The following is a 60523-nucleotide window of genomic DNA, read 5'->3' as shown; positions in this document are numbered from 1 at the left end:
CTAAATCTTGTTTGGGAGTCGAGAAAACGATGAGTTTTATAATATTGAGGTTCAAATTCAACTATAGACCGACCTTGACTTTGATATTTAGGTTTGTAAACAAACAATTATATAGCAGAAAATGACAAATTCTGACCTCAATCAATCGGTCACCATACAATTTTTTTATTATTTGAGATACAAACTATTCTCCAATATTGTTGGTGTTCAAAGATTTGTTTCCTGTAAAATTTATTTTGTTTATTGAAATTCAAATGCGAATAATTGTATGTTCAAGACTTGATTTAACAATTGCCGTATGAATTTTCCTCTCGTGTCTTCCTATAATGGTTTTAAGAATTCTACGTTGAATAGATTTCTCTATTTTTTTATGGGAAATTTTTCTCTGTTCTTAGCTGTTGGCTTCTTGGATGAATTTTCCACTTTCAACTCTTCAAAACCATTTTTTTAAAGTAATTGTCTAAATAATCTTGAATATTTTTGCATACAAATATTCAAATAAAAACTTAGTTCATAAAACCAACAAACGGAGAGAAAATTACAGTTTCCTTTGGAAAAAAACCAGATTTAAATTTTGACCTATCTAAAGTAATTTGAACTAAATAATAAAATAGTATAAATTTATTATTTATCTCAACAATGCTAGAAAGCTCCTAGGATAAAAACAAGTCAGCTAAACCTGTAGGATTAACGAAAAGTCCACGCTGAGTGGCTGCGATCATCGTCATTTGTATTACTTTTGCAACTTTCGATTAGAAAAAAGGGCATGTAACAGTGTGGGATTAACATGGTCTTACGCGGGAAGTTGCTTTCTTTGACTTTTTGGCTCTGCCAATTATGCGTTGACTGTGGTCTACGTGGCGTGATCGTGAAGGATATAATTACTGGTCGTAAATGTACCTGCGACGTGCTTCTAAAGGCACGTGAAGAAAGAATATGTGGAGATGTCTAATTCATAGATCTTTGTGATGCTGGCCTTATCATTGGTCAACACGTAGCACTGCCAACAAAATATACGTGTTGGCTTTTCTTTGATTCTCACTTAAAGAAAACAGAAAAATAGGTGTTGGATGGAAACAGTTTAAGGTGAGCTGGGAGTATGTTGTGATTCACTTTTAATTATATAGAAAATGATGCAGCAACTAAGCAAAAGTAAATTACTAATTAGGAAAAAAAAAAAAAAAAGTATATCCTATCAATAATTCATTAAAAAAAAAAAAAAAGTAGTTGAATTTCTTGGTTTGAATGATATAAAATTAAGAGTGTTCTTAGTGATAGTGATATTATAAATTTTATTACAAAATGACGGGACAATATATCTAACACTTACAGATCATCTACTAAACAATTAAATTTAATTGTATTTAATGTGACAATGTCATGTTGAGTGTTATGTTAGTTTGCAAATTTACGTCACACTTACTTTGTCTTCCCTTAAGCAATTAAACTAATTACTTGACTATGAAATCAATAAATAAGTATTGAAATTAATCGTTTTCAATAACAAGGAACTTGAAAATATTGAAAAAAAAAAAAAAAAAAGTTGTTTATCTTTCTTTTTTGATATGTTCGTACAAGATGAAAAAAAAAAAAAAAATCGAATTAATAACTTCCACCTTATAAGGCGACTAAATTACACATTTGGAGGAGACGTGCCTTGAATGCCGTTTTAATAAAGAGATGGGAAATGTAGGTGGAAAATAAATACACTCACGATTTTAATATTGTGTGGTTTATTTGAGATGAATTGTTGACTAAAATTCGCTACAGAAAGTCTCTCATATATCTCGTGATCCACATTAAGACTGAAGGATTTGTGTCGATGAAGTCTAAAAATAATGTATTCCTTTTTTGGGTCTTGGATTTCTCAATTGCAATGGCAATTGGCATCCTGTCTTTTTCTTGGGGCAGCTAAATTTCTCCAAGATGTCCTGTGTTCCTACCAACTTAGGCCTAAATAAAGTAGACGTTAAGCCAAAGTTTGAATTGAAGCTTTATTCCAGGTTTCGGGTCTCTGTCACCAACCTATTGGTGTTGGACAATGACTAAATTTTTGTTAAATTCTGACGGTTTAAGAGAGATATTGTACGACTAATATGTTCGGAACAACTTAAGATACGAGTCATATGACGGGATATGTGACAATGCAATCTCCCTTTTTTAAAAATTGTTCAAATTTTTGTAAAATTTGAGACAGTTTAAGAGAGAAGGGTTGCATGGTTCACTGGTTCCGAATATCTTAAGATGCAAGATTTACTTGACCGAAATAAGTGACCTCGAAATCTCCTTCTCTTATATATTACCAAAATTTATTAAAAAAATCTAATCCTTCGTAATTAATTCTCATTAAGAACGGAGATTTGGACTTCAATTTCATCCAAACAAGGTGGAATTCCTTTTTATGAATTCTGATATGTCGGAAAAGGATCATCTCCATTTCAATATCCTTCAATTTTCTCTATTTAGTGCATTTTGAAGGGTAATGTTGTCCAAAAATTTTAACGATTGTAGTGCATTAAATGCACTATCCTTTAAAATGGAAAAAGATCCTCTCCATTTTAAAATCCCTCTATTTTTTTTTTTCATTTAGTGTATTTTGAAGGGTATTACATTCAAAATGCACTAAATGGAAGAAATTGAAGGATTTTGAAATGGATAGAATCCTTTTCCATATTTATAAGCCTTTCTTAGTTTTAATAATTTGTTATCATTTGGGATTAATCTTTATCATCTAAAAATGCTCAGTTGATGTCAATCTTGTCGGGTTTATGTACATATTTTTGATTAATTTCCAACCATACCATGTATCTAGATGACCTTTTCCAATTTTGGGTTAGATACAAATAATTCAGGCCGCAGTCATTGTTCAACAAACTTCAATTTTCAAATACGTGTTGAAAAAGTTATATCCCTTGCTTCTAAATTGGGTTAAAAGAAAATTTTCTAACTCAATCTATTATAGTAATATTTGTCTATGAAAGCACATGTGGAATAAGATCATTTCCATTTCAAGAGAAATGAAGACGATTTATGTCAAGATTTTGTTTTGTTGTATCTAATTGTGTGCAGAGTACCACGCCATTTTTAAATTACACAATTAGATGTGTGAAATCTAATCTAGATCATAAAATAAATTACCTTGATAATTTCTAATAGAATTAACATATGTCAGTTTACAAATGCATGTACGTGCATTAAAGATAGAAATAAGTTTCCTACAATTTTCCAACAATTTTGATGTGGTAATTCAAATTAACAATCCCATCTTTTTTTTCTTATTTTACGATGATTAATCCAATGATTTTTTTTTTTTAAAAAAAAAAACATTCAAAAAAGGCAGGCGAAGAAGACCAACTATAACTAGTTTACCTGAACTTTATCATAATAGCATTTGCCTACTGGAAACTGCATAAGAGAGGCCTTGACAATGGGAATTGTAAATGCTCTTTGAAGTCCTATTGAGTTATAGTCTGACCCAATCAGGACATCAATAGGACTTAAGGTTGCCAATTCTAATAGGATTGAGAATTTTCATTTTAGGAGTCACACTCTCATCCTAGTACATGTCCAACTACTTTTAAATTTTTTTTGAGACCACTAAACCACTACTATTGATGGTAATTAATCCAACGGTTAATTGGCAGTGTCATCAGCCTTGTTGGATGAATGTTAGATAGACCTATAACATCTATTATTTCTCATTACTAAAATGAAAGTCGAATAAGGTTTGGGAATCATGCAGTTATTCTCCTCCTTTTTCACCCACGGAACATGCCGCTACAACCACATATTCAACTTGTTGATCGAGGACTTGTTGCGAACTTTGGTCCTCCTCCGAGAGGTCGTAAGGGGACCTATTCCAAATTTGAAAGAAAATTTTGATGCCCTAAATTAAAAATAAAAATTTTAAAAAAAAAAGAAAAAAAAAAAAGAGGAGGTTATGATGTTTAAAGTATGAAGCATTAAGTTGTGGGATTACAAGTGGGCCTTTCGAGAACTTTCTTCTAATAAGGTTGTCACACTTTTACCTCAAAACCTTTTTTTTTTTTTTCTTGAGTGGAATTCTGCACTCCAACGTGGCTTCTGGTTGGTCAACTTGTGTTTTGAACGTTTGTGTGTTTTTTTTAGTCAAAGTGGAAAATTTGGCATTCAACTCCAAAACCCAGCTAATACGGCCCGCCAATCTCCACGCCTCCTTAAAGCCACGTGGGACCGACAGCCTTTATTTAGTCAACCCTTGACGCAAATCCAATCCAACGCAGCTTGCTTTACTTTAGGGTAAAAGGGTAAGTAATCATTTTCCCAAAGGGATACAAAGAGAACCACCTCATTATTAGTAATAATACTATGTATAAAAGATTGTTAATAGTATACTTACTACTTTAATATCTAAAAGTATGCCCCATTTAAAAGAAAAAAAAAATAATTTAAATATAAAAGCAGATGGGTGGAAGGAAATTCTTCAAATATATATAATTTATTAAATTGATATTTATCTTTAAAATATATTATTTCAGATATAAATTTTCTCTAATACGTGTTAAATAAATATCTCCAAACCATTTTTTAGAAGTGTTGTGTGTCCATTAAGCACGCAAAAAGCACATGACATTTGAAAAAAATGTGCTTCAATTCTCATGTGTTAAGGAACATGTGAAAGTGAAATGTTTAGAAGTTAGGTTGGAGAAAATTTATATCCTATTGTTTTACATGCATTTATTAAAAATGCATTTGAGAATCATGTACTCTAAAAAAAATATTAGTTTGAACGTGATATAAGTGTTCAAGATGTAATCTTTGAAGGGGATTTCTGGTTGTGGTTAAAGCTCTTTAGGCTGTGATAGAGAATTTGAGTCCTTACGGACCCCTTATCGACGATACTAGAATGTTCCTATGACATTTTCGAACGGCCCAGGTCAGTCATATGAAGAGAAATTCTAATTAAGCCGCCCATGGTCTGGCTAGAGAAGCCGTTAAAAATTGTATTGATAATATATGGTTGGAGTAGACACCCCCATGTATTTCTGATACGATTGCTTTAGAGCGTGTAGCTCTTGTAATTTAGAGTTTTGTAACTCTGGATTTTTTTATTAATGATAAATATCAACTTCTTCAAAAAAAATATATATATATATATATATTAGTTTCATAAATTGGTTTGAAAGAATTTTCTAAATATTATAAAAAAGAAAATGGGTTTCTATTAACAAATTTTCAGTTTGACTTTTGATTTAAACGTAGACCAATTAATTTTGAACTTATGATATCGACCCTAAGATATTGGAACTAGACGGAACAAGAACTACTGATCTTAGAGCATAATTTACCCAACTTACCAACTCAAAATCTAAACCTCAGGAAATTTTGTGAAGACAACAATTGGAAGTTTTATCCAGACGGTCTTGGCAATGACGGGCACTAGGCCCAACCAATAATAGAAGAAAAAACTATTATATGCCCATAATTTTACGTTAATATCAGTTCTATTTTTCATTGTGATTAACTTTCCGTTGCAGTATGATTAATGGTTAATAATGAGTATGTTATAGTGATCCATTTGAGGATGTTGCTTATGAGTTTGGCCATGTGCAGCTTTCACGTTTGAAATTTAGGATACGGAAACCACATTCGTTGCTGAAGCTTGTCTCCTGTAGAAAGTGTCTCTCAGCTAAATCTCCAAGGTAATACAAGAAAAGAATGGCTTAGAAGAGTGATTGTACGACCTCATTTGCATTACTTGTATTTAGCATTTTTCCTGCAGTTTACTAGCTAGGTTAATTTAATCTTCAAATGATTTTTCATTGAATAAAAGTATGATTTAGATCTGATGCGAAAATGTAGGAAACAAGTTAGATTGTGCAGCCTCTATTAATGATATAATTTTTTTATAAGCTACAATTTATATTGTTGGGCCTTCCTCTATTCAATCAATTGCAGCCTCCTCTGAGTTGTGGCGGTTTTGGTTCCTATTAGTTTTAGAAACTTGTGCCTATCAATAATTATCCCGAGCAAGGCATTGGCATAAGAAATGCGTTACAAAATGCGCCTATGTAACTGTTTGCACTTGTAACTTTTCCAACTTGTCGATCTACCTTTTCTTACTGGTAAAATGGGTAGATAGATATATGTTTTATGTAATCTGTATTAATATGGAACTGTGAGACGAGAAGCGGTAGAATGAGTGTCTATGCTGGGCTTACTTAAAGTGGAAGTATAAGACTACTGCCTCATTTGGTACATACATCCCTTGACACTGCAATGCCCATCATGCCTAGCTTGTACATTGAGCCCTCAATATCTAAAAGTCACTGATTGTTCTTAATTTTCATTGAGAATGTTGAAATGTGTTGCCTCTTTTCCTTATGTGTAAAATTTTTACTAAGTATATGTGACTTTTTGCTTCCCCCTAGACCACCAATCTTTCTGTCTACCATGTTTCATCAGTTACTTTGAATCCCTTTGCAATGTGGAAAAGGATAATAATAATAATAATAATAAGCTTTTGACATGTATGCATGAAAAGATTTAGCACCTCTCTTGGGCAACTTTCAGTTTTGTGATATTCTGTTTTTTTTTTTTTTTTGCCCAAAGGCTGGGCTGCACAATGGGGTGGCCTGCCCATACACAAAGTACAAAAGGATTGATCAAGGAACTGACCTGGCCAAAGCCACACCATTTTTGTCTAACCTGAAAACTGTTTCAGTCCAAACTATTTCACCACTTCAGCACACATTGATTGTTGCAGAGTTAAGAGTGCTCAGTTAAGAGTCCCCTAACTTGTGTTCTTGTTTTCTCTTCTCAAAATAATATATTAACAAATAATTTAAAAGACAAAAATACGTTTTACCTTTATATCACGTCGAAACACTTTTTTCAAACCAAAAATAAAAAAACACCCCCTAAACATGGTAACAATTAACAAATATACTAGTTATTTGTACTTTCCATTGTTGGTCAATAGAATGATGTTATACCCTTGTTTGAGTACATATTAGTCAAACAAATTGGTTTCTTTTTTCTTGGTAATAAGTTTTCTGGTTTCTCACTTTGGCACTAAAATCTATTAATTTGTCTCAAAGAAGGTGCGTTTTTTTTTTTCAAGTATAATTTGAATGAGATAATTGTCCTTGTTGACCCGGATCTTTAGTAATTGTTTCAGAATATTATATAACAGATTACTTCTTTGTGCCTGTTTCCTGTTTATTCTCTTCAACAGTAATGTTTACACAAATTGTTTAATCAACTGGTCTCGTACTCCATTTTTTATCCAACGCTGACGCTTGACAGAAACTGCTTCTTCTTCTTCTGCTGCTTTGTTTTCATACAGACAATCTAATCATCTGGGTGTTTCTAAATTGGTTGCTTCTAGATAGTGACATCTCTGAAATTTGATCCTGAAAATCAGCTCTTTCATAGATAGTCATGAACTCCTAACAAGAACAAAGCCATCTCTAGATTGGGATTCATCACTGTTGCAAATTGCTCCTTAATTGGAACTTCCTACACTCCCAAAGCATTCCAAAGCTGCTTTTTTTTTTTTGGCAAAAAAAAAAATTATTGGTATATTGGGATTGCCTGTTTTTAGACTGTCTGGTTTACAGGGCCCTATTTGGTGCATCTTGCATTCTAGGCTGTTCGAAGCATGTGAGTCCCACAACGTGCAACCCCCTCTGTAAGAGGGTCGAAATTTCCATACAGATCCTATCCCAATATGAACTTGCAAAATGTAGTCATATATCCATGACATCAATTGGATTTAATTAAAAGTAAAGCCTTGACTTCTTTGTGGAGAATGTAAGAACTTGACCGGTCTGAATTGGGAACACCGTGGTCGGTCTGTTTGGAATCTGGAAAACGGCCGGAATGAGCGGCATCTTTTCTTGCTTCGCTGAAAGGCAAGCCTTCTTGAAAGAAGTCTAAAAGTGGTGATATTCTCGTATGAAAGCATATGTGAACACCCACAGCTTCGGAAGGACAGGAGGCAGCTTCTTTCAAGTGTTTGTGTGATTTGTGTAAAGGTGGAGTTGAAAGAGCAAGAACAAAGAATGATGGTGAATATGCTGATGACCCTACCACCATGTTTGATTATGCCATCATCTTGCATAGGAGGTCGGCATGAATGAATGTACCCACGAAAAACAGAATTTTAACTCCAAAGAGATGGAGTTTTCTTTTAATCACTTATAAAGTTCAGTATCACATAGTAAGGCTTTATAAGTATCACATAGTAAAGAATGAATGTGGGACTTAACACTTACGAGTATTTTTATAAACTATCCGCTCTATATGATCTTTTCAATATGAGACTGAAGTGTTACAAATGGGCTCATTTCTTTTTTTTCTCGTTCTTTAAGGGAGGGTTGGCTGGATAAAATTATTTTGTATTATGAGAATAATGTCTTACAAGATTGATATCAGAGTACAGAAAATTTTCTCTACAAGGACAATTGCAAATAAAAGTAAGGTTGGGTAAATTTTTTTTTATATATTTTCAAAATTACTTAAAAAAAAAAACTATTTTTGAAAAAAAAGAAAAAAGAAAAAAAAAAAGGAGAATAAAAAGAAGTTGTTTTGAGCTATTTTGAAACCTGACAAAATAATCAAACTGTACTATTTGTTTCTTGTTTCAAAAAATATTTTGATTTAACATAAATGTGAAAATAATTTTAATTGTTTTGTGTTTCGGGTTGGTTGTTAATGTTTTATTTAAAAATAGAACAGAAGGGAAAATATGGCTTTGTTTGTTAAACTGTTCTCCTTCTCACTTTTGTTTTCTGTTTTCAAAACTAGAACAGTTACAAACAACCTAAAACACAAAAACTCAAAATTATTCCCGATTATATTACATCAGAACATTTTTTCAAACAAAAAACATACTAACGAACAAAAGTTTTTTATTTTTATTTTTATCACCTTGGTGGTTTCTCATGATCATGATGAGACACATTTGGATGGCTCTAGTGTATAGCCTTAAGCTCAGATCAAATTAATAGGTATATGATATCATACTTTTTTTCTTGGTTCCATAGACTTGTTCTTAATATGATCATGCAATTTCAAACACAATGGGACAACTCATGCTGCATACCAACAAGCAATATATGCAAGTGGATTCATTTTTCTAATTATTGATTTAGGTGAGAGGCATGCATATCGCCTGCAGCAACGACGGAATTTCCAAATAAATTAAGAAAATTAGTCAGCATAAGCTAACTTAATATATTTATTTGGGCATCACTAAATCTTGTTTGGGAGTTGAGAAAACGACGATTTTTATAATATTGAGGTTCAAATTCAACTATAGACCGACCTTGACTTTGATATTTAGGTTTGTAAACAAACAATTATATAGCAGAAAATGACAAATTCTGACCTCAATCAATCGGTCACCATACAATTTTTATTTTATTTTTTATTTGAGATCCAAACTATTCTCCAATGTTGGTGTTGAAAGATTTGTTTCCTGTAAAATTTATTTTGTTTATTGAAATTCAAATGCGAATAATTGTATGTTCAAGACTTGATTTAACAATTGCCGTATGAATTTTCCTCTCGTGTCTTCCTATAATGGTTTTAAGAATTCTACGTTGAATAGATTTCTCTATTTTTTTATGGGAAATTTTTCTCTGTTCTTAGCTGTTGGCTTCTTGGATGAATTTTCCACTTTCAACTCTTCAAAACCATTTTTTTAAAGTAATTGTCTAAATAATCTTGAATATTTTTGCATACAAATATTCAAATAAAAACTTAGTTCATAAAACCAACAAACGGAGAGAAAATTACAGTTTCCTTTGGAAAAAAACCAGATTTAAATTTTGACCTATCTAAAGTAATTTGAACTAAATAATAAAATAGTATAAATTTATTATTTATCTCAACAATGCTAGAAAGCTCCTAGGATAAAAACAAGTCAGCTAAACCTGTAGGATTAACGAAAAGTCCACGCTGAGTGGCTGCGATCATCGTCATTTGTATTACTTTTGCAACTTTCGATTAGAAAAAAGGGCATGTAACAGTGTGGGATTAACATGGTCTTACGCGGGAAGTTGCTTTCTTTGACTTTTTGGCTCTGCCAATTATGCGTTGACTGTGGTCTACGTGGCGTGATCGTGAAGGATATAATTACTGGTCGTAAATGTACCTGCGACGTGCTTCTAAAGGCACGTGAAGAAAGAATATGTGGAGATGTCTAATTCATAGATCTTTGTGATGCTGGCCTTATCATTGGTCAACACGTAGCACTGCCAACAAAATATACGTGTTGGCTTTTCTTTGATTCTCACTTAAAGAAAACAGAAAAATAGGTGTTGGATGGAAACAGTTTAAGGTGAGCTGGGAGTATGTTGTGATTCACTTTTAATTATATAGAAAATGATGCAGCAACTAAGCAAAAGTAAATTACTAATTAGGAAAAAAAAAAAAAAAAAAAAGAGTATATCCTTTTAATAACTTTTAATTATCTTTCTTTTTTGATACGTTCCTACAAGATGAAAAAAAAAAAAAAAAAAAAAAATCGAATTAATAACTTCCACCTTATAAGGCGACTAAATTACACATTTGGAGGAGACGTGCCTTGAATGCCGTTTTAATAAAGAGATGGGAAATGTAGGTGGAAAATAAATACACTCACGATTTTAATATTGTGTGGTTTATTTGAGATGAATTGTTGACTAAAATTCGCTACAGAAAGTCTCTCATATATCTCGTGATCCACATTAAGACTGAAGGATTTGTGTCGATGAAGTCTAAAAATAATGTATTCCTTTTTTGGGTCTTGGATTTCTCAATTGCAATGGCATCCTGTCTTTTTCTAGGGGCAGCTAAATTTCTCCAAGATGTCCTGTGTTCCTACCAACAACTTAGGCCTAAATAAAGTAGACGTTAAGCCAAAGTTTGAATTGAAGCTTTATTCCAGGTTTCGGGTCTCTGTTACCAACCTATTGGTGTTGGACAATGACTAAATTTTTGTGAAATTCGGATAGTTTAAGAGAGATATTGTACGACTAATATGTTCGGAACAACTTAAGAATCATACGACGGGATATGTGACAATGCAATCTCCCTTTTTTAAAATTGTTCAAATTTCTGTAAAATTTGAGACAGTTTAAGAGAGAAGGGTTGCATGGTTCACTTGTTTCGAATATCTTAAGATGCAAGATTTACCGGACCGAGCTAAGTGACCTCAAAATCTCCTTCTCTTATATATTACCAAAATTTATTAAAAAAATATAATCCTTTGTAATTAATTCTCATTAAGAACCGAGATTTGGACTTCAATTTCATCCAAACAAGGTGGAATTCCTTTTTATGAATTCTAATAATGTCGGAAAGGATTCTCTCCATTTCAATATCCCCCCATTTCTTTCATTTAGTACGTTTTAAAGGGTAGTGTTGTCTAAAAGTTTTAATAATTGTAGTGCATTAAATGCATTACCCTTCAAAATGTACTAATTGAAAGAAATTAAAGAATTTTGAAATGGATAAGATCCTTTTCCATATTTGTAAGCCTTTCCTAGTTTTAATAATTTGTTATCCTTTGGGATAAATCTTTATCATCTAAAAAATGCTCAGTTGATGTCAATCTTGTCCGGTTTATGTACATATTTTTGACTAATTTCCAACCATACCATGTATCTAGATGAGCTTTTCCTATTTTGGGTTAGATACAAATAATTCAGGCCGCAGTCATTGTTCAACTAACTTCAATTTTCAAAAACGAGTTGAAAAAGTTATATCCAAGATAAAGTTTGCTTCTAAATTGGGTTAAAAGAAACTTTTCTAACTCAATTTATTATAGTGATATTTGTCTTTGAAAGCACATGTGGAATAAGATCATTTCCACTTCAAAAGAAATGAAGACGATTCATTTTAAAGTCAAGATTTTGTTTTGTTGTATCAAATTGTGTGCATAGTACCACGCCATTTTTAAATTACACAATTAGATGTGTGAAATCTAATCTAGACCATAAAATAAATTATCTTGATAATTTCTAATAGAATTAACATATGTCAGTTTACAAATGCATGTACGTACATTAAAGATAGATATAAGTTTAGTGTAATGCTATATTTTTATCCTATAATTTTCCAACAATTTTGATGTGGCAATTCAAATCAACAATTTGATCTTTTTTTCTTATTTTACAATGATTAATCCAATGATTTTTTTTTTAAAAAAAAAAAATCGAAAAAGGCAGGCGGAGAAGACCTATTGTAGTTAATCTACCTCAGCTTTATTATAGTAGCACCTGTCCAATGGGAACTGCACAAGAAGAGCCTAGACAATGAGAATCACAAACACTTTTTCAAGTCCTATTGTGTTATAGTCTGACTCAATCAGGGCATCAATGAGACTTAAGGCTACTAATATTAATACGATTTGACGATTCTTATTTTGGGAGTTGAACTCTCACCCTAGTACATGTCCAATTACTTTAAAAATTTCATTGATACCACTGAACCACCACCATTGATGGTAATTAATCCAATGGTTAGTTGGCAATGTCATCAGCCTTGTTGGATGAATGTTAGATAGACCTATAACATATATCATTTCTCATTACTAAAATGAAAGTCGAATAAGGTTTGGGGATTATGCAGTTATTCTCCTCCTTTTTCACCCACAGAACATGTCGCTACAATCGCATATCCGACTCGTTGATTGAGGATTTGTTGCCAACTTTGGTCCTCCTTTGAGAGGTCGTAAGGGGACCTATTCCAAATTTGAAAGAAAACTTTGATGCCCTAAATTAAATAAATAAAATAAAAATAAAAAAGAAAAAGAAAAAGAAAAAGGAGGTTATGATGTTTAAAGTATGAAGCATTAAGTTGTGGGATTACAAGTGGGCCTTTCGAGAACTTTCTTCTAATAAGGTTGTCACACTTTTACCTCAAAACCCTTTTTTTTTTTTTTTTTTTCTTGGGTGGAATTCTGCACTCCAACGTGGCTTCTGGTTGGTCAACTTGTGTTTTGAACGTTTGTGTGTTTTTTTCAGTCAAAGTGGAAAATTTGGCATTTAACTCCAAAACCCAGCTAATACGGCCCGCCAATCTCCACGCCTCCTCAAAGCCACGTGGGACCGACAGCCTTTATTTAGTCAACCCTTGACGCAAATCCAATCCAACGCAGCTTGCTTTACTTTAGGGTAAAAGGGTAAGTAATCATTTTCCCAAAGGGATACAAAGAGAACCACCTCATTATTAGTAATAATACTATGTATAAAAGATTGTTAATAGTATACTTACTACTTTAATATCTAAAAGTATGCCCCATTAAAAGAAAAAAAAAAATTAAATATAAAAGCATATGGGTGGAAGGAAATTCTTCAAATATAATTTATTAAATTAATATTTGTCTTTAAAATATATTATTTCGGATATAAATTTTCTCTAATACGCGTTAAAGAAAATTTTCCAAACCATTTTCTAGAAGTGTTGTGCATCCATTAAGCATGCAAAAAGCACACGACATTTGAAAAAAATGTGCTTCAATTCTCATGTGTTAAGGAACACGTGAAAGTGAAACGTTTAGAAATTAGGTTAGAGAAAATTTATATCCTATTGTTTTACATGCATTTATTAAAAATGCAGAATCACGTGCTCTAGAAATAATATTAGTTTCATAAATTGGTTTGAATTTTCTAAATATTAAAAAAGAAAAAGAAAATGGGTTTCCATTAACAAATTTTCAGTTTGGCTTTTGATTTAAACGTAGACCAATTAATTTTGAACTTATGACATCGACCCTAAGATATTGGAACTAAACCGTAACTAATTATTATACAAACCACTTATGATCAATTTTTATTGCATTAAATTACGATATTCGTTTCATATCATTTAGTTATTCAAACCCTCAAAATATTTGATTAAATTAAATTATTATGAAGTTAATGATCTTGTTGCTCTTTTGGTTTTAGAAAAAAATGTTTGAAGTGCTACAATTTTTATCACAACCCCTTTACAATATAAGTGAAAAAATTAAAAAATAAATTTAATTATTTAATAGTTGATATGGCAAGTGACACATCAATTTTATAAATAACTTGTAATAAAAAAAGTATTATCCTAACATCATTTTTTTTTAAAAAAAAAAAAAAAAAAAACTAGTTAAATAAGGCTTGAATTTATTGTTTTTGTCAATTCCAATTACCCTTAGGGGTCGCAATTCGTGTTTGTATGTTGGGTTTGAATTGTATCAAAAGATGTGTATATATAGGTCGGCTTTAACCTTACCCATTTTATCAAATTGATCGGATCCTCAACTCTAACATACTAATTTCGTATTAAATTTGCAGGTCATGTAAAAAATCGTCAGTCTTAAATATCACATATTGGATTCAAGTCATATCTAGCTATATGTATAACAATATATTCACCAACTATAATCCAACTCATTTAATTAAGATGTATGATAAATGCACAACTTTTTGGCACAACTTTAACCAAACTTTTCTCTTATTTTTTGAAAACAAAATAAAAAAATATATATATATATATTCTAAAGCAATAATACCCTATGTGGTCATTTATTTTTTATTTTTTTTAAAAGGGGTATTTTTCTTTATGAAAATAGTCATTATTATGAAGGAAAAAACCAATTTTTTTAATTATTTTTTTAAAAATATCAAATAAAAAAAGGACCACATAAGATGTTATTGTTTATTTTTTTTATTTTAAAAAGAAGACCACATAAAAGAAAAGTTTGACCAAAATTGTGTCAAAAAATTATACCTTTATCATTTCTCTTTAATTAAACGGGTCAAACCATTCGGGGTATCTAGAGATTTCGAAATATATAGATAAACACATGATTACATAATGTAGATAAATTAATGTATTTTGGCGCTAAATCCGTGGGCTTAGCTCAAAGGATGACAATACATTCTTATCCTGGAAGTAAAGTAGTTATCCGGCACACGCTCTGACGTCATATTACACAAAATCCAGATCGTATAATTTGGTATATCCAAGCTGTACGCGGGCGATACTGTAGAATTGTAGACGGAAGAAAGATGGAAGGAAGGAAGCAATCGACAGGAATCTGGATCATCGTCCGTCAAACCCGATGCTGTCGTTGTCAACCAAAGCCTGCACCGGCTGCATTCAAAGAAAATTCCTAGAGAGAGAAAAAATTTGAATAAATAAATAAAATAAATAAATAAAAGGGAGGAGGAAAAAGAAATGGAAGGCTTTGGAAATTCAGACCTTTTTTTCTGCTCAAAAGACGCGGATTCTTACACAAATAAAAAAGTCCAAACACCCCTCTCTTTCTCTTTCTCTCTCTTTCTCAAAGCTTTGAAGATTCAACCCCAAAAGCAGCAGCGAAAACAACAACAACAACAACAAACGCGAACGACGTTAACAAACAACAACTGTTGAGACTGTTTTATAGTCTTTCTGTTCGTTCCATTTCTGGGCTTTTACAGAGATACAGACCTAAGATTTCTGTTTTGTAGATCTCTTTGTATATTTGGGTTCCTATACCGATCGGAAGAGTTGGGTATATGGCGACCGCGGCAATATTTTCGTCGTTGCGGAGGCGGAGATCGCCTTCGTTGGAGGCGTTCTTGGCTCCGGTGGACCTAAGCGAGGTGGCTTTGGTGCAAACCCTAGCGACCGTGTCGGCCGAGCTGGTCGCGGATTTCTCGGCCAAGGTTTTCTGTTTCCAGCGCAAGAACACCCGCTCTCTCATCCGGAAAATCGAGGTCTTCCTCGTCCTCCTAGACTATCTCAAGGAATCGGGCTCTTCCGGCTTGCCTTCTACGGCGGCGCTCTGCTTCAAGGAGACCTATCTGTTGCTGTACCGTTCCAAGATACTCCTCGATTACTGCGCGCAATCGAGTAAGTTGTGGCTTTTGCTTCAAAACCATTCGATTTCGGGCCATTTTCATGATCTGAACCAGGAAATCTCGACCCTTTTCGATGTTTTTCCTTTGAACGACGTTGTTTTGAGTGAGGACATTAGAGAACAGGTTGAGCTTATGCAGAGACAAGCCAGGCGATCGAGGTTGTTCATTGATAAAGACGATGAGTTGCTTAGGATTCGGTTTTTTGGTTTTCTTGATGAGTTTGAGAGTGGGAAGGTTCCCAATTCGGAGGAATTGAGGTTGTTCTTTGTGGAGAGGTTGGGGATTAGGGATGCAAAGAGTTGTAGGGCTGAAATTGAGTTTTTGGAGGAGCAGATTGTGAATCATGAGGGGGATGTGGAGCCTACTGTATCGGTGCTTAATGGGTTCGTTGCGATCACTCGGTATAGTAGGTTTTTGCTATTTGGGTTTGAGGAGGAGGACGATCAGGTGGGATTGGAAATGGGTGGGAGTGTGAAGAGGCAGAGGAAGGGGTTGATCACGCAGGAGATTGCAGAGACTTTTGTTACGGTCCCCAAGGACTTTTCTTGCCCGATATCGTTGGATGTGATGCGAGACCCTGTGATAATATCCACAGGGCAGACATATGATCGGAGTTCCATAGCAAGGTGGATGGAAGAAGGCCATTGTACTTGCCCGAAGACGGGCCAAATGCTTGAACATAACCACCGGCTTGTGCCTAATCGGGCTCTGAGGAATTTGATCATGCAGTGGTGCACTGCTCATGGGGTTCCCTATGACCCGCCGGAGAGCACCGATGGCTCAGTTGAAAGCTTTTCTGCTGCAGCTGCTCCCACCCGGGGTGCAAGCCACTAGAGCCACAGCAACACTTCTCATTCAGCAGTTGGCTAATGGGTCGCAGCGTGCGATGACTATTGCGGCTCGTGAGATACGTTTGTTAGCAAAAACAGGAAAGGAGAATCGTGCTTTCATTGCGGAAGCTGGGGCTATTCCCCATCTTCGGAAGCTACTCTCTTCTATGAACCCTGTGGCGCAGGAGAATTCAGTGACTGCAATGCTTAATCTATCGATATATGATAAGAACAAGAGCCGAATTATGGATGAGGAAGGGTGTCTGGGATTGATTGTTGAAGTATTGAGATTTGGGCATACGACTGAGGCAAGGGAAAATGCTGCAGCAACATTGTTCAGCCTCTCTGCAGTTCATGACTATAAGAAGAGAATAGCAGATGAGGAAGGGGCAGTTGAAGCTCTGGCAGGGCTGTTGAGAGAGGGGACTCCAAGAGGAAAGAAGGATGCCGTAACGGCTTTATTTAATCTGTCGACTCACACAGAAAATTGTGTGAGAATGATAGAGGCAGGGGCTGTAGCGGCCCTAATAGGGGCTTTGGGAAATGAAGGGGTTGCTGAGGAAGCAGCTGGTGCATTGGCCTTGATTGTTAGGCAGCCAGCTGGAGCAGAAGCTGTGGGGAAGGAGGAAATGGCGGTGGCGGGATTGATAGCAATGATGCGCTGTGGAACGCCTAGGGGAAAAGAAAATGCAGTGGCAGCATTGCTTGAGTTATGCCGTTGTGGTGGAGCAGCAGCGACTGAGAGAGTGGTTAAGGCCCCAATGTTGGCTGGGCTTCTTCAGACTCTGCTATTTACAGGTACAAAGCGGGCAAGAAGAAAAGCAGCTTCACTTGCTAGAGTGTTTCAGAGATGCGAGAATGCATCCTTGCATTTTGGTGGATTGGGTGTAGGATATGCATTTGCAAGCAATTCAGCTGCAAACAGAGATTCAAGTTTCGCCGGTGATGTTTCCGTGCCAATGTCCATTTCAGTGCCTGTTTTGTAGTGGTAACATCCACTTCATGTCGTTGTCATCCCTGCCTATATATGTGTTCCATTTTTGTTGGAAGTATTTACAAATTCTTTCATTGAAATTTACATGATAAAAAAGTTTATAGGAATACCATATCTGATGTGTTCTTAAAGAATGATAAGTGGTGTTGAACAGTTAGCCCGAGTTCAATATATGTATTGTCCATTGATTTAGAAAAAACAGATTAGTAAAATGTTCACAAATATTTCGATCGATACCGTTGCTCTCAGATAAAAAGCACTTTAGGGCGTTTTTCATATTGCTTTAATTCTCATTTATACATCAAACATGCTTTTGAAAAGAAAAGATCTGTTATTTGGAATTCTGTAATGGGTGCTGATACAATAAGATTCAAGTTGATTCTTGCCGAACCTTGTAAACTTGTCTGGTGGCTTTTATGTTGTGCCTGTGTATGGAAGAATCACGTGCCTTTTACTTTTCCCTTAAAGTTTGTTATTGCAGCAATTAAGTATAAGAAACTAAGCAAATTGTTGGATGTATACCGTGTGTTATCATCAATAATATCTCGCAATGAGGGTGCATATCCATAAATTACACAACTCAAAACTGAAAAGTGTCCATCTTTTCTATATTTTCTGTTAACTTCATTATTGAAGTTCTCTAGAATATAAAGGTATGGATTTTGACTGAGATGATAAATGGTATAGGGGTAACTATTGATATCTGTGAATTCCATGCTATTCTTGGGTTAGTGTTGCTTCTGATTAAATTTTTTTGGGATTTAAGCCTGCCTTACTTGCATCATGTGCTGGACTGGCTTTGATTTATCTTTCGAACTGTCACTATATGCTCTTCCTTAGCTAATATCCTCTGCAGAGAATCTAGCACTACAGATATGATACTGAGTGCCTACTCCAACTACTACTTTTGTTAAAGTCAGAATGCAGATTCTCTGCGTTTTAAGTCACGTGTGAACTAGAAGCATCTACAAATTTCCAGAGTCAAAATGTGTCATTTCTGATCAATGTTGTGGTTCTAAAATCATGAGAATAAGGCATCCTACTTTCATACTCTCTGAAGAATTACTTTATAAAGATTCTGAGGAGAGGAAGAATATACTAAATAGCAGAACCTTTTACAAGTGGTTGTCTCTGTAAGTGATGGAGGTTGGGCTAAAGTTTCTTCTTTTAAATGATAGCTTACCACACAGAAAGCTGGATATTGGCAAAGCCAATCAGTTTCTAGCTCTTAGATTCTGTCAGTCAGGCATGTCAGCGCCATATCACCGAACAGGATCCTTTTCAGTTCAAATGGAGAATATTCAGTTAGTTATAGTGGAGGAGTATTTTTGTTTTTTCACTTTTTGAGGGGACAAAAATATCCCTGTACTATAACTAACTAGATATTCTTCAGTTCAAATGAAATGGAGAGGATTTTAATTCCATATCACCGTGATGATATTGCATCGGTGTGTTTTCAATTAGAAGCAAGATTAAATGGCATTCTCCTATCCTTTTCTGTGAATTTTTTGGAGCACCCTGAGATGCACTAGTATAGCAGATTGTTATCGACTTCTGCTGACCTTTCTTAAAGAAAAAATTGCGGTGTTAAAAACCCATTTAAGTCTAATTGTTGGGGAAAATTCACCAGCAGCATAATCATTTTGTAATTGAGAGTGTTGGGAATTGAAGGTTGTGGTGGGGCATGCCGTAAAATAGCCACATGTTTATTGGATTAGACTGAATGAATACTCGAAGTGGATGTACAGGTAGGCCATTTACTTGAAAAATAATTGGAGACTGCTCGCTGAAAACCCAACGATCAGACTCATGGTGGTTGTTGAGCTTATCTCTAGTACTGGAAGATATGATTTTTGCTAATGATGATAACAAGACATTAGCTACTTGGTCTAATCTACTTGATCTCTTCCTTGATTTTTACTTGAGTACCTCAGCTCACCCACAATAGCAGTGATGGAGAAGAGAAGATTCAAGGGGATTTTTTTTTCTTTCTTTTTTTATAAAGTTGTTAACTTGATTCTGTATGGCCAACAGATAAAGATCTGTCTAAATTTATTTCTACATGGCACAGCTAGACTGGCAGGAGCTCACCTACCATCATGAAAAATGTACGGGGATTCTGGTCATCAGAACTTGGCCGGCAACAAAGTCTTCAAGCATTTACACTTGTTCACCATTTCTTTATTTTATGTAGCCACTGTTGCTGCAGTAGGTCCAGTCAACACCTGACAAGTTGCAGTCTACGCTGTGGCTGCTCCACATGCTCAGTTGCTCCAGTTTCGGCTGTTTTCATCTTGGACTTTTGTTTTGGTAAGTGTTCAACTTGGACTTTTCCTATCTGTTGTTGGGTTGGCCACTTTGGTCCATACCAATGGATGTGATGCAATATAGCATATATTAGAATCTTCAGCAATTTTGTTTTCCTTATTGCTAGTAATTTGAATAATAATTATGAAAAAGTGTTTATAAAATGCATTTACTAATAACTGACTTAACAATTTAAAATTTATTTAAGTAAGTAGATTTTACATAAGCTCTCTCAAAGTTGTGAAAATCTCTGTACCAAAACGCACCGCCTTGCCATCCCAATAGGGACAAGTCAACCAAGAGATGGAATAGTTGCAGAGTACTATAACATACTTAACCCAAAAGTAATCCATTGAAGGGGAAAAGGATGACTTGCTTTCCAACTATTCAAGATATCGGTTGCAGTGGTATTACTGATCCTCCTGCTGTGGACAGTCATTGCCTTTCCCTCAAGGCAACGCCTTCCTATGTGCAGGACCCACGTGAACGTGATAGTTTTGTGTATACAATGTCTGTATATTTCTTTTACTTCATTGCTTGGGAGGTATGCATTGATTTCTTAAGCAATTAAATTGCTGAATATCCAAGAATCTGTCGCTTGCATTTGTTGTCTTCCTTGGTTTTGGTTTTCTTTACTGTTTCCTGTTTTAAGAATCTAGCTTGAGATTTTTTTTTCTTTTTTTTCCTAATATTTTTACTCTAAATGGAAGATTTAGACTCGAAGAGATCTACTTTTTCTAAGAATCTTCCATCCATCATGCCCCCTTCTGTTTAAAGTATTTTTGTTTAATCAAGTTAGTGCAGGGTGCTTAAAGAAGAAGAATGATGGAGGAGATGAGGTGATGACGCTCTGCTGTGTTACCTGAAAGAGTATGGCTAGTCTCACAGCTCTAATCGCAGTTTGTGGAGTCTCATCAATAAGAAATATTAGTTTTCACTTTGCTACCATTAGATAAAAGTATATGTAGAATCCAACTGTGATTTTTACTATAACATTAGAAAATGTACACTTGGAGCAAACATTTAAAAGTATGTGTATCATTTTTCATCTTTAATTCTTTCAGAGAGTTATGCTCACTATTACCTTCGAAGCATTTCATTATCAGAAATTGTTATTACAACAAAGCCAACGCCTTAACAGACCACGACTAGGGGGTGATAATTTGTATTTATATGTTAAGTTCGAATTGCGTTGAGACATGAGTATAAGACTATATAGGTAAACTTTAACTTGACTCATTTAATTAATGGGTCATATCTTACCAACTAATTTCGTGTTAAGTTTGCAGATCATGTAAAAAATTGTTAGTCATAAATGCCGTGTGTTGGAGACTATATAAGTTAATCTTAACCCGATTCATATAAATAAATGGGTTAGAACTTTCAATACTAGTTCGCTAATTTTATATTGAGTTTGTGTCAAATTCACGTATCGTGTTAAAATTTGAAAGCCTTACTTACAACTTAATTGTAAAATTATTAGAGAAACAATGGAGCAAGTGTAAACTGATTTCTACATAAACTTTAATATCCAGGGTTCCTCTAAAGACCCTCCTCACCACAATTTGACATTCAAGGCCTAAAAAATCATCCTCTAAATAACAAAATGCAAGCCTTATTGATGAATTGTAGAGAGACCATAGCCTTCTTCGGCCACCAGAGTCTTGTCCCTTGGAAGCTTGAAGAAGTCCAGAAGAGGTCATAAATGTTCTGATCATTCCAAAGACTTTTTTTTTTAATTTTTTTGTGATCCTAATAACAAATGTCAATTTAGTATATTATATATATTAGAAGAAATTCTTCCAGCCCCATTCGAATGAAAATCTTCGGTGTTTGCTATGGCATACGTTAGAGCATTCACAATGAACTCTTCAACTAAAAGTTAAATATTAAAAAAAAAAAAAAAAAAAGTTTAATTTGAGAAGAAACATTTACTTTATCAAATTCGGGAAGTTAATTTTTAAAAATGAACTAAATATCAAACTCTCTAAGTCTTTATCCATTTTAATTAAATACTATTTTTTTATTAGTTTTATACCATTATATAATAAGCTTAAATGGGTATTTCACTTTTTGGGAAAACAAAACTTTCACATTTTAGCTATGGGAAAGTAAAAGATAATCTTAAAAATTATAACTTTCACTTTTTCGGCTATTGTCATGTTAAGAGTGAACCTGACGATAGTTAAAATAAAGTAAAGAATGAAGCTTGCTAACTAAATGTGTATTTTTAAGAGTTTTGTTTAATTATTTTTTTTTTTAAAAAAAAAAGATAAATATAAAGAATTTAGTGTGACTGTTCTTAGTTAGATGTATCTTTGTGCAAACCAAGACAATATTAAAGATTTGGATGAAAAATAGATGGAATGAACAGTTTAAAAATTAGGCAAAACTCATATTTAATGCAAAATTGAGCGAGCATTAAGCCATTGTCGGTAGATGTATCTCGCGTCAATCAAATCTGAAGTGTAAAATGATTTCTCCATTCTCAATGTCTTATTCCTCATTGACGAGTCTTGTTCCTCTGAGGATTGATACGTACAAGGGAGGTCATAAATGCTATGATAATTTCGAAAGACTTTGAACGAAGGAATTAAATGTACCATTTGAAAGTTATGGCCACCATAGCTAGCTAGCCACCAGTCTATAAGTCTTGTTCATATTTGGTGTGCAATATTTTTCTGTTCAAAATTTGGATGAAAGAAGAGTTATTTGAAAAGAGGAATGATAGGGACCCAACTTTTTTGTCCAATAAAAGTTTAATTTTTGCCTTATTTATTTTTAAAAAATAAAATAAAATAAAAAATGGAAAAAATGTTTAAAGCAACCCTATCTATTTTTTGTCTTTCTTTTATTTGGTATTTTTTTTTTAAGAAAATGTCATTATTATGAAGAAAAATACTATTTTTCATTTTTTAAAAAATACTAAATAAAAGAAAGGCCAAAAATAGATAGGGTTGCTTCAGACATGTTTTCCATTTTTCATTTTGGTTTTTTTTAGAAAAAAAATAAAAGGTAAAAGTTAGACTTTTGTTGGGCAAAAAAGTTGGGCCTTTAGCATTTCTCATTTGAAAATGGGGCTCAACCCATGTGAGAATTGAGATAGATACTAATTTTAAATGTTTTCTTCTAATATGTGAGAGAATGTTGTCTTATTGTAGTGTTGATTAATACTCATGAAATAAGATATCAATGGAGGGGGGATTAGTCTACTTACAAAAATGTACATAGATCTCAAAAGGTTGAAATTAAGTTTGCTTGAAATTGCGTTAAAAATCTTAACAAGTATTTAAAATTATTTCTTTAACTTTTTGTTCTAAAAAAAAAAAAAAAGGTCAAAACGCACATATATTAATATATATAAAATGAAACTTTTTATAGTTTTAAAAATTATATTTTCGAATGTGATTCCATATAGGCTCGCTCAGAGTAATGCTATGCTTTCAACTGTTTTATGATTCTTTTACAATTTTTTGATACATTATGACACGTGATTAAAGCCCCATCAACCATTTAAAAAAAAAAAAAAATTAACACCTTTTAATCACATACTAATATATATCAAGAAGTTGTGAAAAAATTATAGATTAGTGTAGGTTTAGCATTTTTTTCTTTCAAAAAAGTAATGGAGATGGTTTTAAGGAGGAATTTGAAGAGGTGATTGGTTGAGGAATATGTGGATTCGGTATAATTTAGTCAATTAATGGCAAAAGAAAATGAAACGTGTGAGATTGAGGTTATGTTATGTTGGGTCAAAAACGTGTACACGTACGATTAACGCGCCTGCAGAAATTGGGTGTCCATTTTGTAATATTCCTTTGATATTCCTCTTTGATGAAAACAAGTAAACTCCTCTCAACCACCATTTCACACCTGAAAAATTAAGTCTAACAAAGTTTTCGTCTGCATTAAATACACAGAAAAAGGACACGTCTTAGCACACCAACTTAAGTGAAAAAATGCATCCATTTGTTTTTTTTTATTTTTTTTATTTTTTATGGAATATTTGCTTCTTCATAAATCAATCAAAAGATAATACAGATTGCTCTCTTTGAATAATCTCTGAGATATAATCAGAGAATTCTCCCGACCACTCATTTTCGAAGCCTAGACCCGCTGCTAATTTTGCTAGATGATGAGCTATGAAGTTGGCAATTAAGTTGTTAATGCTTTTTAGATGGTTTTTTTTTGTTGTTGAAAAAACTGTTATAATATGTCTTAAAGACGAAAGTTGTTTTAAGTATTTTGTGCTAATTAAGTTGTTTGTTAATAGTTTCATTTCGAAAATATAAAACAAAAAAGAGAAGAAAAAAATGCTATCAAACAAAGCTGACCTATTCTCTATCTAATATGGGGTGCGGTTGCAGTTCAAGACAACAATTGCTAACTGTAATCAATTATACACACCTAGATGATATACAAAACTAATACATGTGCTCAGGTGATTGAGTGTGTTTGGTCTCACGATTGCAAAGGCCTAACATGCATCTTTAAAAAAAATTTGTAAAAAGTATTTCATTTGGGGCCTTTTTTTATTTATTTATTTTTAATTTTTAAGTTAGTTTGAAAATGCAAAAAATATTCATGTATTTGTGCAACAGTCAAAAGAGTGTATTTTTAAAAGTATATAATTTTAAACGCTCATACGCTTAGTTGACACAAATGACACTTTTTTACATTTTAATTGTACTTTTAAAAATTAAGTTTTCATTAACTGCATTTTGAATAGTTTTTTTTTTTTTTTAAAAAAAAAAAATTCTCAAAATGCATATTTTAAAATTGCTAAGCCAAACTATTTGAATAGTTTTCGAAGTGCTAAGCACCAAGTTAAGTTACACCTACAAGAAAGGAAAAGCGTGTATAAGAATTGATCAGGGTGTGTCGGTAGAGAATAACTCCGATGTTTAAATCAAAAATATACTTAAACAGAATAAGTGTAATTCATCTGTAATGAGTGACGTGGATGTAGCATTTATTGGTAATTACTTTTTAGCCATCCATATCACCCATTTATGGATGGATTACAGTTTTTTTTTTTAGCTGATCCTTAGCATTACTCTTCCTTTTTTATAGCTTTCTAACTTGGGTGTTGGAGGCTTGATTTAGTTGATTTGTGGGAACAAGCCAACAAGGCTATAATACGGGAATTCGATTCCCTTGGGCTTGAAATATGGAAAGTTATGATTCGTTGCTATTGTGGAGTTTATCCCTGCTTCAACTGTGAGCCTGGATTGTTGGACTTGTCCGTGGGCTTTGCTCACCCGTTTGGGCATTTGGTTCTTGGGCGATTAGATGCAGTGGGCTTAATGGGCTAGTCCCTCTGTCTAAATTTATTTCTTCATGGCACAGCTAGACTTTGCAAGAGCTCATCTACCTATTTAGAGTTGTAAATGAGATCTCCCACTTTGAATAAAAAAAAAAAAAGTTGTAAATGAGCCGAGTTCGGACGAGTTAAGGTACCAATAACTACCATCATGAAACATTTAAACATGTACGGGGATTCTGGTTGTCATAACTTTGCCCGGCAACAAAGTCTCGAAGCATTTACAATCTTGTTCCACAAAGTCTTGAAGCATATATTGGCATCTGTAATTTTGTTGTTATGAGCAATTCAGACTCGAAGAGATTAAAAAGTTTCCTTTTGTTTTCTTTCTTTCTTTTTCTAAGAATCTTCCATCCATTATTCCCCCTTCTGTTTAAAGTATTTTTGTTTAATCAAGTTAGTGCAGGGTGCTTAAAGAAGTAGAATAATGGAGGAGATGAGGTGATGACGCTCTGCTGTGTTACCTGAAAGAGTATGGCTAGTCTCACAGCTCTAATCGCAGTTTGTGGAGTCTCATCAATAAGAAATATTAGTTTTCACTCTGCTACCGTTAGATAAAATAATAAATAAAAGTATATGTAGAATCCAACTGTGATTTTTACTGTAACGTTAAGAAATGTAAACTTGGAGCAAACATTTAAAAGTATGTGTATCATTTTTCATCTTTAATTCTTTCAGAGAGTTATGCTCACTATTACCTTCGAAGCATTTCATTATCAGAAATTGTTATTACAACGAAGCCAGCACTTTAATAGCCCACGACTAGGGGTGATAATTTATATTTATATGTTGAGTTCGAATTGCGTTGAGACATGAGTATAAGACTATATAGGTAAACTTTAACTTGACTCATTTAATTAATGAGTCATACCTTACTAACTAATTCCGTGTTGAGTTTGCAAATCATGTAAAAAATTGTCAGTCATAAATGTCCTTTGTTGGAGACTATATAAGTGTAAACTGATTTCTACATAAACTTTAATATCCAGGGTTCCTCAAAAGACCCTCCTCACCACAATTTGACAATCAAGGCCTAAAAAATCTTCTAAATAACAAAATGCAAGCCTTATTGATGAATCGAAGAGAGACTAGCCATACTACACACAAGATATACATATATACTCAAGAAATAGGTCCTCGTCTAGAAAACTCTCTGAGTTTCCTCTAGTGACAAGGGAACTGTCTCCTTCTGGTTGCCGGAGTAGGAGGTTTCTGTTTTCAGTGGGTGGTTGGTGATGGCGGAGGAATTAGAAAGGTTGTGTGGTAGGGTTTCTCTGTCAGATGGTGAGAAGTCAGGTATTTCTATTTCTGAAGGGGAGATCGCTGATCTTCGTCGTAAGGGAGTCAATTGTCTGGTGGGTTGTCTGAGAATTGATCGTACAGTTAACAAGGAGGCTTTCAAGACTTTGCTGTCTAGATTATGGCGTGTAGTAGGAAGTGTCATTTTTAAGGAATTACAAGATAATCTGTGGCTTTTTGAATTTTCGAATGTTGATGATAAGCGTAGAGTTATGGAAGGAAGGCCCTGGAGTTTTGATCGTCAGATTCTTGTTCTTAAAGATTTTGACGGGGAAATTCCTCCTTCTCAAATGGACTTCTCTTTCTCTCCAATTTGGATTCAAGTGCATGATATGCCTCTTCTTTGCATGACTAAGGGAGTAGGCTCTAGGATAGGAGAATCCATGGGAGTTCTAGAGGATGTGGATGTTGCCGGTGATGGTGAAGGTTGGGGTAGGTGTCTTCGGATTCGTGTGGTTATTGACATCACAAAGCCTCTGGAGCGTGGCCGTTCCCTGCAGTTAGAGGGGAAGCATGTCTGGGTTAGCTTCAGGTATGAGAAAATCCCTTTATTCTGTTTTAATTGTGGGCGCATTGTGCATAGTTCAAAGGGCTGTCCTGTTAAGCAGTCCCTGCGATCCAGTTCTTCAACTGCTGTTAAAGAATGGGGTATTTGGCTACGTGCTGATGATTTAAAGCGTCGTAGTGGAGGTGGTGGTTTTGATAAAGCTGGTGGTAATGCATGGACTGGGGCTAGTTCAGAGGGATTTCATCATGGTGGTGATAGTTCTCAGGCCAGATCTCCGCAGATGGGCAGTTACAATCTTCTTGGTACTCAACAACGGCCCTGTTTTTCAAATGGAGCAGTTGGTAGTGAGGGTTCGGAGACACGCCACGTGGCAAATGTTGTTGCTGACACGACTAAAGATAAAGGAGTTTTTCCTTTCACAGATGTCGCTGGTGGAAATAAAGGTATGGATGGCATTGGTGATGTGGACCATTCTGATAGGGGGGCTCTAATTTCTCAGCAAGCTTTGGACTTTAACAAATCCTCTGGTGATGCGAAGCATAGTGAGTCCCCTGTTAAAGATGAAAATGTTAAGATCTCCTCTTTGGTTTCTTCTCATGTGGTGGGTGAAACCATGGATGTCTTTGAAGGTTCTCGATCAGTGGAAACTTCTTCTCTTTCTGGTAAGGTTGTCGTTGAGGTTCAAGGTGGAAGCTCTGTTATTAAATTCAAGAGGAAGGCGAGAGGTGTATCTTTTCAAAACCCTCTCTCTGTAAGTAAGAGTTTGGGTAAGAGGAAGAATAAACTGCTATTGGGGAGTTCTGTGGGTGATGTGGGTGTTAAGAAGAAAGCTAAGGGAAAGGAGCCCTTATTGGGTTCTTCTGATTATGAAGTGGCGGCGGCTGTTTTACAGCCCCGTCAGGTTCCATGATTATTTTAAGTTGGAATTGCCGTGGGCTTGGGAACCCACGAGCAGTTCGTGACCTTCGCCAACTAGTGAAGGAAAAGAAACCCTCTATTTTGTTTCTTATGGAAACAAAGAGTAAGCAGGCACGGATGGAAGGTTTAAGAGTGAAGTGTGGGTATGCAGGGGTGTTTGTTGTGGATCCTATTGGTCGTAGTGGTGGTTTGGCCCTTCTTTGGACAGAGGAATGTGCTCTTGAAATTCAGAATTATTCAAGAAGACATATTAATGCTATTGTACATCAATCCCACGTAGGAGTTCCATGGAAGATTACTGGATTTTATGGACACCCTGAATGTGCAAAAAGGTTTGAATCCTGGGCTCTTCTTCAACATCTAAAAGATTTCCAGCCAGTTCCTTGGCTATGTTTTGGAGATTTTAATGAGATTACTACTTTTAATGAGAAGTTTGGTGGTCTTATAAGGAGGGAGGGTCAGATGTCTATGTTCCGAAGAGCACTGGTTGAATGTAATCTTAATGATCTGGGTTTTCAAGGTTCCAAGTTCACCTGGTCCAATGGGAGGGACGATGACGCTTTTATAAAAGCACGTTTGGATCGTGTATTGGCCAATACAGAATGGAGCTTTTTACATAAGGATGTTGTTGTACATGTGTTGGCGGCTAGATCTTCTGACCATAAGCCTTTATTGATTTCTTTCTTGCATTCTGCAGAAGAGAGGTTGAGTTACAAGAAGAATTTTAAGTTTGAGGCTAATTGGTTAGTAGATGAGGAGTACTCTTCAGTTCTTGAAGCTGCTTGGGGTGTTGGGTCTACTAATCCTATGTCTTCTGTTAATCAAAAGTTGTTGAATTGTAAATCAGCATTCTCACGTTGGAGTGCTAGAAAGTTTGGTTGCAATTCTCGTCGCCTTCAGCAAAAAACTCTGCTATTGGAAGAATTGCAGTTTGCAGAGGGTAGAGATAATAAGGAGGTCATCAATCATCTACAATCAGATATTGATCTTATTCTGGAGCAGGAGGACATTAAATGGAGGCAGCGTTCTAAGCAGCACTGGTACCAGCTTGGGGACCGTAATACTCCCTTTTTCCACTCGTGGGCCAGCCATAGGAGGAAGAAAAATTTTATCAGTAAAGTTTCAGATGATTCCGGTTGTGTTTGGACTAGACCTAGTGATATTGGTTCTGCTTTTGTTGACTTCTACAAGACTTTGTTCTCGACAGGTTTGGTTTCTAATTTGGAGGAATGCTTAGGGGGAGTGCAGATGAAGGTCACTGAGGAGATGAATGTTATGCTTACTAGGGATTGCACTTGTGCAGAAATTGAGCAAGCCTTGTTTCAAATGCAACCCTTGAAATCTCCTGGTCCAGATGGGTTTGGAGCTTGTTTTTACCAGAAGTCTTGGGATGTTGTAAAGCATGAGGTTTGTCAAGTTGTTTTTAATTTTATGCATCTGGATGTACTGGATTCTGATCTCAATTCCACCCTTATTGCTCTTATTCCTAAAGTTAAGCAACCTGAAAACCTTTCTCAATTCCGCCCAATTAGTCTTTGTAATGTTGTTTACAAGATTATTGCTAAGGTTCTTGCCAATAGGTTGAAGAAGGTTTTGCCCCTTATCATCTCCCAAAATCAGAGTGCGTTTGTTCCTGGAAGGCTAATTACAGACAACATTTTTGTTGCTTTTGAAGCTCTTCATACTATGGATGGAAGGTTGAAGGGTAAGACAGGCTATATGGCTTTGAAATTGGATATGTCCAAGGCTTATGATAGAATTGAGTGGGACTTTTTGGAGGCTATTATGAGGAAACTTGGTTTTGCTGAGAAATGGATTGCTTGGTCTATGAAGTGTGTCAAAACAATTTCTTATTCTGTTCTTGTTAATGGTCAGCCTTATGGACCAATTGTGCCTTCTAGGGGTATTCGTCAAGGTGATCCTCTTTCACCTTACTTCTTTATTTTGTGTGCTGAAGGCCTTACTTCTCTGCTTAGGACAGCTGAAGAGAATAAAAGTATTCATGGGATTACTGTGTCTCGGGGTGGTACTTCTATCTCTCATTTATTGTTTGCTGATGATTGCCTGTTGTTCTGCAAAGCTAGTATTTTTGAATGGCTGAAACTACATGATATTTTACTACTCTATGAGCAAGCTTCTGGTCAGAAACTTAACAAGGATAAGACTTCCTTATTCTTTAGTCGCAACACAAATCCTGATGCCAAAGCTCATATCCTTGCTGTGGCAGGGGTGAATTCCACTCATCATTATGAGAAGTACTTGGGTTTACCAGCTTTCATTGGCCGTTCAAAAATTAGCACTTTCTCTAGCTTGCAAGGTAAGGTATGGGCTAAGATTAGTGGGTGGAAGGAGAAGTTCTTGTCTCAGGCTGGTAAGGAGGTATTGTTGAAAGCTGTTGTCCAAGCTATCCCTACTTACACTATGAGTGTTTTTCAACTCCCAAAGGCTTTGTGTTCTAGCATTAATTCTATGATGTCTAGTTTCTGGTGGGGGCATAAAGATAATGGTTCTAAGATGGCTTGGATGAGTTGGGATAGAATGGGAAGATCTAAACAGAAAGGTGGACTTGGTTATAGAGACCTTGAGTGCTTTAATCTAGCTTTATTGGCTAAACAAGGTTGGAGATTTTTACATAATCCTACTGGGTTGGCTGCTACTATTATGAAGGAAAAATATTTTCCCAAAGATGATTTTCTGAACTCTAACCTGGGATACAAGCCTTCTTATGCTTGGAGAAGTATATGGAATGCTAAGAAATTGCTTAAGCTAGGCATGTTTTGGAGGGTGGGTGATGGGCACTCTATTCAAATCTGGAATGATCGTTGGATTCCCTCTCCTTCATCTTTTTTAGTCCAGTCTCCTATTAACATTCTTGCTCAAAATGCTACTGTTGACTTGCTTATTGACATGAATACTAACTGGTGGAATATACCTCTTATTCAAGAGGTGTTTTCGGTAGCAGAAGCTGGTTTGATATGTGGTATGCCTATTTGCCCCCGTAGCCAATCTGACAAATTAGTCTGGCTAGGTACTACTAATGGCTATTTCTCAGTTAGGAGCGCTTATCATCTTGCCAAGGAGAAATCGTTTTCTGAGAAGGGTATGTGTTCTTCATCTGCTAACTTAGATAGATTATGGAATCAAATTTGGAATATTCAAGGTACTCGTGTTGTTAAGATGTTTTTGTGGAAGGCTTGTAATGACATTTTACCTACTAAGTTGAATCTGTTCAAGAAAGGAATTGTATCTGATTCCTTGTGCCCCATTTGTTCTCTGGAAGTTGAAACTTTGGAGCATGCTATCTGGAGTTGTCCTTCTGCAATGGATGTTTGGATTGAATGCTCTAAAAAATTCCACAAGTGTTCTTTTGTTCCTGTGTCTTTTATACATATTCTTGAAACCCTCTTGCTTAGGTTAGATGTTGAAGAGATTCAGTTATTTGCTGCAGTGGCACGGCAAATTTGGTTAAGGAGAAACTCCTTTGTCTTTGGTGGGGATCTGATTTCACCCTCCAGAATTTTCATTCTTGCAAGAGATCAATTGCAGGCCTTCCATTCTGCAGAACAGGTTCGTCTAAGTGGCTCTATTCGTTCTCCACAAGTCATTAGTTGCATAAGCTGGACTCCTCCACCATTAGATGTAATCAAGATCAATTGGGATGCTGCTATTTGTAAGCGAGAGCAGAAGATGGGCATGGGGTTTGTAGCTCGAAATTCTGGTGGTCAGGTGATTGCTTCTTTTTGTGCTACAAAACCTTTCATAGTGGATCCTGGTATTGCAGAAGCCATTTCAGCATGGAAAATGATTGAGGTAGTTGTCTCATTGGGCTTTCAATTTGTCCTTTTTGAGGGGGATTCCCTTGAAATTGTGCAAGCCTTAAAGCAGGGAGGAATTTGCTTGGGTAGATATGGCCAAGTTGTTAATGAAGCCAAAATCTGTTTAGGTTTGATTCACTCATGGAGCATTTGTCATGTAAATCGTAGTGCAAATAATGCTGCTCATTGTCTAGCTAAGCATGCTTTTTCTTTAGATTCAGATCAGTTGTGGATGGATGGTTATCCCAGCTGTATCCATGAACTTGTATTGTTTGAGAAACATTTGGTTTGATCTATGTGAGATGTTGGTCTTTTATTCAAAAAAAAAAAAAAAGAGAGACCATAGCCTCTTTGGCCACCAGGGTCTCTGAGATACATTATGACACGTGATTAAAGCCCCATCAACCATTTAAAAAAAAAAAAAAAAATTAACACCTTTTAATCACATACTAATATATATCAAGAAGTTGTGAAAAAATTATAGATTAGTGTAGGTTTAGCATTTTTTTCTTTCAAAAAAGTAATGGAGATGGTTTTAAGGAGGAATTTGAAGAGGTGATTGGTTGAGGAATATGTGGATTTGGTATAATTTAGTCAATTAATGGCAAAAGAAAATGAAACGTGTGAGATTGAGGTTATACATGTTGGGTCAAAAACGTGTACACGTACGATTAACGCGCATGCAGAAATTGGATGTTCATTAATTTTCTTTGCCTTTGATGATGAAAAGACGTAAAACTCCTCTCAACCACCATTTCACACCAGAAAAATTAAGTTTTTATTTTGATTAGTCTAACAAAGTTCTCGTCTGGATTAAATCAACATATATACAAAAAGCACACGTCTTAATTAGCACCAACTTAAGTGAAAAAAATGAATCGGTTTATTAATGCATTTGAGGAGGTTTTTTTTTTTTTGAAAAAAGTGTTTTGATGTTTAATAAAAGTGAAAGTTATTTTGATTTTTGTTTGTATTTTGTGCTTATCACTACTCTACATAATAAAGCAATTCAGTAACAAAAATTCAGCAAATTACTCAAGACTACTCTTGGGTCATAATATAATTCTTATCAGATCTAAGAATCAGCAAATTGCACAAGCATTCGTATCCTCTGCGCTTCTGGCAAATTCACGTGATGGGGCTAAGTAAGGATTGTAGGCTTGGTAGGCCTTAACAAGCCTAGCCACATCATCATCATCATCATCCGTCTGTGCCTCATCTTTCTTAGCTTCTTCCTTATCCTTCTTTCGCTCCTCTTTCTTAGCTTCTTCCTTCTCCTTTCTCTTCTTTGATTTTTCTTTCTCAGGTTCTTCCTCCTCTTTTGCTGGTCCAACAGATAATATTTCCGCGGAGCAGACCTTCTTCAAATTTTTGACTACCTCAATCGGATCCATGTCCCCGATCAGGGTCAATTTCTTGTCCTTCATGTTCATGGAGGTCGATTCCACGCCTAAAATATTAGGTTACAGAACCAGCCAAATTAGTTAGTCAGATCTTTTAGATCTGGCATTTATTTCTATAAATCAAGGAAAATTCAAGAAAGAAATCAAATAAATTAAGTCGCCTAATCAGCTTTGACAATTGAGACAGATTTTCCTTCAAATTTTGATCCCCATCTACATGATTACATGAAGCATAATACCAGAGACTACTAGAGGGATTGTAGTAGAATTACAATCAGATAAAATCCCTATACCTTTAAGACGAGAGATTGACTTGATGGCCTTTCGTGCCGTTCTTTCATCATGCAAGAACACCTTCACTATCAATTTCTGTAATAAAACATGATAGAAATCCATCCAGATTTATACATCAGGGAATAATTAAAGTGAAAAAAAAAAAAGAAACCACCAGACCCATCACATGATTTGGGAACCCAATAAAACAACATATCTAACAGCTGATAAAAAATTAAAATTTACAAACACAATTGGTACCTTACTCATTTCCTGAGGGAAGGAGGGGCTTCAGAACTTCACACGCCGCAGACCACGGTATCTTGGCGTTGATGGTGACAGACGCTGGGACTGAGAGATGACGGACTTCAGATCTGGATGGTTCCTTGCTGCTATCGCTGATCCCTAAATCTTCCACGTGTGAGCAAGGTTCATCACGCCTCCACACGTTTTTTTTGCTGTTTCTTTACGCCACTTGAGTGGTAAAAATTTAACCCTAAGAGAAAGTGTTTAAACCTTAGGGGTAAAAGAGTATTTAAACTTTTTTTTAATTAAAAAAAAATTACATAGTCATGCACGCCTGAAATAATGTGTATATCACTCTTTATTAATAGTCAACTTTTAGATAAGAAATTAAAAAAAAAAAAACCAAAAAAAAAAAAAACTTTTAGATAGGAAATTAGAAAAAATAAAATTAAAAATTAAAAAAGCTTTTAGATAGGTAAAAAAAAAAAAATTAGGGCTGAAATAGCGGTTGCGGTTAGCGGTTAGTGGCTAAAACCGCTAACCGCAACCGCCTAGGCGGTTAGTAAAAATTACTAACCGCCTCCGCTAACCGGATAGCGGTTAGCGGTTAACCGCTTTGTGATAACCGCTTTTTTTGGGCCTTTTTTTGGGCTTTTTTTTGGACCGGTTTTGGGCCAATTTTGGACCTGTTTTGGGCCAATTTTGGACCGGTTTTGAGCTCACTTTAATCATTTTTTTTGCTCATTTTGAACCTTTTTTTTTGTTTTTTTGTTTTTTTTGCTCATTTAGAATCAAAATAACTAAATACTTTATCTTGAACGCATGCTAACAATATTAATGACCTTGCATTGTGCAGAACATGAAGAAATAACCTTATAATTAACTTAGATACCTCGCAACAGAAAAAGTCCCAGTATCAGAACAGTAAGCTTATAAGTAATATCATCAGAATGATATCAAATGTAGAAAATGGATACAGGAAAGGCCATCGAATTTCCAGCAAACAAAACAAAGCTAACACAATTGAGCTCCTCAAATGAAGTCTAAAAATGATGTACACCTAAATTATTTTAGTGTACATTCAGAGTTCTTAAATCCAGTCATAAATTATATACAGGCTTCCTAACAACTTACCTTGCTTGGCGACGAGAGACGGCGAGTTGAGAGAGGGAGCGACGGAGACGGCGAGTTGAGAGATGGAGCGACGGAGACGGTGAGTTGAGAGAGGGAGCGACGGAGAGTCGGAGACAGCGAGTTGAGAGAGAGAGAGCGAGAGAGCGACGAGAGACGGAGACGGAGTTGTGAGAGAGGCTGGCTTGAGATGAGAGGCGGCAGAGACGATCGCAGATGCAGGGAGGGAGAAGGAGCTTCAGATTTTAGGGTTAGAAACTTAGGATATATAGAAGTGCAAAACGACGTCGTTTTGCACTTCTATATAATAAAAAATTAATAAAAAAAAACATTAAAATTGATGTTATGGGGAATCAAACCCCGGTACTCTCGTTGGCAAACTCGCATATGTACCACTACGCTGCAACGCCTCATTGCAATTTACTATATGAAATATATATATATAATATAAATATATATTATATTTACAAAAAGCGGTTAGCGGTTAGCGGTTAGCGGGTTTCCAAACCCGCTAACCGCTAACCGCAACCGCCTAGGCGGTTAGCGGTTTTTACTAACCGCTTTCAAAGCGGTTAGGCGGTTAGGCGGTTAGCGGTTAGCGGTTATAGCGGTTAACGGTTAGCGGTTGCGGTTAGGCGGTTTTAAATTTCAGCCCTAAAAAAAACCCAGCCATTTTCCAAATGTCAAGTCCAAAATGTACGTATTAAGGACTTTTCGGGATAAGTGTAAAAAGAAAGACTTGTTTGGCAAATATTTCAATATTTTTCTTGATGTACTTACCAAAAAAAAATTACATTTGACATTAAAATAAATGCATTTTCTTGTTACAAATTATCACTTTAATGATAATTTTGTTAAAAAAATTATTAATTGAGACAACTTAATTCTTAAAATACTAAAATAATGACAATGTATCTCAACATTAGTAAAAAAATGAAATTATTCTTACTAAAATAAAAACAAAATACTAAAACTTATAAAAAATAAAAAATAATAAAAAGACTAAAAATTTAAAACTAAAAAATAAAACCAAACCAGGGGTGGTCCGGCACCCATGGCCCTGGAAGGTTGCCTGACCATTTGTTGAGTGGGCCATGCAGAAGGGGATAAACCCAGAGGTTACTTTCGTGTTTGGCTGGTCGACCCGACAGACCCGGTTATTGTTCGGGTCTGGAAAATACTAACCGGGTTTGACCGGTACCGGCCAGACTCGAACATTAACCGGGTCTGATGGGAACCCACCAGACTTGGTTAAAAAAAAAAAAAAGTAAAAAAATGAGCATATTTGTAGTGTTTCATAATTCATATCTTTGATTACATAGGATGGATCATGGATCCTTCAAGACTTCAAGTGGACAACACCGAGCATAATGGCCCATGGAAACCTGATTTGTAATGAATCTAATGATGATGTAGTTTTGAGTTTTGTTTCTTTTTTTCTTTATTATTTTGTTTTTGTTAGCTTTATTATTATTATTATTATTATTATTATTATTATTATCTTTTTCTTTATTGCTATAATGGAAATGTCGTGGGAAATCTAATTTGATCCATATTTATTTCATATATATATATATATATATATGTGTGTGTGTGTGTGTGTGTGTGTGTGTGTGTCTGTGTGTGTGTGTGTGAAATTTAATATGAATAGTAAACATAGAACATCTAGGCTAGTCATCATAGCAGAAAAGTCTCTTTAAAGATAAACTAAAATCATTATTGCATTATAAGAAATTATGGAAATGGACTATCTAATATTCTAATATGTATAGAGTTGAAAATTGCTAATTTTGTGAACGTTTTTATTAACAATTGTATTGGTATTCATGTATTATTATTACAAATTTTTTTTTTTAAAAAAAATTTAGGGTTTAGAGTTTTTAGTGGGTCGGGTCAGATTACTTGTTAAGAGAAAGGGTCATGTCGGGTCGCGTTTATCTTATATGACCTGGTTATTATAAACGGGTTAAACGGATCGTGTTGGATTATCCGACTATTTTTGTGTTATAATAATGTCAGACCCAGTTATTCGTTTAGCTAAACGGATTGTGTTCGTATATAGGCCAATTGTATAACGGGTATCAACGAGTTGTAATCGAATCATGCCAAATGCCTGTTTTGCCAATCCTAAATGAAATGAACAGTTTGAAAATTAGGCAAAACTCATATTTATGCTCCATTTACTTCGACGTAAAATGATTTCCTTCGTAAAATATTTTTAGAAAATTCATTTTCCCTGAAAATATTTTTCGTCGAAAACATTTTACGGCGTTTACCTTGCACAAGGAAAATAATTTTTTTTAATATCTTTTTTTTTTTAAAAAAAATATATTTTTTCCAATAAGGTCCCCAATAGCACTTGCACGAGACTTGACCGGACCCGCCTGGGACCTGCCCGAGACTTGACCGCGACACGCTCAGGACCCGCCCGGGACCTGACCAGGACCCTTCCGAGACTTGATCGGGACGCACCCGGGACCTGCCCAGGACTCCGGAGGGACCTACCCGAGACCTGCCCAGGACCTAACCGGGACTCGCCCGGGACCCTCCCAAAACTTGATCAAGACCTACTCGGGACTCGCCCGGGACCCTCCCAAAACTTGATCAAAACTTCGAAAGTTGCCATTGAAGCAGTTTCACAAATATTTCTCTACAATTTTTACTGCTGCGGAGTTGGGGAATGTTGAATTTCTAACCATACTTATACGTTCTGATCCTAACCTCATATGGATGGTTGATGAAAACGATCAAAATATATTTCACATATCTATTCGATATCGGTAAGAGAGTGTATTCAACCTAATACATGAGATTGGCATTTTTAAGGATATGATTGCAGCCAATTGTGACAAAAAAGAGAACAACATGCTGCATTTAGCTGGAGAATTGGCTCCAGTAGATAGACTAAATATCGTATCAGGAGCAGCCCTTCAAATGCAGAGAGAGTTATTATGGTTTAAGGTGTGTTAATATTATTGCAACTTCCTTTATCTAGTATATATATATTAGTGGCAATTTCACTGCTCAATTTATAGCTCAGTTATTGTAGGAGATTGAAAAGATTGTGCCCCTTGCATTCTTGAAGGTAGAGAATTCAAAAGGACAAACACCCAAGGATTTATTTACAAAAACACATGAAAAGTTACATAAAGATGGTGAAAAGTGGATGAGGGGCACAACAATGCGTTGCATGCTTGTGGCAACACTGATTGCCACTGTGGTTTTCGTTGCAACCTTCACTGTACCAGGCGGCAATAATCAAGGAAAGGGAACTCCTATCTTTATGGAACATAATTGGTTTTTAGTATTCTTCCTACTGGATTCAATATCGTTGATATCCTCTTCAACTTCAATATTAATTTTCTTGTCAATCTTCACATCTCGTTACACAAAAAAGGACTTTCTCGGTTCATTACCTAGAAGGTTGATGTTTGGACTAACCACGCTCTTCATCTCAATAGTAGGGATGGTTGTAGCCTTTGGTGCAACTTGCTTTTTGGTCTATCAACGAAAAATGACAAGGGTTCCGACTGTTATAATTGCTTAAGCTGGTGTCCCAATTTCTTGTTATGTTCTGCTACATTATGAACTTTTGATCGATATAATCAGCTTAACATACTTGTCTAGATTTCTTTTTTGGTCCCGTAAGCGTATGTTTTGCTAGAAAGTGGAAGATGTCCACTCCAAGTCTCCAACAATTGATCAGTAGAAAGAATTGCCAGAGGTAATCAAGGGATTTTGAGCAAGGAAGGCCAGGGAAAGAATGATCAATTGGCTTGATTGTAGTAAATGTGCCATTGAATAAGGACTTTCATTTGTCATGTGATGTAATATTAATATACCTCTCTTTTGACCTCCTTTTTACCCATAAGTGACCTCCTTGTAGACAAAAAGGAAAAATAAAAAATAACATTTTACATATCTTGATTCAACCTTAATTTTACATTATTTTTATTGTTTGTAGTTTCCTAATCCATTTCGAAAGCAATGCACAATTGCAATCATTAGGCCGCCATTATAAAATGTTATGGCTATTGGGCTTAGTAAAACGTTAAGAAAGCACGGGAAAGGACACGAATCTCGAAAAGTTTCCTTCATTTATCACTGGACTTAGATTCTCTCCATTTCATTTGACATGGAGAGAAACAAGTTAAATGTTTTTAGGAGGGCAATTTTGCCATTTTATTTTTTTTGGACAAAAATGCCTTTTTTTTTTTTTTTTTTAATTGAATAAGGAAAGGGTTACAGGGAAGGATCATTTCCACTCCTAATCCAAAAGGAAAAAAGAGGGAACGATCCTAAAAACGAAAAAGGGGTGGGCTCCCCAACAATAGACCCAAAACAAACTAAAGACAAAAACGACAGAGAAATTCTAGTAACAGTTGGGAATGAGTCAAATAAATGACTTGGCCCATCAAGCGAACCGAAACAGCCAAAAAAGGCTGTAGTAAACGGCAAAATTCCGTAAATGGAACACCCCAAAGGGTAGCCGACACGACCATCAGTGGTCGGAAAAGAACAACACAGCCGACCATCAGTAGTCGGAAAGGAGAAGATCTCTGTCAAAAATACAAACAAAGGCCAGATCAAGGATTTAGTCCAGAAAATGAACACAGTGAGCAGAAAAACACAAGGAAATACAAAGAGACAACAAATACAAGCAAATAAAAGCATAATAAAATCTCCTAAACCAAAAATCAGCAACCCCAGCGGTGAAGATGGTTGAGACGCGGCGGAGGGAGGAGATGAAGCTGGAGACGATGGTGGATGGGCGTGATAGGTGGCAGGGCTGCCATGGGAAACGAGATCGGACTGCGAAGAATCCAAATCATAGACCCACGACAAAACCGAACAAAAAGGCTAAAGCCGCGGCTCAGAGGAGGCGGAGGAGCGTCGGAGGAGAGGCTAGTGTTGGGATTCCTGGCAGAGATGGGATAAATCGCACAAGGCGATGGATAAAACCGGAGAAAAACAATCACCGGTGAGAGGCATAATAGAGAGAGAGAGGAAGAGAGATAGAAGAGGGAAGGAGAGGAAAGGAGGGGTGGGAAGAAATAGGTCAGCCGATTCTTCCCACCCCAAGTCGTTCTTTTCTCTGGCTGGAGGCGCTGGAGAGAAAAGAAAAAAACCCTAGAATTTCACTTAACTAGACAACAAAAATGCCTCTTAAAACAACTAAATGAATCCCTTCCATTTCATAGGATCCTTCTCCTCACTCTTATCACATTTGTTATACATCAACTTTAATATCCAAGTTCCCTCTAAAGACTTTGAACAAAGGAAATTAATATACCATTTGAATGTTTTGGCCACTAGCAGCTCAGCTCGCTAGCTACCGTTCTCCATGTTTTGGTGTTCAAATTTAAATGGACAAATTAAAGTTTCCTCCAAATTGACTCACACAAATTATCACCAGTTTATTTTATAAAATACATGTAATTCTCATATACTTTATTAAACATTCATGTGATAAATTTAATATATTCGGTTGAAGCAAATTTTTCCAACCCAATTTGAAAGAAGAGAATGTCTCAAAAATAGATGTAAATTTAATAGATTGAATTAAAAAAAAAATTGTTAAGAAAATAATTTCTTACTCACATAACGGTAAAAAGCAAGTAAGTTTGTAGAGGAAACCTAGATGTTTAACTTACTCTTGTTTGACTTTCCTTGTTGTTTCTCTTGCTAACATAATCCTTAATAATTAAAATCCTAATATGTCATAGCTACCTAGTTGTCTCTAAAGTCTTGTTCATATTTGGTGGGAACATTAATTCTGTTCAAAATTTGGACTAAAGAAGAGTTGGTTCAAATCTCTGTTTCACTCTTCTTTTTTTCTCCCATTATATATATATATATATATATATATATATATAGAGGGAGGATGGAAGGGGATGACCAAATAATTTTTAAGGAATTTTTTTTTTTTGGCATATTCAGCCCCCTACAACACAATTTCTTGGCACTTGGCCCCAGCCTATATTAAACTCTGCCTCCGTCCCAATATATATATATATATATAAACCACAAACCAAAAATATAACATTCCAAACAACAACATACAACAGAAGACATTAATAAGATTAGCTAACCCATCATCACCTAACATACATGTCTTCTTGAAGATCAGTAACAGAAAAGATTTAAATACATAATCACCGCACAATAATCTTCTTTTCCTTCTTTTTTGTTTTTTTTTCACAAGCGTTCGGATACTTCTCTGCGCTTCCAACAGACTAATCTATACGTTCTTGTAAGGATTATAGGCCTAGTAGGCACTCACAAGCTTGTCCACATCATCCTTCTTTGGCTCTGGCTCTTCTTTCTTATTTTCTTTCTCCTTCTTCTTTGGCTCTGGCTCTCCTTCCTTAGTTTCTTTCTCCTTCTTCTTATCCTTCTTTGGCTCTTGATCTTTCTCCTATTTGGGGTGCAATATTTTTCTGTTCAAAATTTGGATGAAAGAAGAGTTATTTGAAAATGGGGCTAAACCCATGTGAGAATTGAGATAGATACTAATTTTAAATGTTTTCTTCTAATATGTGAGAGAATGTTGTCTTATTATAGTGTTGATTAATACTCACGAAATAAGAGAATGTGAAATAAAAAAAATAAAAATTAACACATTTTAATCACATACTAATACGTATCAGCAAGTTGTGAAAGAATTATAGATTAGACTAAGTTTAGCATTTTTTTTTATTAAAAAAAAAAAAGGAATGGAGATGGTTTTAAGGAGAAATTTGAAGAGGTGATTGGTTGAGGAATATGTGGATTTGGTATAATTTAGTCAATTAATGGCAAAAGAAAATGAAACGTGTGAGATTGAGGTTATGTTATGTTGGGTCAAAAACGTGTACACGTACGATTAACGCGAATGCAGAAATGGGGTGTCCATTTTGTAATATTCCTTTGATATTCCTCTTTGATGAAAACAAGTAAACTCCTCTCAACGACCATTTCACACCAGAAAAATTAAGTCTAACAAAGTTTTCGTCTGAATTAAATACACACAGAAAAAGCACACGTCTTAGCACACCAACTTAAGTGGAAAAATGTATCCATTTGTTAATGCTTTTTTAGATGGGGTTTTTTGTTGAAAAAAGTGTTATAATATGCCATAAAGATGAAAGCTGTCTTAAGTATTTTGTGTTAATTAAGTTGTTTGTTAATATTTTCATTTCGAAAAATATAAAACAAAAGAGAAGAAAAAAAATGTTATCAAACAAAGCTGACCTATTCTCTACTCTACCTAATATGGGGTGCGGTTGCAGTTCGAGATAATAATTGCTAACTATATTCACTTATATACACCTAGATGATATACAAAATTAATACATGTGCTCAGGTGATTAAATGCATTTGGTCTCACGATTCACATGCCTAACATGCATCTTTTAAAAAAAAATTTAAAAGTATTTTATTTGGGGCGCCTTTTTTTTTTTTTTTTTTTTTTTAAGTTGGTTGGAAAATGCAAAAAAAAAAAATTCATGTATTTGTGCAACAGTCAAAAGAGTGTATTTTTAAAAGTATATAATTTTAAATGCTCATACGCTCAGTTGACACAAATGACACTCTTTTACATATTTACCAAATATTTAATTGTATTTTTAAAAATTATGTTTTCATTAACTGCATTTTGAATTTTTTTATTTTTTTTTTATTTTTTTTTTTTTATTAGAACAGTTTTCGAAGTGCTAAGCACCAAGTTAAGTTACACCAGCAATAAAGGAAAAGTGTGTACAAGAACTGATCAGAGTGTGTCGGCAGAGAATAACTCCGATGCTTAAATCAAAAATATACTTAAACAGAATAAACATAATTCATCTGTAATGGGTGACATGGATGTAGCATTTATAGGTAATTACTTTTTAGCCATCTATATGGACCATATCACCCATTTATGGATAGATTATATATATATATATATATATATATATATATATTTTAGCTGATCCTTAGCATTATTCTTCCTTTTTTTTATAGCTTTCTAGCTTGGGCGTTGGAGGCTTGATTTAGTTGATTTATGGGAACAAGCCAACAAGGCTAAAATACGGGAATTCGATTCCCTTGGGCTTGAAATATGGAAAGTTATGATTCGTTGCTATTGTGGAGTTTATCACTGCTTCAACTGTGAGCCTGGATTGTTGGACTTGTCCGTGGGCTTTGCTCACCCGTTTGGGCCTTTAGTTCTTGGGCGATTAGATGCAGTGGGCTTAATGGGCCAGTCCCTCTGTCTAAATTTATTTCTTCATGGCACAGCTGGCAGGAGCTCATCTACCTATTTAGAGTTGTAAATGAGATCTCCCGCTTTGAATAAAATAAAATAAAAAAGTTGAAAATGAGTCGAGCTCGGGCGAGTTGAGGTACCAACAACTACCCAACAACTACCATCATGAAACATTTAAACATGCACAGGGATTCTGGTTGTCATAACTTGGCCCCGCAACAAAGTCTCAAAACATTTACAATCTTGTTTAACAAAGTCTTGAAGCATATATTGGCATATGTAATTTTGTTGTTATAAGCAATTCAGATAATAATTATGAGAGAGTTTTTATAGGATCCACCTATCTCATAAGTGACTGGACAATCCAAAATTTAAACAGAAGAGAAAAATTGTCTTAAAATGACAATTTTGGTTTTTAAAAGAACCGACTCTTCTTTGATTGATCATTTGGTCATGAGCAACGATATACAGTACTAATACTTGCCCACAAGTGATTGAGTGTATTCAGTCTCGTGATTTCACAGGCCAAACATGCATCTTTAAACAAAATTATAAAAAAGTCTTCTATTTGAGAGTGCAATAATTGAAGGAGCGAACAAAAATTCGTGTTTTTGTACAATAGTTGAAAGGATGTGTTTTAAGGAATATATTATTAAATAATATTTATTCAAAAAGCTTAAGCTGATAGGAAGAGATAAATCACTTAATCAATACTTTAATATATATGATTTTAAATGCTCAGTTGACACAAATCACATGTTTTAAAACTGTTAAACCAAACAAACACTATATGCTTGTGAGAATATGAAATTGAGAGGAATTGGGTGGTTAAAAATTGAGGGACAAAATTGTAATTTTACTTTTTTTAAGACAATTTTACCCCTTAAAAGTAACCAACCGGTTACCTTAATCTTATGCTCTCTCTTCATATGATTCTTCTAATCCTCCCGCATTGTTGAGTATGACAACGACTAGTTATTTCTTTAGCCAAAATTACTCGTGGAGTATACAACGCAGAGCATGCAGTATACCAAATTTTTTGGTATGCATTTCTTTCTTCTTAAATCAAAAGATCGTATGTTTGTTAATGTGTTTTGAGAATTTTTTTTTAAATTTTTTTTTTTTTATGCTCCATGTTCATTGCATTATTGTGAGCTTTTGTCCATAACTAATTCAACAGTACAAGTGTCTTATGAATACTCTAATTTTGGTGTCTGATTTTTATTGAGAAAGAGTTTTTCTCTAAATCACGTTGGAGGAATTCCTCCTTCTCAATCTATATAATGATATGTGTCACTTGAGGATGAGGAAATTAATTACATGTTTTTAATTTTTAATTTTTTTTAAAAGATAGGAACAAACTTGAAAGAAATTTTATTAAAAAAACACGTGAAAAGCATGTACTAAAAGATATGTGTCACTTTTATATATTGGGTTGGAGGAAGAAAACACATTCTGAAGAAGTATTTGTTGTTTTTTGTTTGTTTTTGGGTAACACTTAACCCCCTCAAACTATCACCCTAATGACAATCTACCATTCAAACTATCAATTGCGATAATTTACCCTCAAAACTACCAAAACAACAATAATGTACCTCTAATTTTAACAAAATGACGAGATTATCCTTACTAAAATAAAAACAAAAATACTAATTTTTTTTTTCAAAATTTTAAGGGTATTTTTGTCTTATTGAAAATTCTATAGGAGTAATTTCGTCATTTTGTTAGCATTTGGAAGTACATTGTCATTTTTTTGGTAGTTTGAGCGGTAGATTATTATTGGGGTGGTAGTTTGAGCAGTTTAAGTGGACTTTATCCTTTGTTTTTGTTTTCCTAATTAATGTGAGAATGCAGTTTTGAAAATTGACAATATTGATTAGAGTTCATTATTAGATTACTATTTTCATTTTTTTTTTTTTTGACATGTTCGCACAAGAGAGGGGGGAAAGGAATTCGAACTAATGACCTCCGTTTTATAAAGCGTGATTCCAACCGATTGAGCTACTTCTGGAAGACACTCTCTCATCAAAACTAGTCAAGCCACCATCACCCAAAGGAAAGAAAACTATTTGCACCAATTCCTAGTCGAGAGATATTAGACATTATTTTGCTTTACATTTTTTTTTTTTGCAAATTCACTATTGTATTTATGAAACCTATGGAAGGGGGTTGAATTCAATAGTGATTTTACAAATTCGTTGTACCAAGATGTACAGCAAAATGATTTCTTTATTTTTTCTCTCCAGTATTTGTGGCTTTATATAATAGTAACATCCAGATGGAAGGGGGTTAAAAAATAAAATAAAACAGCACAAAAGTATTAAATTGTTGTGTTGATTATGACGTGTAGCTCAATTGGCTAAATACCACGTCTCAGGTTAATAATTTGAATATTTCTTTTCCTCTCCCTCCCCTGGGGCCATATTAAAAAAAGTTTTGAAAAAAAAAACGCTTTTTTTTTTTTTTTGTTTTTTTTGTTTTTGTTTTTGTTTTTTCGAGTTGAAATAGTAATCTCTTATAAATCAAAAGGAGTACAATACTCTGAATAAAACTAGAACATTCCCCCATCCTAGCAAATGGGTGATGGAAGTCTTTGCCATAAGATGGGTTGCTTCATTAGCCTCCCTTTTGGTGTTCATAACGGACCAATAAGGGAAACTATGTAACTAAACTTTGGTATCCTCAATCATTTGGCCATAGCGACTCCAGCAAGGGCTATCTTGTCTCGATGCATTTACAATTTATAAAAAACTCTTATGTTGATGTAAAAACCACAAACCAAAAATATAATATTCCCAATTACAACACATACAAGATAAAACATTTGTAAGATTAACTAACCCATCATCACCCACTGCACATAAAGCACTTACTGTACATGAAGCCTCTCTCAGTGATGTATTCTAGCACACCAGTAACACAAAAGATTTTTCTGTTACTGTACATATCACCCACAATCATCTTTTTTTTTTTTTTTTTTTTCATATGATTCTTCTAAGGTCTAAGAATCAGCAAATTACACAAGGTTTCCAACAGACTAAACTTGGGATGTGTAAGGATTATAGGCCTGGTAGGCACTCACAAGCTTGGCCACATCATCCTTCTTTGTCTCTTCCTCCTTTTTTTTGGATGAACTCTCAGGCTCTTCCTTCTTCTTCTTCTTCTTCTTCTCAGCCTCTTCTGCTGGTAAAACAAATGATATTTCGGCTTTGCAAAGCCCACTCAGCTTTTTGACTACACCAACCGGATCCATGTTCCCGATAAGGGTCAATTCCTGGGCCTTCATGTTTATGGAGATTGAATCCACACCTAAAAAAATTACGTTACAGAACCAGTCAAATTTGTCAGCCTTTCATGCCTTAAGATCTGCCATTTCTTTCTGTAAATATATACCATAACAATCTAAAAACCTAAAGAGATGAAAGTATGAAAGAACCACACATAATTAATTGGTTCCACACGTCAAAACATTTTCTTAGCTATATCTTTCCTTAATTATTTGACTATATACAAAGACTATTTATAAAAAAAGAGTTTGACTTCTACATAATCAACAATAAATTTAATTTACACAAACCATCTTATAACTCTTGCATTCTTGTAACTATTATTTCAATAATTTCTTTATGTAAATAAAAGAAAATTCAAGAAATAAATCAAACTAACTAACTTATTGCTGTAATCAGATTGAATTATTGAAACAGATTTTCCTTTCAAGTTTTGAACCAAATAACATGATTATAATATCAGAGACTACCAAAGGGGTTATAGCTAGCAGATTAATTACAATCAGGTAAAAATGCTATACCTGGAAAATCAGAGATTGACTTCATGGCGTTTTGCTTCGCTGTTTCATCATGCACGTCCACCTTCAATATCACTTTCTGTCATAAAACATGATAGAAATCCATTAAGATTTATATATCAGGGAAAAATTAAAGTGTAAAAAAACAAAAACAAGCTGGAACATTACTGCAAGCAACCGCAGTATACAACCAAACTCAACTTCCATATCATCACAAACACCTTATCCATTATCTATATAACTCTATCAGGGATTCCCCAGCTTCTAAGCAGGAACAAATTCTCAGAAGTTTTCCAAAACTTGCCTTTAGCAATGATTCTAGTTCTGATTTCCCATTTTATTTGCACGACTATCTTTTCTTCTGCCCAAAGATGGTTGCCATGCTTAAAAATTAACAACATCTAATGGCTGATAATAATTAAAATTAAAATTTACTTGCAAAATTTGTACCTTTATCGGCTGCGACATTTCCTGATGGAGGAGCCTCACGCAGTGCTTCAGAACGTCACACGCCGTATAATCTGATTCGAGAATGACATACTATTTTTTTTTTCCTCTTATTCCCAATGACATAAATGTAAGTAATCTATAATTATATAGTATAAGGTATACAAGCTATCATCACTCCTTTACACGTTCTCTTTTGTCCGCTTCTTCACGCTACTTATAAGGTTTTGTTTTTTGTGTTTTTTTTTTTTTAAAATACTACATTTTTACCATATCTGGTTAGAGAATAAGAGAACAATACGTTTGTCAAAAAGGATTTTATATAAAAAATGAATAATGTTGAGAGATAAAGCGGTTATGAAGTAGTTACCAAAAGTACATTAATATACATAATTAAATACAAGTACTTTAGCCCAAAAGCCTAAGTTAATAGGTTAAGGTCCACTTATGTATATTAAGCATTTTTTTTTTAAAAAATATTTTCTCAATATGGGACCCAATATTCACAAGTACACTCACAATAATCTTCCCGTTGCGAGTTTTTACCGAAAGTACATTAATATAACATAATTGAACACAACTCTAGTCCAAAAGCCTAAGCTAATGGACTAAGGTCCACTTAAGTATATTGAACACTCTTTTCTTTTATATTTTCTCAATGTGTAAAACAATACTCACAACAAATAAGTTAATTGAATAGTTCATAAAGAGCTTGGTGGCTCCCCGAATTTGCCTTGACCTTGTTTGTTTAATGTTAGTTCCCTATTGTTTCTTTTATTTCTTTGTGCACCTGAGGGGTCCTTCGGGGCATCAAGCAACAAGTGCAAGCCAACCTCTTCCCTTAATCATTGATTTAAGGAACTTATAAAAAGCCATTGCCCAAGATATGGACTTTGGTGTCATGGTGTGAAGCATAATCTAAATTAATGTCTACAAGTAATAGGAGTCGTAATCAGTGATGTCCTTTCATTTTCTTTAATTTGAATGACAGACAATATCGGCCGAAATGAGCAGACAAGTTTATCTCACGCATATCATCCTGGAGGGTGACTCCTTGGAGGTCGTACAAGTTCTGTGAAAAGAAGGTAAATGCTGGAGTAGGTACGGGCATTTAATAAACGATGTCAAAACTCTCCTCCATGGTGCGCATAAATGGTAGGTCCGTCATATAAAACGAACAGCTAATTAATAGTGTTGCACATAGCTTGGCTAGATTGGCATTATCTATTGGAGAGGACCATCTGCGGAGAGAGGTTCTAGATTGTATTCGTAATATTGAGTAATGAAATGAGAGAACCCCAATTTAAAAAAAAAAATCCTACTAATGATAGATACTATTCATTTCATTTGATATCATTTGATAAGGAGAGAATCCTATTTTCCTTGCATAATATATATTCTTTTTATATTTATTATTCTAATTTTATAAGTCCCTTGCAACCAAGAAGCTAGGGGATATGATTCTTAGTCTTCAAATTTGATAAGCACAGTAACAATTTAGCAAATCCTTAACTATTTTGATTAGCTGGATGTTGAACTTTTTTGTTACAGGACTAGCCAAAATAACTTTTTAGATGTGAGTGCTCTTATGATTTGAATTTACTTAAGGGATAAATGCAAAATTTGTTGTTGTGGTTGGCCTAAATTACAAATCACTCAATGTGGTATAAAAAATAATTTATAGGTCCTTATAGTTAGCCCAAATTACAAATCACTCCCTATGATATAAAAAATAATTTATAGGTCCTCAAGGTATGCCAAAATAACAGTTTACTCATTGAAATCAATTTCCGTTAATGAACTAAAGAAAAATCTGTTACTTTGCCAGCTAATAATATTACACATCAGTCATCATTCAATGTCATACTGCTACAATAAATTAACCTAATCTTTTATTTCATCTTCATCTTCCTCAACTACTTCACTAAATGCGATCGTCAAATTCTCGCAAAATGCTTCCAAATCGTTGTGAGAAATATGCAAATGAAGGAGGGTTACGCACAGAGTAAAATTTTGTTGATAAAAGTGATTATGTTAATTTATTGTAGCAGTATGACATGACAAAGTAACGGATTCTGTTAAGTTACTTAATGGAAATTGATTTTAAGAAGCAAACTGTTATTTTGGCCTACCCTAGGGATTTATAAACTATTTTTTATACTACATAGAATGATTTGTAATTTAGGCCAACTACAAGTACCTATAAATTATTTGTTATACTATAAAGAATGATTTGTAATTTAGGACAACCACATGAACCAATTTTGCATTTATCCATTTACTTAATTTATGTTGATTCTAGAAACTCGAAATGCTTACGGCTGGCTTTCAAACATGAGTTAGGTTCTATATATATATTGTTAAACTAATCATAAAATGTTAGAAAATTTTAGAAGTGAAAAACTGTCAATGCCACATGCGGTGATTTTTTTTTTTTTGTTTTTGTTTTTTAAAGTGACTCAAGCTCACACGAAAGATTTTTATTTTGTTTTGTTTTGTTTTTTGGTTATTGAAGCTCACACGAAAGAAGAAAAAAAAAAAAAAAAGTTACTAAAGCCCACACGAAATTTTTGTATTAAACAAAATTATTTACTTGACTAACTTTTTAATTTTTTTTTTCTATTCATCTATGTATTTTAGATTTTTTGCATAAAAAATGTTTTTTTTATTCAAATCTTATAAATCGCTTCACAACCAAGAAGGGGACGGGATTCCTAATCTTAATATATAAACTTGATTTAGGTTTTATGGTAAAACTAATCTTAAAATATTAGTACATCACATGCAGTCATACATTACAAAATTTTGAAAAACAAAAATGTCAATGCAACATATATATATATACTTGATCATAATTCATAAGTAACCTCAATATCCCACGCAAGCATTTCTTGCGTATTACCCAGAGAAACTTTTGTAATTTTATTTAGGAGCTAGAGCCCTCCACTTGAATTTTGTTCCCTTGCAACCCCGTTTCTTATATTACTTAATTAAAAAAAAAAAAAAAAAGAGCGAGAGAATGTACCATGCATCCTACAATAATCGATCGGCATGCAAGACAACAAAAGAGACAGTTGACGAAGTGAACATGGCCACATGGGATGCATGAATATAAAACGTACGTTATTTCGACAATAACGTACACGAGGTTCTTTTACTTGACTAAAGGTTAAGTTTTATATTCTATTTATTTATGTTTCTCACTACATAATGGTGAAGATTAATTGTTTTACAAGTTTGGTGGACTTAATTTGTAGCAAAACAATCAAGCATTTTTTATGTAGACCCGACTGCGTTTAAATTTGTAAAGAAAATAAGTACTAATATTTTAGTGTCCGAATGAGGTTCAAGACTGGTCCGAACACGCTTTGTTCGGAATGGCGTTCGGAATAAGTCCGGATGAGCGGGATCGGGTGAGCCCCATTTGAAGTGGCGTTTGGAGACAAGTATGGCGCCCGAGCTGCTCAAGAGGAAAGCACAAAATGCTTCATTTGGATAGTTTGTTCGATGCACTTCCGTACGAGTATCACTAGTGGTCGTTCGCTAGTTTGGTTGGAGTCTTGTTCAAACAAGGATTGATTTTTAGGATTTTCTTTAGTGTCATATCGCAACCTCCTCCGAATGAGTAGCGGCAATTTGATTAATCCGAATTTATTATGTGTTTTAATAGCTTTAGGAGTCCAGTTACTATAAAAACTTTATATGGATGACTATTGCCACCTTTTTTATTATTAGGGAAAACATCACTTAGCCCCGTGACGTTCCTTCATTTAAACTTTAAAAAGTTCTAACGCCAGGTTGCTAGGTTTTAAAATTTTGTAATGTCATCAATCCATTAAGATTTTATGTTAAATGCTAATATTGCATGATGAAAAATACCCAAAATACCCCTATTATAAAAAGGGAAAAAAATCATGTACGTGTCGTGTGACACACGACCTTGGTTTGTGGTGGGTGCTAGACTGACGATGGCTGTGGGTTTGGTTACAACGAATTTAATTTAATTTTTTAAAATAATTGTTTAATTAATTATATGTTTATATATTTATAAAATTTCTAAGGGATAAGGAGCATTTCACATGTTAACCGTTTGATTTAACCATATATCCTAACAGTATGGGTAACATTTGAAAATTTTAAAACACGGCGACATGACATTGCAAAATTTTAATGTTTGAGGGTACGACTATAGAAGTGATGGAACATTAGGGGGTAAGTGAAGTCTTTACTAATTATTATTGTAGTACCCCCAAATAAAAAAAAAAAATTATTAATTAGTAAAAACATACTTTTATATAAATATTGAAAGGATTTTTGAAGTATAAATATTATTAATTTAATTTAGTTTATTTATTTTAAAACTACAGTACACGAACGTTCAGGGGTTCTAGCGAACGATTGAGCGAGAATGTTCGAAACCACACTTGAACGATCGTATGTACGCATAATAGCTATTAGATTAGAAGGGATCTTAATTTCCTTGAGCTCTTATGCGTGGGACACCACTATAAGAAGGCCTAGGATAAACCCTATAACTTCCTATTCGTTCTTCAGGCCATCCTAGACCTAGAGAGAGAGAAAGAGAGAGGATTGCCTTGGGAGGTTTTGGTCTCTCTAAGCTTGAAGGACTTATGTCCGGAGTGACATAGATCGAGTTTAGATGCCTGACATGATTGATGAGCGATTCAGTTGAGTAACTGAGCTCGTGCGTTATAATGGTCATGAGCTTACAATTATACGGGCTTGACCCTATGGTCTTAGAGGTTTATTTTTATGATTGGCCTTCGATCTAATGATTGTTTCGTAACCCGTGCAACCATGTTTACATGGTGGGCACTACACTACCCGCAATATTCAGTGTATCGGTATTGTACTACAGGTTCCTCGAGATATTGCCAACCCTACCAAGAAGGAATTAAGAGCTTGGATATAGACCACATTGATGAGAGCTATGATTAATGTTCAAGCTAGTATGTAAATATAGATATATGCATGATTTACTGCATTAAAGTACTTGTGACTTGTTACTGAAATTATGTTAATCTCTTTAAAATGAAACTTAGTTTCGTAATGGCGTAATAAAAGAGGAAACAGATCCTCTCAATTTTATTTAAAATGGAGAATATCCATTTAGTGCATTTAAGAGGATAAACTTGTCCAAAAAAATTGTCCCTAAAAAAATAAGAATATTATGACTCTCCTAAATGCACTAAATGGATACTTTCAATTTCAAATGAAATGGAGATGATCATTTTCCAATAAAAGAAGCAACACATACTTTACGAAAAAAATCATGTTTACTATTCCTGGAATCCAAATTATTTATAAGCACATTGTATAATTTTTTTTTTTTTTTGAAAAAGCTCATTGTATAATTAGTTTCATAGTAATTTACTTACTAAGTCATGGACTTACACAGTTACTTTCTTTCACTTGTCAAATACTGTGGTATTCTGTAGATTAGCAAGTCATCAGGCTGTAGAGTGAAAAATTTGGTAGGGTGAAGATGTCAAGCGAATGGCTTACAACGTGAGGGTTGCTTGGTTAGTGATAATTGTTCTTTTTATAGAAAAGTTTGTTTGGAAGTTCTGAGTCTATAATAATGATTCTTTATATTATTAAGTTCATGTTTTAGCATGCTCAAATTTCTGATTCATTTATAGCATATTCTTAATTTGATAAATTAGATGACCTTATGGTAATACCACCAGCCAATTACCAATTGATTGGTCTGGGAAAATTGCAGCGACCCCCTAAGTTGATCAAAGTCAATTGATTTAACTTAGGGGACGTTAAAGTCATGTTATCAGGGCTCTACGCTTTGAAAATTATGGTCATTGGGCTAAGACTTTTCGTTGGAGACTCTTTTCGGAGAATGTGCAATCCCTGAGTCTTATTCCTTATGAAATGAGGTTGGGAAGTGAACGAAGAAATTAAATACCAATTAATTAATTTTCTGGGGCATTACAATTATTCATTGGTTTTCAATAGAAAGTACTCAAGGACTGGTTTTCTATCAATCCTACCTCAAATCCTTGATTGGTTCTTGGTTTTGGGAAGAAGTTTTAACCTAGTGTTGTTGTTTTTGCGATTTGCTACACCTATGCTACATCAATTTTATTTGATTGCTTAGCCGACTCTAAATCTCAATTTGTGACGGCTAACTAGAATTCTAATAGTAATTGTTTGAATTATACACAACGGAAACAAAAAAAATATTCAGTACCACTCGTGCACTAAAAACAAGATTTGATCAGTTGTTCCACTTGCCTTTGTTCCCGAGTTAATTTCTATCATTTATTCTCCTAGTGGTGGCGTATGCTACTAGAGCAATACCCATAATACCCACATTTTTAGGGGTGTTACACTAAATCTCTCACAAATTCAGCAAAACAGAGAGAGAGGGCAGTATTTCTCACACACTTGTAGCAAGTTGTTTCGCACACACTTGTTGTAGCAACACTATATGATATGTTTTTATACATGGTTCAATTGAACCGTTACATACCATTTACTCTCGTGTAAATGTAATTGATGTTACGCATCAAAAAAATTAGGTTGCTCACTAATGGGCGCTAACCTTGAACAGTTACATCTCTCGCTTGCACATGGTGGGACGACCCAATCATGCATTTCTTTATCTATTTTCGATCATGTTTATACCAATAGACTATGCGACCACCGAGCACACCTACATAAAAGGTTGGGAGCATTATACCAAATCTTGTAAAGACCAGCAAAGCATCCTTATCATTATATCCCGACTCATTTCGCCACATCAAATTAAACATCTCTAATCCTTTTCGAGTCCAACATCTCATAGCAGTGTTTAACCTTCACAAAACATGTTGCATCCATGGTTATGTTGCAACATTCAAGAAGCTACATAATACAAATGTGTTACCAAATAGTCTTCTTTTTGCCCTCATATCTATCAATTTCGGTCCAGTTGCTTCCTCATAAATGCCCCTTTAGATTGCATCAGACATGGTCATAGGCAATGTGCTAAAGTACCATAGGCTAAAACCATAACCTCTTGACATAGCCAAAGATCACAAATGGCACACATAAGGTCATTAACAATGAACCATGGGAAGTAGGATCGGTTCACTCTCCTCCATTGTTGATCGAATAAGCATAAGTAAAATGAAATACATGCTACAGTAGAGTTCTCTTTTCAAAAGAACATATGTCTAAACTTAATACACCGTATAGATCTTATTCTAGTTGTTACCTAAGTGCTTAATCCGAGTCCTTCATTTGCTCGCCACTTGAGGCGCCAAATTAAGGTCTCACATTTAGGTAATCATAGGCTACATGGATTGTGGGCTATCTATGCATGGTTTTAAAAAGAATAAACCTCATCTTAGCCCTTGCTAAGGCGACATATCAATGTGTCAACCAACTCTATATGTTACTTTAGCATCAAGAGCACAATGTCTCATTTTTACTTGCTACCTAACACGCTAGAGGCGGCGGCTCGTGTGACTGGGCCAACCCAAGCCTTTATGCTGATGTGTCTATCTCACTAGATTACACCAAACCCATTTGAACAAACATCTTAGTTTTTTGTGGGCCTCCTCATGCAGATTTGTGCGAGCTGATGCACCACCTCCTCAAGCCGTGCCACTGCCGGACCACAGTCTCAAGCAGATTTGTGAACTAATTGCCTGCTACCGTTTGTCAATTTTAAAAACCAAAGCGACAAATTAAGCACACTGTTGCTTGAATTCCCTATTTTGATCAGCAATGAAGTGCGTTTGAATTCCCTAGCTTTAAAGGGTTAGCGTTATTCATTTTCTCCAGAAAAAGAAAAGTTTCCTAAAATCTTCATGACGATTCTATTGTTCTTGTCCTAGATATTATTCTAGGGTTTATGCCAGGTCCTTCCATTCTTCGCCCTCGTCGCCTTCCATACTTCCATACACAAAAATGCATTTGTCATGGAAGAAGCTTCCTAAAATGGAAATAATTAGCTCGGGGATGGTGAACTGATTCTGATCAGCACATGAATTGTACTCCACAAGGGTTGATGATCGCACAGCCGCGATGCAGCCTCATCTTCATCTTCCTCTTCCTCATTAATGGTCTGATCATCCACGTCATCCTCAGCCAAGAACCAACACAAAACTAAAGTTTTTTTACCATTATTTTAGATAGAAAATGTCTGGGGTGCTAATCTGATTAACAAAGGAAGTTACGAAATGGCCACTAACCTTAAAAATTATGAAACTTGCCACTAATTAAAAAAAAAAAAGAAAAAAGAAGAAGAAGAGATAGATTCATTGTCACTTTCAGCTCCTAAGTACGAAACCTTTGCTTGATTATTATTGGAAGAAATTTTCTTGTAGATTTATTTAATTATTATAAAACGTTATCTGTTTTAAAAGAAGAAAACGACATTCAAAGAGTAAATGTACTGGACTACGTACCGATACTGTATTGAACAGTATTTTGTCCATTTGTTTTTATCTGTCTATAATAATGATGGATATTGTCTTATAAATCTAGCGGACTTTTTGGCCAAAACTCCTACAATTCAGGCTATCAAAAGACTTCCCGTTTCTTCGGATTGCTCAGGACTCGAGAGGCTCTGAAGCTCAATCTGTAACGGCTAGAATTCGAATAGTAAGAAGTAATGTCATGTACCATAATTGTTGTTATCATCATGACTTTAGAATTTTTCTCTTTCTCCTTACCATTATTTTATTATTTTTAATTACTTTGGAATCAGTATATTCTTTCATTTTTTTAAAATAATAATCTTGTACTTTTCTCATGGTGGTTCTTCTTTTACTATTTTACAAATTTGGTAGAAGAAAAGTTTATGAAAAACCAGATTAAAAAACAGAAAAAGAAAAAGAAAAGGATCAATAAATAGACTAGTCAAGTTATTTATGAACAAGAAAAACATTTTACTTAGAATTATTCTTCTATTTTTTAGTCATATATATATATATATGCGTTCTCACTCTAAAAAGACTAGTTAAGCTACAATTAAAGCTCCATAGAATTACGTACTTTTAAAGCTTGACTTCTTTATAATCCACTCATCATATGTTAGCTACCCATATTCCCAATATGAGACAATGGTAATCTCATACAATGCTTTGTAAGCACTAGCGACATGAATCTGCGCTATCATTACAAAAAGGACTAGTCAAGTTTCAATTAGAGCTTTTCGGAATTGCTTGTATAAAACTTAGTCTCACATAATAAGGAACCAATGTAAAATTTATTATATATGAGATTCTTTATAATTCAACCGCTCTATAATATGTTAACTATACATTTTCCTAATATGGGATTGAAGTCTTATAGTGTCCAATACAATTACCATTATAAATCATCATTATCAATTCATATTGATTTTTGGAGTAATGCTATACCTATAATTTCTTTACTATTTTTTACAACTTGTTGACAAACATAATTAGCATGTGATTAGAGCCATGTCAACAAACAAAAGAAATGTAACACCCCAAATCACATGATGATATGTGTCAACAAGTTGTAAAAAAATTGTAAATGTGATGCAGTCTAGTATTTTTCTATTTTTCTTTTTTTGTACTCGTCACTCTTCATCACTTGACCTAGTTATTAAGTGCTCTATGTATACATAACGTTATAATTATTTTAATGAATCAATTAATTTTTCTATCTGATTTGATTTCTTACGATATCAGGAAAAAAAAAACATGGAAGAGGTAGGCGATGTCAACATGCCTCAAAGGACTCCTTTTGAAATCGAACAAATTCCAACATCACATGTAGCACTAGTAGTAGATGATCATGCAAACGAAAATCAAACTGATGAGAGTAAGTCCTCTCTTTTCCAGCTTCTTAGCATCTAAATGGAATGATTTATCACAGAAATACTGCAGTTAATACCTATGCTACTTGGAAAAATTGCAGGCGATTCTTCCAACATAAGAAATTCTCTCTATCGAGCTGCACTAGAAGGTGATTGGCAAAGTGCTAACAACCAATATAAGGAATATCGAGATGCCGCTAAAGGGGAACTTCCCCAAGAAATGGATGCTCCCACTCTATGGGAACTTCCCATAACACAGCAGAAGCTGAATGCTCTTCAAGTTGCAATTGCAGCAAAACAGACCAATTTTGTAAAAAAACTGTTGAACTGTGAAAATTCTATATAACGACTCCAAACGACACCTATTTTGAATGTATAGGTGTTTCACACAATTTATGCGAAAATAGATCTGACCTAACAATTAATAAACAACCAAAAATATATGAAACAATAAACAATAAACAACACAGATATTTTGGTTACGAAGAGGAAACCAATTAGAGAACTCTCTAATTGTAAAACCTCTCCGGGGCAGCCAAACCCAGGAAATCAACTAACTCAGTAAAAGAATAAAGGATTACAAGACGTTCACACTTACAAAACCTTTGCAATTGACACGATCTTGTATAAGACAAGCGACCCACTTGCCTTCTACCGCAGTAGCCCTTGCCAGAGACAGCTGGCACAATCCTTCTACGTGATCTCCCTTCACCGGAACTCCGGTTGACTTCGCATCAACAATCAACAAGTAAACACAAACGATCACTCTAAGAGAGAGAACAGACTCTACCCTCTTAGTACACAAAAGCGAATTCTAGATGCAGAAATTCGTACCTCTCTCTTTCTATAGAGGTGTATTTATAATAGCCCCATCATCCCTAGACCTAGGAAAGAGTTTATATTCATTTAAAACTGTTACAGGTACGCGGCGTCCGGACGGGAACATGTGCCGTCCGGACGGGACAAAAAAACACAGCCAGAAAGTGTTTTTAACCCATGGCCGTCTGCAATCTCGTCCGGACGAGATTGCACACGAGCCATTCCGCCCAGCTTCGTAGTCTTCTCTTTATCGCCCGTTTTGACCCAGTAAACATTGGAATTAGCTAAACCTTGTGAAACATGACTTTGTATATCCTTGAGTTAGCTTTCCAACGCCGCAAAGATTGCTCCAATCAGAGGCTTGAAACTCAAGATATGGCCTTTTTAGTAAAAGTCGTCCGGACAGGATTCAGACGAGACTGCAGACGAGGCTCTCGGGAATTCCTATTTATCGAGCTCGTCCGGATGGGATTGCAAACGAGATTGCAGACGAGGCTCTCGAGAAAAATAGAATTCTTCGAGCATCCGAACGGCACTTCTTCTCGTTCGAACGGTAATTGAATGGATGATGAATCTTGGCACTTTTGGTCACCATTTTGCTTACCGAATTAAGCCAACAAGAACTTACAAACTCCCCCTTTGGCAATTCGGTGACAAAATCAATCGGACGAGTCACCATCATCTCCCCAATTTTTATACTCCCCCTTTTTGTCACAAATTGACAAAAGGTATCATGTTTCCTGAAACACTCAACACAAAAACATCAAGGCATATGTGGAACAGGAAAAACAATAATCAAACACTTCATGATCACATATAGGAAAACGCATGAAGAAGACAACAAGATCATGAATAACAGAAACTCCCCCTCAATATAAGACTTAATAATCAACAAGAAACTTAAAAAAAATTTCTCCCCCTCAAAAGTCAAATGAACACACATGATACACACATCAACAACTCATGTATTTTAGCAATGAATATCCCAAACATACTCCAAATATGCAAAATATACATGAGACTAGAAACGACAAGAAACTCATATTGTTTAACCCAAGCCAAGAAAAAATGATCCATTCAACCATTGCTTGTGTGTTGTGTGTGTAAGCCATTTAATGAGAGAAAAAATACCAGTTTACAAAAGAGGAGAAAGTTTCACCAACACGAGGTTTTGACAAGTAAATTCAATCAAAAGTCAAACCTTATCATACTAGGGCCTAGCCACTCTCATCCAATACAATCCTCTTTTGAAAAAATAGCACAAGTTTGACACAGTGAAATTAAATTCCATAAGGAACATGTTTTTTTTTTTTTTTTTCACTATTTTGATTCTTTTTCTCTTTGAGAGAGTGTCTTTAAACAATTGGTGTTTTATACAAAAGAAAGAATGCAGGAATTTTTAAGCCCTAGGTTCAACTAGCATATAGTCAATTTAAAAAAAAATATGACTAGTCAAAAACACCTCATGTAGTTACCTATCATACCTCACTTTTAAAAAATTTCCTCAAATTAAGCTTAAGTGTGTGTAAGAATTAAGCATAGGTAAAATGTACCACATACGCTTAAGCTTTAGGTAACCACAAAAACAAGTCCATTGAAACAATTGTTTATCTCATGCATATTTAGAATATTCCAAGATGCAAGGAATTAAATCCATGAAAGCAACATGAGAAATTCATGGACTATCTGGGTACATAAGACAAATAAAAAGAAAAGAAAAAAAAACAGCCAAATTAAAATATTTTTGTCTTTTTGAATTTTTTTTTTTTTTTAAATGAACTCAAAACAGAACATGTTAAAAGAACCAAAACACAAACAACAAAAACAAACAACAACAAAAATTTAAACAAAACAAAATAAACACCCAACAAACTATGACACTAGGACACAAATATATATATATAAGCAAAGTCTGTCCTAGGCATGCAATGTGCCCACCTAAACTAGGTGAGTCCAATACCACTCCCCCTTAACGGGTGAACGATATCAACTTTCTTAACCCAAACTTTCTTCATTTTGGGAACAGAAGTGCGACTCTTGTCCAAGTCATTTAACTGGGCGATAACACCCCTTAGCATGTTGAATAATTCCTCATGACTATCCCTAGAATGCAAATAGTCTCTTTTTGACTCATGATTATTCAACTGAAAACAATTAGGGCGAATATGCCCAATCTTACCACAGTGATGACATGTAGGAATGAACCTTTGAGAAGGTTGGTTCCTTGGCATATGAGCACGTCTCGGTGTAGAACGAGACACATAGGAATCAGTTAGAATTCTCTTACCTTTCTCACCTCTTGAAACTGGAGGATACATTTCCTTCTTCTTAGTCAAGCTTTCTTCTTTACAAACTGGTTTCACAAAAATTAACTTTGAAGGAGAAGAAACATTAGTAGAAGAAACAACAGATTTATCAAAGCCCAATCCAGTTCTATCAAATGAATGTTTCTGATTATGCAACATGTGATTTAGCTTTTCACTAGAGAATGTTTTCAGATGATTTCTTGATTC

General features: G+C 34.7%; 3 protein-coding genes and 1 long non-coding RNA gene across 4 annotated transcripts; 2 read left to right on the top strand and 2 right to left on the bottom strand.

The window, feature by feature from the left end:
- Positions 1–15192: 15192 nt before the first annotated feature.
- LOC132171625 (U-box domain-containing protein 17-like) lies at positions 15193–17905 on the top strand. The gene is given in 2 exon segments (XM_059582996.1): positions 15193–16666; positions 16668–17905. Coding segments are annotated over 2 exon segments (2160 nt in total). The 5' UTR covers positions 15193–15506; the 3' UTR covers positions 17668–17905.
- Positions 17906–19515: 1610 nt separating this feature from the next.
- Positions 19516–21030, top strand: LOC132172915 (uncharacterized). Its single transcript, XR_009439211.1, has 2 exons — positions 19516–19985; positions 20778–21030. It is a non-coding gene; the product is annotated as an uncharacterized LOC132172915 (long non-coding RNA).
- An 11815-nt stretch (positions 21031–32845) lies between these two features.
- LOC132172018 (heavy metal-associated isoprenylated plant protein 39-like) lies at positions 32846–34004 on the bottom strand. The gene is made up of 3 exons (XM_059583440.1): positions 33783–34004; positions 33542–33617; positions 32846–33295 (listed from the first exon to the last, which is right to left on the bottom strand). Exons 1-3 carry the CDS (start codon positions 33789–33791, stop codon positions 32928–32930), a joined length of 453 nt encoding a protein of 150 aa, XP_059439423.1. The 5' UTR covers positions 33792–34004; the 3' UTR covers positions 32846–32927.
- Positions 34005–45923: 11919 nt separating this feature from the next.
- LOC132171191 (heavy metal-associated isoprenylated plant protein 39-like) lies at positions 45924–47455 on the bottom strand. Its single transcript, XM_059582440.1, has 3 exons — positions 47381–47455; positions 46934–47009; positions 45924–46434 (listed from the first exon to the last, which is right to left on the bottom strand). Exons 1-3 carry the CDS (start codon positions 47396–47398, stop codon positions 46163–46165), a joined length of 366 nt encoding a protein of 121 aa, XP_059438423.1. The 5' UTR covers positions 47399–47455; the 3' UTR covers positions 45924–46162.
- Positions 47456–60523: the final 13068 nt, after the last annotated feature.

This window comes from Corylus avellana, chromosome ca2 (assembly GCF_901000735.1).
Source record: "Corylus avellana chromosome ca2, CavTom2PMs-1.0".
Classification (NCBI taxonomy): Eukaryota; Viridiplantae; Streptophyta; class Magnoliopsida; order Fagales; family Betulaceae; genus Corylus; species Corylus avellana.
This window is presented reverse-complemented; position numbering and strand designations above follow the sequence as displayed.

Coding starts and splice junctions, on each gene's coding strand:
- LOC132172018 (XM_059583440.1), bottom strand. Junction 33,296..33,541: donor GTCAATCTCTCGTCTTAAAG/GTATAGGGATTT, acceptor CTAATATTTTAG/GCGTGGAATCGACCTCCATG.
- LOC132171191 (XM_059582440.1), bottom strand. Junction 46,435..46,933: donor GTCAATCTCTGATTTTCCAG/GTATAGCATTTT, acceptor TAATTTTTTTAG/GTGTGGATTCAATCTCCATA.